The following is a 72,089-nucleotide window of genomic DNA, read 5'->3' as shown; positions in this document are numbered from 1 at the left end:
GCTTGCCGCCGCACCGACGGTTGCACACAATACCTACGTTGGTCACATCGCCGCGGCGGCGTACCTCCGCGACTCATATCCTATGGATATGACACGCACATATCCCGCTACTGTACCGTGGACTGGTGATCATCCCGACACGCGGATATGTATTGATGCAGGTTGACATTTCCATGGCTGGCGTCGCTGCTCTGCCCACCCTCCCGGATGATCGGGTTGTCGGTCACTATGTTTACTATGTGGAGATTTCAAGGCCTTACTTATCTGTGGACTTGCATCCCTGGGTTCCATATTAACCTGTTGTACTTTATATCTGTGTATGTGTACATATATTTCTACGTGTGTACTGATATCTATTTCCAGATCTGTGTATGCACATAAGTACATATGTGGTCGACTTGCGGCGATAGTGGCATACGGCTACGCCAGTGCTGTAGAACCGGCGCGGTGAGGTGTTGGCGCTCCATGCTCTGCTGGCTATTGGGTGTGCAGTGTTTGGGTGGTGCCTTTGTTGAGTCACACATAGGTCCGGCCATACGGTACACATTACGGGCGGACATGTTTGTGTGGCGTCCATTTCACTGTGTGTGCAGGTAAGGAGGTGTCAGTCCATGGGGCCTACGCTGTCAAAGTATGTGCTATGCATTCCCTCTTTGCCAGGGCGTGGGCATATTGGGTACGCCCGCCTACCTACTGGGGCTGGCACAGCGTGTTCATGGCGCTGAACGCCCTGTGCCTGTGCTTGCCTTGGCAGTTGTGGCGGGCTTGGTGGCCCTACACCATTATGTCCCTGCAGCAGCTGTTTCCGCAGAATCATATTGTGTAGCATACAACATACTATGAATATGTGGGCACATGTGCCTGGAGAGTACTGCAAGGCTCCACCGGATGTATCCAAGCACCGGAACCGTGATTTCAACATCCCTATGATTATTCTGGTTTGTGCGTGTGCCTCATTATGGCGTTCTTGCATGTGTGTGTGTGCATTTCTGATGGGTGTCATTAGCCACGGCTCCAGTGCATAGCCAGCATCCCCACAAGGTGACCTTGTGTGATGTCCCCTGGCTAATACCTGATACAGCTGTGAGGCATGCCAGATATGGGAGTCGTGGTAGCTTCCAGGGCTGCCAGCACACACATCCATGATAATGCCCCGCGCATTGCACACGACCTGGCAATTGATGGAGGGGTATCCCTTGCGGTTTATGTAGCGCCTACCCTGCTCCCGGCGGTGACTTGATTTCTATGTGCGCATAGTCGATCGCACCCAGTACCTCCGGTATTGTGCCACACGGTGGAAGCGGCGATATTTCTAGCCAACTCCTCCTGAGATCTGGGGAAGTTTATATACTCATGGGCATGTCGTAACATGGCATCCAGGAACTGGTGTAGTACCCTAGATGCTGATGCCTGTGAGATACCCATTATATCCCCGGTTGGCCTTTGAAAGGTACCTGTAGCCAGTATTCGCAAGCTCACACATACCTTTGTGTCCACTGGGATGGGCTCCCCTCTGTTGTCTCTTGTTCTCAGGCGTGGCCGCGACAGCTCCACTATTTGCTGTAACGTGTCCCTGTCCACCCTGTAGCGCCTACTATCTCCAGGTCTTGCAGCCCTGGTAGGTCACCCTTGGTCTGAACACTCACCTTCTCCTGTGAGGCCTACGGTAGTTGTCGGCACCGCCCTCGGCAACTCCGCCTGTCTCTGCCACATACCTATGCATCACGGCCACGGCGGCACCCACCATATACATATTAAAAGTTCCCCGTGTGTTTACACCCTACGGTGCGGCGTTTGGGAAATCGGCCTGTGTGTTGTGTGCATTCACACTTTATACTGTTGTGCTGTATACCCGGTGATGTCATTGGGTGTGTCTGTGCAGCCGTATCCATGGATTATTTTCGTGTTTTACGGTTGCAACTGCAACGGTATTGCCTTTAGTGTTACATTACAGTTGCCTGCATTGGCTTAGCTTTGCATCTTACATTACTGCATCCTGCAGGCACATGGCATATGATGCATTTTATCTGCAGCCGCAGTTATGCTACCTCTGTACTTGGCTGTGCTATTTCGGTTCTTTGCTCTTTGCATTTCTACTACATCCCCTACTATCTTTGCATTCATATGCCTCCCTTTCCCGTTATGCAGGAGTCTGCATGCAGAGTTGTCAGCTGCCGCTTTGCCCTTCCTGGATTGATTGGTGTTGATTGCTCATTACGGCTCCAATTACACTGCTTCCGCGATTTCCTCATATTCTCCGCATTACCTTCCTATATCCGTGGTTGTTGACGGGAGGCCGCCACATGACTGGGTTGGGGAACATAGTCATCCTCGTGCACATGCATCTGTGCGCGCATTATGTACTCTCAGCGATCTATTTCCTCACACCGGTCCTGCTGCTGTGATGTGCATTGTACAGCCCAGGTTTGCTGGCCTCCAATATGCTTCCTCCTACAGTGGCACACCCTCTGCGATTGACATGTATCTCGTAGGCCACTCGGTGTAGTACCGCTGCGCCGCTTGCTCCATCCTTACACCGGCGCCAGCTTTGCGATTCACTATTATCTGCCTCATTTGCATGGCATTGACTGCTAATACATGGTTACGGGCGTCAACACTGCCACCACTCCTTGACAACCCTTGCGCTGGGGTTGAGGCTTTCCATACATACTATGGTGTGTGGTGGCTGTACAGCTGATGTGTATTATACAGCTCTTTTAGGACATTGTCATATTATTTCATTGCTTTGCACCTTCTGTACACATATCCGGGGTTCTGCTGTGGTTTCTACGCATACGACATTTTTGTCATTATTTACAGTTTGTGCATGTTTTCTTTGGACATTCTCGGTGCCTTTCGCCATTGGCATATTGCACCTGTATGATACCTGACGCTGACAGCCTTCCGCTACTCCTTGGTCATGTTTGGGTAAATGTAAACCGCTTTTTTCGGTTTACATTGCCGCGTCTTTACGCTTACGCATGCCCCACTTCGTGGATCGCTATTTGCCTTCATTTGCATGGTGCAATACCGCACACAGTGTGATTAGCATACCCACGCCGGGCGGCGAGGTCCGCGACGCCGGTAGTGCACGGGATTGCTTCATACCTGAATCGCCGGTGGCCATATTTGGCTTTATAACGCCGACGCTATGCTGGCGCCTGCAAGGTTCATGAATCCCGGTGAGTCTTTATACAATGATTTATTTTTAATAACGACACTGTCATATTGACCTATATTAAGTTTTTCAAAAATTGTTCCTTGTAACCCCCCCATGCCCCCAAAATGTTCAGCTATAGGGCTTTCCTTTTTACCTTTAATAAAGTCCCTTACATGTTCTAAAAACCTAACTTTAAATGTTCTCTTGCTTTTTCCCATATAAAACTTGTTACAAGGACACCTTAAAGCATATACAATGCCCTTAGTTTCACATCCATACCTTCCTTGTACTAAAAGTCTTTTCCCATTAATTTTTGAAAAAATACTAACCACATATCTACACCCCATATAACCCCCACATGGTGTGGTTTACATTTGTTCTATTTCCAATGGGACTTTAACAGATGGAACAACAAATTTACCATGAACCAAAATATATTTAGTACTTCTTCATTTCTCATAGGAAATCCCAGGGGTTCCACTTAACCATTTTGAAAAATATTTCAGGGTCATTAAATAGCAACAATAAAATTTAACTTAATTAACTTCAATTTAGACTAAAAGTATTGTATGTAGTAACAAAATTCACCTTTTTTGTCTCCCTATGTGCAACTTTTACTCCACCTACTGGTGCATTATTATTCCTATGACCAGTCATTATTTCCTGCTTAAACATATCCCAACATTCATACAAAACCTCCTTCTTATAACCTCTTTTAATAAACATCCCAACTGTTTTTTTCTACTTCTCATTCAAAATATTCCTCATTATTAGACCCTTCATAATCTTAAAAATTCCCATAAGGTAACGCCTGTAGAGTATGGGGAGGATGACAACTTTGGCCCTGTAAGTACTGAATTCCATCCTCACATTTCCTATGTAATGTTGTCCTTAATGTATTTTTCTTAGTCCCATCTAACACCACATCCAAGAATGGAACAACTTTATCCACTTTTGACCCATCAAATTGTAGATTAAATCTGTTATACTGTAATTGTTGGGCAAAGTCCCTCACTATATGTTGACACCCCTACACAAACAAATCAAATCATCTATAAATCTGTAATATTTAATCAGAATTATATACATTATACCTCAGACCCATACAAAGATTGGCATACATGGGGCAAAAGCTGCCCCATTGCTGTCTCCTGTCTCTGATGGTATAAATCTCCATTAAATTCAAAATAATTACTTTTAAGCAAAAATAAAGCAACTCTATAACATATTCAGACAATCGAACTTACTACTAAGAAATGACCATAAAGCTTCTAGACCAAACTGTGTTGTATACTTGTATAAAGGCTCTTGTCATCTAAAGTAACCCAATACATATCTTGGGTTCACTGAATGCCTTCTATTTTACCTAAAAAATCAAATACATCTTTAATATACAAAGATAATTGAGGCACTTTAGGTAACGACTATGAATGTAGAAACAGGCCCATATTGTGAAGAAAATAATTTCTAGCTGAAACTATGGGACAACCAGGAGTCAACTGGATCTTTGTGCACTTTGGGAAGACAGTAGAAATTGCCATGGTGCATCCTTCATAACTGAATTTTTCTCTACATCCATCCTAGAGAAATAACCCAACCCTAAACCTTTATCCAGTAACTCACCATAATCTTTTAAGATTGAGTATAAACAGAAAAATCTACTTTTTGATATTCTTCTTTGTCTAATAAATGTTTATAGCACATACCTAAATACTGTGTATAATGCATCAAACTTAACCTGCTCCCTTTAACTGCATGCTTAAACACTAGCTCTCTTTGTTTACCTAAAGACTGCAGTACCTTCCATTCCATTTTTGTTCAATTAGAATGTGTGTCCTTCATGTGTACCTGAAACTTTTTAAATTCACTTTCAATTGCAAAATATAACATTGTGGAAAAATGTTGTACCTATTCATGCTGAAACTGGGGTAACAGTACTTTTGCATTCAATATGACTATTGTTCAATAAACAATATGCATTAGGTTCCTTATCAGAACAACAATAATGAAAAGACTTCACTGAAACAACACCTGTTCTTCCATTGGCTATGCACATGTACTGGCAGTGACTACAAAAAAGAGCAATATTCCTAGCCTTCCTACTTTTCCTCCCCATCTCACTTACTGCTTAGACTCCTGATATATGCATTCAGTGCTTCCAAAATACTAAGTCCAACATGTGCCACCCATAATCTACTATAGCAGTTACATACCATATATGCTATTCAGACTTGATGCCTATATAGCAATAGCTCTAAGATCTTTTTATATGCCTCCCTTTCCCGTTATGCAGGAGTCTGCATGCAGAGTTGTCAGCTGCCGCTTGCCCTTCCTGGATTGATTGGTGTTGATTGCTCATTACGGCTCCAATTACACTGCTTCCGCATTTCCTCATATTCTCCGCATTACCTTCCTATATCCGTGGTTGTTGACGGGAGGCCACATGACTGGGTTGGGGAACATAGTCATCCTCGTGCACATGCATCTGTGCGCATTATGTACTCTCAGCGCATCTATTTCCTCACACGGTCCTGCTGCTGTGATGTGCATTGTCCAGCCCAGGTTTGCTGGCCTCCAATATGCTTCCTCCTACAGTGGCACACCCCTCTGCGATTGACATGTATCTCGTGTAGGCCACTCCTCGGTGTAGTACCGCTGCGCCGTTTGCTCCATCCTTACACCGGCGCCAGCTTTGCGATTCACTATTATCTGCCTCATTTGCATGGCATTGACTGCTAATACATGGTTACGGTGCCGAACACTGCCACCACTCCTTGACAACCCTTGCGCTGGGGTTGAGGCTTTCCATACATACTATGGTGTGTGGTGGCTGTACAGCTGATGTGTATTATACAGCTCTTTTAGGACATTGTCATATTATTTCATTGCTTTGCACCTTCTGTACACATATCCGGGCGTTCTGCTGTGGTTTCTACGCATACGACATTTTTGTCATTATTTACAGTTTGTGCATGTTTTCTTTGGACATTCTCGGTGCCTTTCGCCATTGGCATATTGCACCTGTATGATACCTGACGTTGACAGCCTTCCGTTACTCCTTGGTCATGTTTGGGTAAATGTAAACCGCTTTTTCGGTTTACATTGCCGCGTCTCTACGCTTACGCATGCCCCACTTCGTGGATCACTATTTGCCTTCATTTGCATGGTGCAATACCGCACACAGTGTGATTAACATACCTACGCCGGGGGCGGCGCAGGTCCGGCGCACGCTGGTAGTGCACGTGGGATTGCTTCATACCTGAATCGCTCGGTGGCCATATTTGGCTTTATAACGCCGACGCTATGCTGGCGCCTGGCGCAAGGTTCATGAATCCCGGGGTGAGTCTTTATACAATGATTTATTTTTAATAACGACACTGTCATATTGACCTATATTAAGTTTTTCAAAAATTGTTCCTTGTAACCCCCCCATGCCCCCAAAATGTTCAGCTATAGGGCTTTCCTTTTTACCTTTAATAAAGTCCCTTACATGTTCTAAAAACCTAACTTTAAATGTTCTCTTGCTTTTTCCCATATAAAACTTGTTACAAGGACACCTTAAAGCATATACAATGCCCTTAGTTTCACATCCATACCTTCCTTGTACTAAAAGTCTTTTCCCATTAATTTTTGAAAAAATACTAACCACATATCTACACCCCATATAACCCCCACATGGTGTGGTTTACATTTGTTCTATTTCCAATGGGACTTTAACAGATGGAACAACAAATTTACCATGAACCAAAATATATTTAGTACTTCTTCATTTCTCATAGGAAATCCCAGGGGTTCCACTTAACCATTTTGAAAAATATTTCAGGGTCATTAAATAGCAACAATAAAATTTAACTTAATTAACTTCAATTTAGACTAAAAGTATTGTATGTAGTAACAAAATTCACCTTTTTTGTCTCCCTATGTGCAACTTTTACTCCACCTACTGGTGCATTATTATTCCTATGACCAGTCATTATTTCCTGCTTAAACATATCCCAACATTCATACAAAACCTCCTTCTTATAACCTCTTTTAATAAACATCCCAACTGTTTTTTTCTACTTCTCATTCAAAATATTCCTCATTATTAGACCCTTCATAATCTTAAAAATTCCCCATAAGGTAACGCCTGTAGAGTATGGGGAGGATGACAACTTTGGCCCTGTAAGTACTGAATTCCATCCTCACATTTCCTATGTAATGTTGTCCTTAATGTATTTTTCTTAGTCCCATCTAACACCACATCCAAGAATGGAACAACTTTATCCACTTTTGACCCATCAAATTGTAGATTAAATCTGTTATACTGTAATTGTTGGGCAAAGTCCCTCACTATATGTTGACACCCCTACACAAACAAATCAAATCATCTATAAATCTGTAATATTTAATCAGAATTATATACATTATACCTCAGACCCATACAAAGATTGGCATACATGGGGGCAAAAGCTGCCCCCATTGCTGTCTCCTGTCTCTGATGGTATAAATCTCCATTAAATTCAAAATAATTACTTTTAAGCAAAAATAAAGCAACTCTATAACATATTCAGACACCGAACTTACTACTAAGAAATGACCATAAAGCTTCTAGACCAAACTGTGTTGTATACTTGTATAAAGGCTCTTGACATCTAAAGTAACCCAATACATATCTTGGGTTCACTGAATGCCTTCTATTTTACCTAAAAAATCAAATACATCTTTAATATACAAAGATAATTGAGGCACTTTAGGTAACGACTATGAATGTAGAAACAGGCCCATATTGTGAAGAAAATAATTTCTAGCTGAAACTATGGGACAACCAGGGGAGTCAACTGGATCTTTGTGCACTTTGGGAAGACAGTAGAAATTCGCCATGGTGCATCCTTCATAACTGAATTTTTTCTCTACATCCATCCTAGAGAAATAACCCAACCCTAAACCTTTATCCAGTAACTCACCATAATCTTTTAAGATTGAGTATAAACAGAAAAATCTACTTTTTGATATTCTTCTTTGTCTAATAAATGTTTATAGCACATACCTAAATACTGTGTATAATGCATCAAACTTAACCTGCTCCCTTTAACTGCATGCTTAAACACTAGCTCTCTTTGTTTACCTAAAGACTGCAGTACCTTCCATTCCATTTTTGTTCAATTAGAATGTGTGTCCTTCATGTGTACCTGAAACTTTTTAAATTCACTTTCAATTGCAAAATATAACATTGTGGAAAAATGTTGTACCTATTCATGCTGAAACTGGGGTAACAGTACTTTTGCATTCAATATGACTATTGTTCAATAAACAATATGCATTAGGTTCCTTATCAGAACAACAATAATGAAAAGACTTCACTGAAACAACACCTGTTCTTCCATTGGCTATGCACATGTACTGGCAGTGACTACAAAAAAGAGCAATATTCCTAGCCTTCCTACTTTTCCTCCCCATCTCACTTACTGCTTAGACTCCTGATATATGCATTCAGTGCTTCCAAAATACTAAGTCCAACATGTGCCACCCATAATCTACTATAGCAGTTACATACCATATATGCTATTCAGACTTGATGCCTATATAGCAATAGCTCTAAGGCCATATCGTACTCTCAGAATCTTCAATTTGCTGTTCTCCATCTTTCCCTCTCCAATGCAAAACTGCAATACTGTATTGTTCACACATTCACTGTTATTCCATGCCATCAATTGTATTCTTGTTTGGCTTGCATACTTAAAATCTAACATCTGTATAACTAGTATTATCTATTTTATTGTATCACCTATTCTGTAATGTAGTGCTCTATACCATCACAGCTTGATTTCTCTATTTTGATTCTGTAGCTTTATCATGTTGTTTGTTTTTGGAGCTTTTTTCCCTAGGCCTGAACTGAAAATCGGCTCAGCCTGGCCCAGCAGACCTCCCGGTAAACAAATGCAAATAATAAATAAATAGGTAAATAAAAAACTAACATCCTCACTATTAATCTCATTATTAGAATTTTCACTAACATTTAAACCAACACTTTTATCATCAGAATGTTTAAAAAATCCATTAAATACAACTTCCTCACCAATTTAATAACATAATATCCAATATCATACAAATGTAACACTGTGGGTATGAAATTCAAGCCACAGTTTAAAACAGAATATTGTTCATTTGACAAAAGTCTTCCAGATAAATTGCTAACATAGTTATTACTAACAATTCATGAGGTAAATCAATGTCACTTACCTGTCTTAAACCATCACTATGGCTGGAAGTCTCTATGAGCTGCAGTTCCTTGTATATTTGAACCTCTCTGATGTTTTTTTACCCTGGTATCCTCCTGACTGAACACTCCAAAATGTCCAGCTGTTCTGGATTCTGAGCTTCAGGAAGCAGTGGATACCCCATATATTCCTCATTTCCCATTTTGAAGATGTCTACAGACCATCCAATACAACAAATGAACCACCATATTTGTTGGAAGCCCTTGCTTCCTGCTCAAATCTCACATGACTCTGTGATCTTTTCTGACTGGCTCTCTAAAGAAAAGCTTTGCTGTTCTTATAGTCAGAGAGATCTCTCATCAGTTTAACCTTTCTCTCAGTAAGTTCATTTTCAAAAGTTCTCAAGTTCTCATTCACTTCACCAAGAAAATTATCAATAGAGGAGGCACAAGAGCATGCAGACAAATTATCACAGGTATTAGCAATTTGTTCATTTAATAATCATTGTTTCAACATGTCCATTTCAATTAAAATGTTAACCCACTCAATCGAACATCTGTGGGCATCTGCAATCCAACATGTTTGAAACTTCTTATCCTCTTCATTATTAAGATCAAAAAGTAACAATGGGTGGTGTGGCCAAGATGTGCCTCTAGTTGACAGCAGTTTCCTTTTGCTCTGCCACTTCAAAGATTTCTGACAGGATTTATTCATTTTAAACAATCCTAACTAGGTTATCAATACAGAATCTGTTACTTCTAAGTGCCATATGGGATTGTATAAAAAATGTTATACATTTATTGGACATTTCCTGTTAAACAACTACCTGACAATTTCTACTCATTATCCTAACTAAAATATGAATTTCTCTAAGGCAAATTCTCAAGATTCTTCATTTAGGAAAGAGTTTCAGGAGTTGGCACTGAAATTAGACAGAATGGATACAAAATTAGATAAATTCAAGGAGAAGTGTTCTAAATAGATGGAACTGATACATGAAGATTTACAACTACAGAAATCCTAGATATTGGGCATTGATGAATCACTGAATGACACAGATGGAAGGCCACATGAAGGAAAAATAATATTGAATTTTTGTTGAAACAAAATACTTTATTGCAGAATAAACTTGAGAACTTGGAGAATAAGTCATGTAGAAATAATATATAGATTTTTGGTCTTCTGGACAAAATAGAAGGTAATAGTATGGTGAACATTTTAACTTCCCTGCCAGATTGAAAATATTGCTTGCTGAGGGATTTTAGAGTTTTGAAGATCTAAAATCACCTGTGACATTCGTAAGATCAAACAAAATAATAGACAAAGCAGATGATATGGATGGAGCTGGCATGTCTCTGAAGAGAGTTGCAGAAAACAGCAGCTGGAAGTCAACTGACAAGAAGAAGAAATTGAAAGATAAATGACTTTTAACTTAACCTGTTTTTTTTTTAATTTTCTAGTCTCAAACTGTCACCTTTCTATTTATTAGTAAAATTAACTCATATCTAGTACTCATACTTCAAAAAAGGAGAGAAGGTACTATGGATTTTATTAATTTGAGTTCCTGGGCATAAAGATTATGTGAAATAATAATATGCAAATGGTAATTTCTTTTTATTACTAAAAACTTTTTTTGTTTTATTTTGTTCTTAAAATTAGAAAACAAGTATTTATTTATTTAATTCTCCTGTAAACATTATCCTTTGCTTTATGTTTGTTTACAAGTTTCATTATTTAATATGATGTAACCGTTAATTGCAGATGTAGTTTTTTTTTAACGTTTTAAACTCATTACTAGTAGTCACAAGCTTTGTTTGCATCTTTCAAACAATTTATGTCATACATTTCCCACTAGAATGTTGTTGCTTTTTTCCTCTTTCTATTTATTTTTAGTGCTTACCTCTTGATTCGCGATGAGGTATGTTGTAAGTCATGTAATGCAGGGAAGTGTCTTCTATAGTACTTGTGAATGTATAGAAGAAACAGGAAGTGAAAGCAGAACTTTGAGCAAACTGCAAGCAAGATGGATAGAATGCTGAGACGGAGATGAGAGAATATTTTTTTACAATGCTCAGTGAAACATTCATAGTCATTTTATATGTTCTTCCTCTTATTATTACATTAGTTTAAGAGGTTCTGTATATTTTTAGGTGTGGAGATTTCTGTAGTGCAGCATTTCAGTAATGCCTTGAATAAATCAAAAAGTAGACAAGCTACAAAGATAAGAATGATTTAGATATTGCTAAACCTAAAAGGAAAAGGCATGTGGAACTTATCACATAACAAGAGGATAGTTTACTAAGGGAAGAAAACCTTCCATATTTCACTCATCTCTACCAAGGTTTTATTTTGTATATGTGCATGTAAAACAACATTTTTATCGAATGTAGTGCTGATGGAGCTGGCCAGTGACATTAGTATTAGCTGGTATACATTGCATAGGACTTCAGCAAGCTTCCTATCATAGATGTAAAGGCATAGTAAACTTTTGCATGGTAGTGTATTACAGAGATCAAACTTTTGCATGGTAGTATATTACAGATATCAATATGTTACTTCATTGCCACCATGAAGACTTATAGATACATTTTGAAAAGGGCATTTCTTGAAGTGTTTCTTATTTTAATATGCAGTGCAATTGGCTTGCAGCTGCTGTTAATATTTAGAGTTAATTAATGGATTGCAGAGTTTTGTAGAGTACTATGTTTTTTTAGTAAAAGCATTGTATACAAAATTAGTAATTTATTGTTTGATGTATCACTGCTTTATTTCAAATGTTACTGACTGATTGCTTATAATTTTAAACTATGTTAAGATGTTCTTTAGAGTTTTAGGTAGTCTAATTGATTGTAAAGAAAAAAGTATTTTATTAAAAGTCATTATTATAGCTTGTATTTTGAAGGGTCATCTATTATAATGTTATGGATTTTTTTTGTTTTACAGATATGGAAACAAATCTGAGTAATTTAAGAATGATGTATAAAGACCGTTCTGCTTTACATGTATTGTGACTACAGTAAGGAAATAACTAATATGTAATCAGCTGGCAATATGTATAGCAGAATGGAAGTTGGAGGTGTCATTCATAGCATTTAAGAAGTTTGCTAGATTCTTGTTAAAGTTACTGTTAATGTCACTGTAGTAAAACATCGTAAAAAGTTAATTACAGCCATATGGTGGGAATCTGTTTAAATGACAGCATATACACTAATAGGTGTACTACCCTTGTTAATCTGGCATTATAATTATATCATACTTTATTTTACCTAGTACTTTTGTTTTTTAACATTGAAAGTGAAGATAGTAAACACTTTATTTGTCGTTTGGAAGGAAAAGTTACTCACTTGTTTAAAATTTACATCACAAGTTTTAATTAGTTCTATATATATTATTTCTATCTTTTTTATTTTTTATATGATACATACATATAAGTAGCCAATATTAGTTGTTTTCATTGAGATTCATCTACATTATTCAACAGCATAGTGAAAGATTGCTTTTGGATATGATGTGACTTGTTTGAGCAACCTGAGTCTTTGGGTTTGTGATTGTCTGCATTCTCCGGTATATATTTTGAGGGTTGAATGATTGACGTGTTTTTCTGTAAGCAAGATGATGTTTTTGTAATAAGGTAGTAGTAATTTATTTAAAATGGTGTTGACTATCAGCTATACTTGTATATGTTTTTGACTTTATAACGCATGATGATACTAGTTCTAATATCTTATTGAATTAGTTATTGACCACATACAGTCTATAATAATCAGAATAAGTTACTTTATGATTTCTGAATAGTTATAACATACTATTTACTACCACAGACTTTTTATGTTATTAACAAGAGTATAATATAATCATAGAATGATTATTTAAAAAAAGTCATTGTCAAAATGTAGCTTTCTGTTCACTGTTTCTACTGACCTGTTTAATATAATTGATGATTTTATTATATTTTATGTTATTATTTTACAAATAATCTTCTAACAAGTGGTGGGGAAGAGTAAACTGTTGTTTGTTGGGTGGTTGCCTTGAATGGTGAATGGTAATCAGGTTAGGAGTATTTAACTCTATGAAGAGATTATTGGGTTATAGAATTTTAGTCTTATTGCATATTGTTTTTTTTGTGCATGTTCTTTCCTGGTGTTCTACTTATACAATTTTGATTCACATTACTGTTTTGTATATATTTGACCATTGGTTTATTAATATTCATATCAATACTGATGGAGTGAAAACTTGTATTTGTTCATAAAACAAATTAATGGTCATATTACATACAAATCCTTTTAATATGTTGCATGTCTTATCTAAATTGTATATCTATTAATATCAATGGTTTGAATAATAGTTGTAAGAGTGGAAGTTTATATAAACACTTGAAACTATTTAATTTCCAAGTTATCTTTTTACAAGAAACAAACCTTTTATTTGAAGATATAGATAAACTTAATACTAGAAGTTATTCTCTGCATTCTAGTACTCACCATTTTCAAAAGAAAAGAGGAGTAGCTATACTATGGAATACTTCTTTACCTGTTACTAACGTTATCGATACATATAAAGATGATAAAGGTATGTTTTGTTCGGTTACATTGGAGCTTAATAGGAACATTTATACTGTAATTAATATCTATTGAATTTGAGGGATTGGGATTAACACTGAAACAAAATTTAAATCAGATTGTACAAGTATCTAAAGGAGACATTATTTTAGCAGGAGATTTTAATGGTATTTTAAAGGACAAAGATTCTAATAATTCTGGTAAAAGAAGAATTTTATTTTCAGCTAAAAATTTGAAGTATTTTGCTGATACATTTCATATTAGAGATATTATTGACTTTTCAGATCCAGATTCTCTCTTTTTCACATAATTTTCACATAGACATGCAACATATTCTAGAAGTGATATAGTATATGTTTCAAATCAGTTGATTAACAGTTTGGGTAAGATTATAGCAATTTCATGCCCCCTTTCAGATCATAATGCTATTTCTTTTGAATTACTAATTAGCCCAAACGATTGTGTTCAGATTAAAAGAATTCCAGCCTATATAACTACTCTAATGGATTTTAAAGATTTCATTACATCAGAAATTCAAATTTTTATTAAGTCCGACAGTGCTTGTGATACTTCTTATATATATGTATGGGATGCGTTAAAAGATTATTTGCATGAAAGAATTACTAGTTGGTATACTAATAAGTAAAAGCAATGGGATACAGAAATAAATGATCTTCAAGAGAAACTTGATAAGTTAAATCTTCTCAACCAAATAGGTAAAGGTGATAAAATAGAATAAATTAATACTTTAAATAGAAAGTATTTAGAAATTGTAACCCATAAGACTATTATTAATTTAGAGAAGTTCAAATTTATAAACATTTCTATTAATCTCAAGTCACCAAGTAACTTGGCTGTCAAGACTAAGAGACTTAGTAAACTTAATCATGTTAAAGAGATTTACTCACCTTAAAAATGTTACTGAAATAGGGGCTATATTAATGGAATTTAGAGAACACTTTAATACAATTAATCAGAACCCAATTGTATTAGATTCGAAAGAAGTAGTTAGATCCTTTACTAAAAATATACCAAAAATAAATTATCAGAATTACAGGTTGATGCACTTAATAAACCAATCTCAATGTCTGAAATTCAGCATCAAATTAATGTTTTAAAACAAAATAAGGCTCCAGGTAATGGGTGGTGGAAGTACTCCTGAAATCTATAAAATAATGCCCAAAGAAGCTCTGATTTTATTACACTAAGTCTTCTCCTTATGCCAAGATATAATCAGTGGTCCTCCTTCTTGGAAATATACTCTTATTTCTCCCATACTAAAGACTGATAAAGATCCTACTATATGTTCCTCATATAGGGCAATTTTTCTTTTAAATAATGAGTATAAAATGTTTATGGCTATTTGTTTATTTATTTACATTTGGTAACTGGGTAATGTCTGACTGGGCTAAAAACAAAGCCCATTTTCAGCGGAGACCCAGGGAGAAAAGCTCCAAAAAACTGTTTGTAATATTTATACTCAGAAAAAAATTGATAGTTACAGTATAACAAAAAAATTATATGAAAGTATACATACAATATAGTGATATGTAAAAAAATAAATAAAAATAGGTTGAAAAAAGTCCTTCCATTTTTCGTTGATGAAGACCAATCAAGTTTTATTTTAAATAGGAATACATATGACAATATTAAAAGAGTATTAACCATAACTGATTCTACTTATAATTCAAAGGATTATTTAACTCTAGCCTGGACATAAATTGTGCATTTGATTCTGTTAATTGGGATTATCTCTTTTTTATTTACTGTGGAAGAATTAACTTTTTCTAATAATTTTACACAACTTATCACTCATCTCTATAGAGGATGTCAGGCTTACATCAAGATAGGTACTTACACTTTTCAAAACATTCAAATATTTAATGGAACTAAGCAAGGCTGTCCTTTGTTTCCTTTGCTTTTTACGCTTGCTATGGAGCAATTAGCTAATTTTATAAGGATGAATCCAGATATTGAGGGCTTCAATTTAAGTCTTGATGTGACTTCTAAAATCCAACTGTTCGCAGATAACATCCTTCTTACTATTAAAGGAAATAATGCTTTCCTTTCTGGTATTTTTGAAACTATGGAAATTTTTCAAAGGAAATATGGTCTAATTTTCAATGATAGTAAAACAAAAATACTTTCTATTCATTCTGATATTAATAATTAAAATGAGAAGTTTGCTAAGTATTTAGTACAAACAGGCAAGTTAACATACTTAGGAATAGTAATAACTAATAACATTAGGGATATAATAGACTTTAATTATAACAATAGTCTGTCCTCTATAAAGAATCTTATAAATAAACGGAATAATCTTTCCTTCACAATGGAAGAGAGGCTTTCTATCATTAAAATGATTATATGGCCAAAGATACTTTACATTGTATAGTCCTTATCCTTATTGCCCCCTAAATCATATATAAAATAATTCAATTCAGTGATTTTAAAGTTTTTGCGGTTTCCAAATAAACCCAGAGTAGCACTAGCACATCATATGAGAGATTGGTCTACTGGAGGAATTGGTTTACTCGACCTGGAACTGTACTCAATCTCTTCTGTGAGAAAAACTATTTCTTTATTAGCTAATAAACATTATTCACCTAAATGGAAAAGGTTTCAAGAAGCTCTTTGTTTTAATATTAATAACATATCTAATTCTAATAAACAATTAATACTAAACAATCCATTTATTTGGGTACTAAAAGATTGTTGGACGGCACAGTGGTGTAGTGGTAGCATTGTTGCCTCACAGCAAGAGGTTCTTTGGTTTGATTCTCAGCTGGAGTGCCTTCTGTGCCAAGTCAAAATGTCCTCCCTGTGTCCATGTGCATTTCTTCTGGGTGCTCCAGTCTCTTCCCACATTTTAAAGACATGCATGTGGAGCATTTCTTTCCGAGCTGAAAATTGACTTTGTTCCAAGTCGGACTTTCCCAGTAAACAAATGTTAAATAAATAAATTATTTTACAACAAATCAGTTTCAAATACATATTTCACACTACGTCACTTTTACTAAACAGATTTAGAAATTGTATTTATAGAAACCCAGTCTATAAAGCCTGGATGTTTCTTCTTTTTACTATTGCTTTCACACAAAGTAATATTTATTCTTTAAATTTTGCTACGATGATGTTACTTAAGGAAAAAAGCTCAATTATTGGTTTCAATTGTTGACAAAGGACAAATTGAATTTTCTAGATCACTTAATCTTTAAATACGACTTAAGTAATGATATGTGGTTGGAAATACAATGCAGTAGACAGTTTGTGATTGATAAATTTGACCTAATGTCACCAAGTACAAGAATTTCTGTTCCTGAGTTATTAAATCTTTTGACTATATTTATACAGCAGAATTTACCTAATAATGGTAAGCTTTCAAAAATATATAAAATAGAAATGAAACAAAAAATTATTTGGAGAACTATTGGCATTACTTCTCTTCAGTTAATAATAATCCATCTATTGATAACAATAAGAGAATAATATTGGAATCATCTAAACCAACTACTTCTTGACTTAAATGGAGACTGTTCTCCTGGAAATTTATGCACAGGTCATTTTTTACACCTCACAAAATGGAACTAGTTAGTAAGAAAAAAGCTTTGTGTTGGAGATATAAATTAGAGTCTAAGGGAGATTGGTCTGATATGTTTTTTGATTGTGTAGTTCTTAAATCCTACTGGGATAATATTAATAGTTTCCTTCAGACTTTATTTTCAGATAAGTTTGCTTTACCCAAATCATTGATTCTAATGCTCCAGTCCCTGATTGTGTAAAAAATAAAGAAATATACTTTGTTATGGTCTATTTTGGCAGCTGCCAGAAAGGTTATAACTAGAAATTGGAAGAGTGAGACTTTTCCCTCTTTTACAAAATTCAAGAATATCACAATTAAATTATCTTTATTTATTATGTTTATTTATTTGTTTACTATTTATTATAACTGGACAAAGCTTCTATTCCTTCATCATTGCCAAAGGTTGGGATTCACTATCCTCTTGCATTATTCATATACACTCCTTAAAAACATTCAAAACTGAACTAAAATCCCATTACCTCAATAATCAAACACGTTCCTATAATAACTCACCTAAATATCCCTAAATAGGTCACTGTCTCTGTCACTAGTCTCCATCAACTAATGTCCTTTAACTCATAAAAATTTGTTTTTGGCCCCTAAATTTTTCTTCTACTATACCCCTAGAGCCCATTATTCTACATGCTACTTTACTCTGCTCTTGCAGCAGCTTTATGGACCAAGAGAGAGAGAGAGAGAGAGAGAGATGTGAATGTTGTTTATACATGCCTGTACAAAACTGCTTATAGTTTCCATACTGTAACTACCTTAAATTTTTGTAAATGCTTGTTGATATGTATGATGTTTACTTTAACTGGTAACTGATGACTGTTGTAAAATTGTAACTGCTAGTGATGTCTGTATATAACTGATCATATGATATGATGTTTTGTAACCTTTCTTGGAGCTTTTCTCTCCAGATTTCCACCAAAAATGGGTTTCTGACCCAGTGGACTTTCCCAGTTACCAAATTTCAATAAATAAATAAATAAATAATGTCACTTGGAAGTGAGGACCATTAAATCAAGATCCATCAGAATAATGTCATCTTATAACTGTGGTCTAAGCTAAAACACTTATTAGACAAACAGTTATTAAACTTTCAAAAATAATTCAAATGTTAAAATGATCTTTGTAAATTTTAATTAGTGGACACCTTTAAATATACTTTAGTTGTTTATGTTTCTTTATTCTTTGTATTGTCATTTAATTTCTATAATTCAGTTAATATTAATGATTATTATCATCTTAAAATTTAATAAAACTATTTTTTAAAATAAAAAAAATATATATCACAGTAGCAGCTGCTGTGGAAAACTGTTTTAAAAATGCCACAATTATTTTCATTCTGATAATGTTCTGTCATAAAAAGTTACCTCAATTTGAGTTTTTAAGGCTATTTGAAAATATTACTTCTTCTTCTTCTTTCGGCTGCTCCCATTAGGGGTCGCCACAGCAGATCATCTGTTTCCATTTCTTCCTGTTTTCTGCATCTTGCTGTGTCACACCAACCACCTGCATGTCCTCTCTCACCACATCCATAAACCTTATCTTAGGCCTTCCTCTTTTCCTGTTATCTGGCAGCTTCATCCTTAGCATCTTTTTCCAAATAAACTCTGCATCCCTCCTCAGCACATGTCCAAATCAATGTAATCTTGCCTCTCTGGCTTTGTCTCCAAACCTTCCAACCTGGGCTGACCCTCTAATATACTTATTCCTAATCCTGTCCACCCTTGTCACAACCAGTGCAAATCTTAACATCTTTAACATGTCATATTAATGGATTAAAGTCTGTATGCAACACATTTTTAATTTTAGCAAAAATGTTAATTTAGAAAACAAAATGATGATTATAATAGCACATAAGCCCTCTGTAAGTCACTTTCTTTTGCTAATTCATTTGGGAGGTTTTAAGATGCTAGCCTTAATGCTGAGCTCTGCAGATCTCTTTTTGTTTTGAAATTTTAAATATAAGGCAGCACCTTACCATAGTAGTTTTAGATAACTGTTATTGGAGAGAATTGGTGTTATGTTCTGGAAATTACTGTAGACATAAGGCAATATAAAAGTGTGTATTATTTTATTAATTTATGAAATAATACATCTTGCATCAGAAAGCCATTGAACTGCATTTTTTACAACTTTACTATATATTTAATTCCTTATTAAGGGGCATATGCTAAGCAATTTTTCATCCCTTTTACAATTGCTGATGTATATAAAACAAAGTTAGAATATATGCCTCTACCATTTTTTCATCCCTTTTACAATTGCTGATGTACATAAAACAAAGTTAGGATATATGCCTCTGCCATTAAGGCTAAGATAAATATACAATTCAAAACACATTCGTCAAGCACAAAAGCACTTAATAACATGCTTGGTTTAATAAATGTGCATTCATTTTTGTGCATTCTGTACAGGATGCTTCTGTAAGAATGTAAAATGGTGTGTGATATTGTGATAAGAAAATCTTTGGATTGACATATTTGACAGGCCTTCATTTCAAATGACCGCAGTAATTCCCATTAACATACCATTGTACTTCCCTTCTCATCTTTATTCATACTTTATAACTAATCATTGACAAAATTATGATACCCCTTAACTCAGTCTACATGTAGTTGAAACCATTAACACTTTTTCTGTGTTGACCTTTTGAAACACAAGGTTGTAGCATTGCTCTTTAACTTTGCAGTTTTCAACACTTTCAACTTTTGGTTCTATAATTAAATTAAAGCATAAAAGTAATTAATGCACAAATTCTAATTATATATTAAAGCATTGAAGAATTTGAGTAATTGTAACTAAAAGGAATTTGATTATACAGTTAGATTGCTGCCAGAAACAAAAACATTTCCGAGACATTATTACAGTTAAAACTGAATTACTTTTTTTTTATCTTCATTGCATTTTGCTACAAAGCAAAGTAGCATGCAGTAACCTGTAACATTAAAGTGAATAGATTCTTGGAGCTTCTCATTAAATTTGCTGAATTAAGTGTGGAAATGAAAAAAAGTTAATGAAGGGCTTTTAAATGCCGTTAACCTCTGTAGGGTAAAGTCCAATTCTATATACCTCTTTAGACTTAGAAAATGTGGTAGATGTGGATTCCTGGCTTGTTTTTTTTTAATTTTTTAGTAGTAGTTTGAAAATGGAGAGGTTAGTGGCAGATCTAAGTTGAAGAGAGATATGATTCCATTTTTTAGTGACAGAGTATGAGTAGAGACTGTCCAGAGGATTTGTAGGGTTTATATATACTGATAAGATGTTGTTCACCAGATTTCAATAGTCTATTAAGGGGATAGGAATGGACAATAGGAATTAAAACAAGCCAGTCATTGGTTTTGTGAATAATGTTGTGAGTGTGATGATAAGTTATGTATAATTTAAGTGGTGAGCATACCTCTCAACCTCTTAGAGCCAGAAATCTGGACAAAGATATTAATAAAAGTGGGACAAAGGCCCCAAAGTAGGGACAATTTTCAAATATTGCTCTTACAAACTTAGAACGTTCATAGAATAACAGGTTTTGTATTAGCATGAATTTTCTGAAAGGTATGAAGTCTGAAACTAAAAATAACTGTCATTATTTTCTAAGTGCAGTCTTTAATGATTTACCACTAATTTGCCAGAAAACAACAATTTTATGAAAAATGGATATATAATATAAGGCAAAAATCTGGACATTCTGTGAAAATCCGTACAGCTGAGAGCTATGGTGCTGAGGCGGTTTAAGCCAATTCATTGCCTTGAGGACAATACAGTGGTTGATCTGGTTTTGTTTGCTGGTGACAAATTTTGGAACCTTATTATAGCATACCTTCAGCTTATTTTTAACTGTAGCTTGAGGGCTAGTTTGGATGGGTGCACTGTATAAGAGCGGTAGGAGAAAGTAAGTGGTAGCAAGAGTGGTTTTGATGGTGTTGCTAAGGAAGTTGTTATGCCTGAAGAGCATTCTTAATTTTTGGCAAGTTTTTTATGTCATTTTGAACATGCAAGTCAAATTTAATGTTATCAACTATAATCATTCCAAGATGTTTTATATAGGAGACTAATTCAATTTCAGTTTTGTTTAGTAAAAATATTTTGAAATTCACTTTATCAAGTGTGTGCAATTTGGAGACAAATGGCAGGACTTTGTTTTTTTAAGGTTGTGTAGTAGCTGGGAATTATGGAGCCATTTGTCAACTGAGGAAAAAGTTACTTCTTGAATGACATGGAGGAACTGAGGTAAATTTTTGATCTAAGTGAAGAATCATCAGCATATTGTATAAGAAAGGCTGGACCTATGAAGGAATAGAGGTTCTTGATAAAGATATTAAAGAGGAGGGGACCAAGAATAGATCCTTGGGGTACACCAGTGAAGACTTGCAGGTACGGAAAGAGAGAGAGAGAGTATTCTGCCATTTTACAAACTGGAGCCTTTCAGTTAAATAGCTACTGAACCACAGTCATGAAGAAGGGGATAGTCCAAGTTAGTTGAGACTGTTTATACAGGAGATTCGGGTGAGGAAACTGTATTGAAAGCTTTTGACAGGTCAACCAAGATGCCACCTTTATGAAGTAGGATGATGTAGGATTTCTTCCATAGTGAAGATACATAGGATTTAGATATTGATCTATTCATAAGGACAGAGACTGGGTATGCTGTGGCATCTGCACCTATCTTTCGGTATTTAGGGGGCAGGTTGTCAGTTGTCAGTGGAGCATGGTTTGAGTTTAAGTAGAAGTTTTTTTTTTTTATCATTGATGTGGAGAAAGGTCCTAAGTGAATGTTGCTAGCAATGGATATAGAGGTTAAATTACTTTCATGTGGAGAATGCTGTGGTTGGGGTAAAGGAAGTGGTAGTGTGTATGGTGTATAGAGAATGCTGGTTTGGTCGAACCTACTGTTTGCTGAATTTCTAGGACTGGATGTTATTCTGCAGTTGGCAGAAGCACTGGATGGGGGTCAAGAGTTTTTAGTTAGGGAGGCAATGCTTTCTATAAAGTTGGTGTTGAATAATGTTGCAATTTGTAGTGGAGAACTATTATAAAAGGGTTTGGTTCCTTTTTTGAGTTCGGCTGTAACAGATTACATATTAATGCCCAGATTTTTTTTTAATAATTTTTGTGCTAAAGTTGTACATGGCTATAATACTGAATTTTATCTAGGTTACATGGAGTTTTAAGCTTAAGCCATTCATCACTCTGCTCTTACAATACTCCATATTCTGCTGCTCTGAGTCCCCATGCTCCTTCCTTCCTTTATCTTTAGGAATAAGTATTAACTTCATTGCCTCCAGATAATATTATAGTTTAGTAGTTCTTATCTTTTCTTTCCTTTCAGAGCCTGCAGTCACTTTATCCACCCCTGATACTGATATTGCAGGAGCTCTGCCACAAAACTCAACTCTTGAACATTTTCTTTGGGAATACTGTCACTGTGCAATGTAAGCAAGTTTAACACAAAGAGCCTTGCTGTGTAGTAACTGTAACTAGTCAAATACATGCCTGTCCTGTGCTGGAAACTGTGTGTGACATTCCCCCAAAGCAGTAGTCCTTGTACTCTATGGACATTTTAATAAGTAGGCCGCTGTCTTTACTCTTGACCAAACGATTACAATGTATTTGCCAGTTGCTTAATCTCCTTAGTTTCCTGGTTGCTGCATTCAGTAAAGGAAAGAAAACCTGTTCTACTTTATGCCTCTTTGTTAATTGCCTTGTTTCAGCTATAAGTAGATTGCTCTCTGGAATAATTGACATGAGCGCTGGATTACCCCACCCGGGTAATCTAACTTTTACTGCCATAAACATTAGAAGCATAAGACATAAAACTACTGAACTACATGTCTGGATTACTGAAAATAAGCCTGATGTTCTCAGTGTAACTAAAACCTGGCTTAAATCCAAAATAAACAATTCAGAAATTAGAGGGAAGGCTCTAGTATTTCTCAACAAATATTACATTTTCCTCTACAACAAACCAATACCAAAATTCGATTCAGCGCAGCTTATTACGTTCTTGAAAATAAACAAATATAAGCAAACATGTATTACTGTACTTTACATCTCTCCCATGCTACTAACGTTGCACTTCTAACCTTCATAGATACTGCCAATACAGCTAGAGATAAAGGAAAACTAGACTTCTCCTTATTTCTAGACATGTCTAAAGCCTTCAACTCAGTTTGTCACAGCAAACTCTTACTTCTAATGCCCTCACTAGGTCTATCTCAGCCCACCCTTCTATGGTTCGAAAGCTATTTTCCCAGTAGGTATCAGTCAGTAAAATGGCACATCACCCTCTCTCCATACCTCCCAGTCACCAACGATGTACCAGACGTCTCTCTCCTTGGTACCCTCTTCTTTAACATTCTCACCATAAATCTCCACACATCAATACAACTGGCCTCCGTACTACAAAACGCAGATGACTCCACACTCATATACATATCAGACAACTGACATATCTCTATAAAGTTACTCTGAAGTTTTAACAGCCTCTGAAACATGGCTTTGTAACTCACAATTCATGGTCACCCCCCCTCCCCCACTAAGAAAAAATACTTCTTTTCATCCTCAAATCCCTCTCTTGTGAAAAAAATCAAAATTTAAAATCTTCTCTTTTAATAATACAGGCATTGAACTCGCTTTGCATAGCAAATTGTTAGGGATGATAGTGGATGATAATCTCAAATTGCATAAAAAAATCATCAAAAAAACAGGTATGCTTTACACAGCCCAGAATGTTCTCAACAAAGCAACTAAAAAGTCACTTGCCACTCCTTACCTCCTACTCTCACTACTTTATGGCAGTTCCATATTAATAACCTTCAGGCATCATAAAAATCAACTTGAACAATGCTGTAATAAAGTGGCTAAATTTGCAACAAATACCTCTTTCAGAACCCACCACTGCATAGTACTAAAAAGCATAAATTCGTTAGAATTACCCCATCAACTAATATATACACAGCTTATGACCATCAGCACTAAATACCATTTTAAGCAACTGTATTCCCAATCAGACATTATGTTCCAATGACCAAAAACTCCTCTTTGTCCACAAATCTATAAAATCTGCTATGCATGTTACTAAGGCCTGGAACTCATTAACTGTATCCATCAGGTCAATACCTTCCCTTCAGTCCTTTAAAACCATTCTGAAAGATTTCCTAGCCAAAACGTGGCTCTGATCTTACTCAGTGGCAGGATAAACTGTATCCCTAAATATGAACAAGCACCTATTCATGTCTTACATCTCCTTACACTCCTTTTTTTACTTAATTACTTCAGTCTAGTTCTATCCCCCGACTCTCTTTCAAAATATGCCATCGTCTTCTTTTTCTTTCACTTTATATTGCAATTTCTGTTTACTTTTCATTTTGCTTCATTTAAGTGGTAGTGGAAGTTAAGGGGACTTGTTGAGCCATAGATCAATGCACGCAAATGAAGTTGGAGTTTTAATACTTCATGTTTCCCTTCAGACAGCATAAATCTCTTGTCTTTTACAGTTAATCATGCCGGGGATGAAGAGGGCAGAAGGATATATTACAGTCTTTAGTTTGTGACAAATAGCATGATTTTGATGGGGTTTAGAAGAGGTTTGTTTTGGATCAGCCAATGGTGGAAGTTATAAAGGTCAGGCTGAAGTCAGAATTGGATATTTGAATGAGAGGGGCTGGATCAGTAGAACATTATGTGAACTGCATAGAAAAGCAGTGGGAGATGGGGAGATGGAGTTTTCTAAGTAAATAAAAGATTCATTATGGTATTCCTGGACTAATTTGTCATTTTTTCAATAACACACTTTTCATTATATTCAATCATATTTTTATTCTGATCAATGTGGTGGCTGGGAGCCTATGCTGATTCATGCTCTAACACGTTTGATCTATTATAGGATCCTATTTATTTATTTCAGTATTTAGATGCTCATCCATAGCATGAAAACACTGGCACTAAATACATTGCTGGCAGACTGACTTTGTTTTTTAAGGGATTAAACCCTATTCCTAATCTTTACCATCTCAGACAATGAGGTGGGAAATTTCCTCACAATGACTGATTGGGAGCAGTTCCACCTCAACCAAAGTGAGAAAAAAACATCACTGTATGGGTATTTCTACTAAAGGACCTAGAATCCAATCTGTCTACCTGTTTACGTATCTAGCTGCACAAAATGTACAATATTTATTATTTTTGAATCTAGACATTATTCCTCCTTTTGTTTAGGTGGTACTCTGTAATACTTGCATATAAAGAATCAAATGCAGTGCTGCAGTTCTGAATATTGAGCAATTACATTTACTCAGCTCACATGGACATATATAAATCCTTGTCTTATTGTGTAAGTTTTGCATTTTGCATTATTTTATTTCTTAGACAGGCCTTAGTTCAAACAGTCATCCTCAGTTTCTCTCTCTCTCTCTCTCTCACACACACACACACACACACACACACACACACACACACACACACACACACACACACACACACACACACACACACACACAAACTCTCATTTTATTTATGTGTAATGTGATCCAATATGACTATATGATGGCTCTTCAACAATTTTAAAGCTGAGAAGCATTTAGTCAAGAACAGCATTGATAAAAATCTAATGTCTTTCGGCTTTTCCCGGTTAGGGGTTGCCACAGTGGAATTCCGGTCTGCTAATGATTGGCAATGGAATTTTTATGATGCCAACTTGCCAGCCCGACACCCAACCTTCAAAGAAGGCACACCCATTCATGCAGGCACCTATCTGCATGTCTTTAAAAGTCACTCGACTGCAGGGAGGACATGCAGACTCCACACAGAAGGCGCTCCAGCTGAGAATCGAACGGGAGAACCTCTTGCTGTGAGACGACAATGCTAAGTGCTGCACCACCGGAGCTAAGATCAGCATTAATAATTTTAGCAAATAACATCAGATACATTTTTTTTTTTTTTGCAGGGTGTGAAGTCCCCTTGCTTTCAAAGACTATACCTTCCAAATCCCAACACCTATATATCATATTAACTCGGAGTTACCAGGGAAAATGTAATGAAAAATGTACCCCTCCCCCATTTTTTGTCAATGAACAGCTAGGAGTCACTCCCAAACCAAGAAGCTTCTTCTTCCATGCATACAACCATAAAAGAACACCAGAATACAGGATTATATTACATAGCAGTGATATCAGATGTAATAGTGATACAACTGCCTTGGTTCGACATAAATTAGAACATCCAGGTGCAATATTTAATTTTATGGTAATAAATAGGGCTATTTCATTTTCTCCCACTAAATTTGATAGATTATCTATTTTACATGAGAAGTAAAAAAAAATGGATCATTTTATTGGATGCAACACATGGCAAAGCTTTAGGTAATATTATTGAATTTATTGTATTATATTTATTTATATTTTCTTTAAACATTGCCTCATATTTATATCTTTTATATTTGTATATTTCATCATTAGATAGTAACTATGGTAAATTTTCTTCTTGATTAATATTTTGTCATGTATTTTATCTCTCTCTCTCTCTATAGATATTTATATATATATATATATATATATATATATATATATATATATATATATATATATATATATATGTGGCTCCCATTTCATTCTTTGAATTTACGGTTTACCGAACTGCAAATGAGCAACTCCTTTCTTGCGAAACTCCACTCTTCTTTCAGCAAAATAGTGAAGCTGTTGGTGTTGCTGCAGTAAGTACAAGGGTACAGAGTTCATGTACATTCTCATACATCATACCACTTGCAGGAATCGGCAGATATCATGGGATTTTTGAAAAGAGGTATTTGTCTTATATTGTGTGGTATTTGGAGGAATGCATGTAGTATGTGGAAATTTATTTTAACAGCACTCTTTGCTTTACAATGGAGATCGCAGTACAGTGAACATCAGGAAATATATCTTTTATATGTAATTTTCAGGGGGTGTGGGGAGTGCAGGGGGCTTGCCCCCCCTGCAAAAATGTTAGGACGTGTGTTTTGTGTTTGTTGTGTTTATTTGTTATATAAGTGTGTTTTCACTGTTTTGTGGTTCAGCAAACTAAGACTTCGGAATAGGGTAATTTTGATAAACTGGTGTCAGTTAACTGCAATTCATAGGAACATAATTTTGGTAAAAGAAAGTTGACCCATATATATATATGTATATATATATTTATATATATATATATATATATATTTTATATATATATATATATATATATATATATATATATACACACACACACACACACACACACACACACACACACACACACACATATATATATATATATATATATATATATATATATATATAGTAGATATATAGATATATATATATATATATATATATATATATATATGGATTCCTATTACAAGAACGAAAGTTCACTACTTCGAACTTGTAATAGGAAGCCTCACTTCTGCGAAAGTTCACTTTAACGAAAGTGAACTTTTGCGTAAGTGCACTTCACCAAAAACACTGCAGCACAGTGGAGGACATAAAAAACAAGCTATGCCCTCCACTATGGTGTGATAGTCACAGACCTTAGGGTTAGGGCACGGGTTAGGGTAAGGGGATAGTTAGTAAAGCTATCCCCTTACCCTAACCTATGCCCTAACCCTAAGGTTCGTGACTATCGCACCATAGTGGAGGATATTGCTATGTCCTTCATTGCACTGCAGTCGTCTGACCTTAGATTGGGGCGGGTCATGGTAAGGGGATAGCTATATGGGCTATCCCCTTACCATGACCTGTGCCCTAACCCTACGGTCCGTGAGTACTGCATGGAAGATCAGTACAACACCCGTTTGTTGTACTGAACTTCGCGTAAGTGCACTTTCGATTAAATGCACTTTCGCTGCAGTAAGCATTCCATGCACTATTTTGAATTAGTGAAAATTCGATCTAGTGTACGGAAGCCATATATATATATATATATATATATATATATATATATATATATATATATATATAGCTATACATATATTTATATATATTTTATATATATATATATATATATATATATATATATATATATATACACACACATATGCTTTAATACAATTTTTAACAGTACTCATCACTTTAAATATTTTTTTTCTTCTAGTATTCATCACACCATTTTGGCTTTAATTCCTTATGTTTTATTGTGATTGTATGTACTTAAGAAGCTCCTTTTTAAGGCATGAAACTCTGATTTGTTTTTATTATTTATTTTGGATGCAGTCTACTTAATAAAGCTGTGTGTATATCTGTCAATATATATACACACACACACACACACACACACACACACACACACATATATATATATATATATATATATATATATATATATAAATATATGAGTGTGTGTGTATATGTGTATATATATATATATATATATATATATATAGTTGTAAAGTACACATATACATATATGTAAAGCACATATATGCACAAACACATGTATACTGCAAACAGTATGAGATGTAGGAGACTATGTATATAATACATCTCCAATTTAAATTCTATGTAGTAGCAGCCAGTCAGGTAAATGCTCAGAAATTGCTGTCACCTCCTGTCTTTTTAATTCTGCACAAGATTAGAACCTAGTATTCAGGAAATACATTTAGTAGCATAGTTTATCACAGAGGGAGTGAAAGCCACTTGCCAGTAGTTGAGTATGGACACTCGAGCAGTTTCATTATTTGGCATGAATCTATGGATGACAAGAAACTCATGCCAACAGCCCCATGAAATTTTTGATTTTTACTATGTTTTCTAAAATTTGAACACAGCAACAACCTGCAGTATCAATGAAATGATATGCAAAATCTAGTACAGCAGACATTTCTCATGTCCCAACCAAATACAGATGACTAATAGTTTCGTTGTGGAGTAAAATATGTCTTATAATTGTCATACAAAGTAGAGAAGCACATATATTTATTACACTTCTTTTCTGGTCACAGGCTTATTGTGCCTGCTTATTTGAACTGTTTCTTTCTGAAATTGGTGCGCCTTGATGCTGTAGCATAGTCCAGATTCAGGTCTGCTGAATCTAGCTTTCTTTGTATAACTTGAGCACTGATCCAGGCCATCTTTTTTAGAGAAGGTTCCCCTGCACCCTAGTGGCAGGGTTGTGCAGTTAGAACTTGTCTGACTGAAGACTGCTGGAACAGGGCTCTGTTTTGAGCTTTTTTCTGGTTAATTGGGTAACTTGTTTAAATCAGTTTATTTGTTTTCTATTGTTTTTGATATATATATATATATATATATATATATATATATATATATATATATATATATATATATATATATATATAAATTGTACTTCATTCATCTGCTTTTACTGTATTTGTGTTTCTTTCTACTTTATTACTAGGGACATTGACTACAACTCTGATCTGAGATGTATAACAATAAGTATCCTTTTCTGTGCATTTAAAGTGTTTTTTTGATTGTATCTGTTTTTTTTTTTTCTGAAAGAAAAAAACAAAAAAAATATACTTATTCCCAACCTTTCTAATCTAGTATAGTCCAGTTTTCAGGATAGTGCTGAATTCAGGGCTGTGTTACAAATCTCTGTGTTTGCCCATACCTTACTTGGATAGAAGGAAGTTTCTCTGTTCACCTGTGAGAGAGGGGAGCTGTGAACAGCCTATCTGTCCCTGGAGGAGTGGTTTCAGCTCAGAAACTAGTAGTTTATTGGCCATTTTGTGCTAATTTCTGTCTCTTTCATTTCCCTGCTATAAAAACAGCATTTGCCCGGTTTTGCGCGCCGGGCAGCGCCGGTTAGCTATGGTATAACTATTCCTGGCTCCACAAAGTCTCCTCTTTAAATTTTTCCCTTGGAACTAGACAAACGTTCAACTTAAGCACTCAAGCCATTCATTTCTCAACCCGGCATTGCTCAAAACTCATAGCAAGCACTTATAAACCCTAGCACTAGACCCCCTATACTGTACAGAAGAATGAGGCTCTCTATTTCACCTTACTGCCATTCAGTAAAACAGTTCACTGTATCTTTCCAGGCATGTCCAAATGGCAGTTTCAGGTGGACTCTCCAGTCCAACTGGTGAATCTGGGCATTTTGAGGCAATGTTACAACTGCCTCATGTACACAGACAACCCTCTCCTCCTACCACCAAACACTAATACATGTGAGAGATGCAATTATACAGCCAAACTGGAGGCTAAGCTCTCTCAACCCAAGACTGGATCAGACAGTCAAGAGGAAAAGGCAAATACTTGCATCACACCATCATTCTCACATAGACCCATCAAACCAGCACCAGCAAAAAACACACATAAATACACGAAAACATACTCGGAGGCTCTAAATAAAAATCTGCAAAAGCAATAGAGACCTCCAAAGCAGACATCCAAGCAACCTCCACCCCCAAACACAAACCATGAAACACATACTTCACAAAACCAGTGTGCCATGCAATCACAGCCCTTAAGGCAAAATAACATACCCAACATACTAGTAATAGGTGACTCTGTAGTTAGGCACACTGATGTCCCACTCACTAGGCTGAATAAGGAGAAGGTTACTGTTAGCTGCCTGTCAGGTGCCAGGATCCACCACATAACACAAGCACTCAGGTCACTCCAGAACATGTACAAATACAACCCTGTCATTGTCCATGTTGGTGTGAATGACCTGATCCATACCTCCCTGGACTACATGAAAAGAGACATGGAAGAGCTCTCTGATCATGTAGCCCAGGCTGATATGACCCTGACCCTGAGTAGCATCCTGCCCTCACCAAGAATGATACCACAGTATAAAGAAAAAATTATCAATTTCAACAATTGGCTAAGTTTCTGGTGTTATTCAAAGGGAATCCAGTGTCTGTCTGCCTGGGATGACATGCTCGACAAACCACACTGCTTTGCTAGAGACAGTTTGCACCTGTCACCCTTAGGCTTTCGAATACTGGCCAAGGCTCTTGCCAACCCCATAGTGCCGTTTTTAGGCAAGGCTCAAAAGACAAACCCCCCTGCCGTAAATAGCACAAGTAACAAAAAACTGAGGGTAATGCTACTCAATGCCAGAAGTCTAAACCTCAAAATACACACACTCGAGGCACTCTTCAGTATGGAGAATATGGGAATTTCTGGTTAAAGGTTTATAGTGCCTGAATATTTGAACTGTATCTTACTGAAATTGGTACACCTTGTTTGCTGTAGCATAGACTAGATCCAGGCCTGCTGAATATAGCTTTGTTTATATGCTTGTTGTTTGTTTGCTTGTTATTTCCCTGGAACGCTAATTCCACCTAATACGCGGCTTCTCAGCACTTCTGTGGCTCACTAGTGATATCTGCATTGCTTACTGTACTTATTTCCTTGTTTCACTTGAAAGAAAGTTACTGTTTGTCGTTTTTGCATTTAAGTTACCTGTAACACATTGCACTTAAGTTACCTGGCACTTGCTCACTAAAGCAATTATATAAGTCAGCACTAAAAATTAAAAGCACTACACCCTCACTCCCCACTGGCCCTGGTTTTCAATTATTAAGGAATTCCCAATATTATTCTAGCATGTCCAAAGGTCAGTTGTCAATCTCCTCTCCGGTCCATCTGGTGAATCTGGGAATCTTGAGGCAATGTTACAACTGCCTCATGTACACAGACAACCCTCTCCTCCTCCCAACAAATTCCAACACATGTGAGAGATGCAACCATATAGCCAAACTGGAGGCTAAGCTCTCTCAACTCAGTACTGGCATAACCAGTCAGGAGGAGAAGGAAACCATACTCACTACAATTCCAGTCTCACATAGACCTACCACGACAGCAAACCAAACACATAATCACACAAAAACATACTCGGGGGCTCTAAATAAAGATCTGCCGAAGCAGCAGAGACCTCCAAAGCAGACACCCAAGCAGCTGCTACCCCAAAACAAAACACGTGCAACACATATCTCACAAAGCCAGTGTGCCAAACAGTCACAGCCCTTAAGACTAAACAACACACCTGATACACTTGTAATAGGTGACTCTATCGTCAGGCACACTGACGTCCCGCTCACCAGGCAGAACAAGGAGAGGGTCACAGTGAGCAGCCTGTCGGGTGCTAGGATCCGCCACATAACACAAGCACTCAGGTCACTCCAAGGCAAGTACAAATATGACTCAGTCATTGTCCATGCTGGTGTGAATGACCTGAGACGTACCTCCCTGGACTACATGAAAAGAGACATAAAGGAGCTCTCTGAGCATGTAGCCCAGGCCGGTATGACCCTGACCTTGAGTAGCATCTTACCCTCACCAAGAATGATGCCACAATATGAAGACAAGATGATCAATTTCAACAATTGGCTTAAGTACTGGTGTCATTCAAAGGGGATCCAATGCCTGTCAGCTTGGGATGATATGCTCAACAAGCCACGATGCTTCGCTAGGGACGGCTTGCACCTGTCACCCCTGGGCTTTCGGATATTGGCAAAGGCTCTTACTACCCCCATAGTGCCTTTTTTAGGCAAGGCTCAAAAGACAAACCCACCTCCATAGGTATCACAAGGGATAAGAAACTAAGAGTAATGCTACTCAACGCCAGAAGTCTAAACCTCAAGATGCACACACTCGAAACTCTCCTTAGCATAGAGAACATCGATATCTGTGCAGTGACAGAAACCTGGTTCAGGGCTCCCGAGAGCACCCCAGCACTACCAGGTTATACCTCATACCATGCTTTTTGGCCCCAAAACTTGGACCGAACCACAAAAGGAGGGGGAGTATCGATATTCATCAAAGATACCCACACCTCCAGGTTGGTGGCAAAGCACGAAGCATCAGAGACTATCCATGTGCAACTAACAGTGGGTAAAACTGCCTTCCAGTTTATAGCCTGCTACAGACCACCCTCCCAAACCCAGGAACCCCACTCGGCCTTCCTGAGGACACTGGAAAATATGAAGGTCTCTCCAAACACCATTATATTGGGCGACTTCAACTACGCAAACATAGACTGGGAGCATTAGTCTAGCTCCAACACCCTAGCCCAAAGGTTCCTAGAATTTATAAACTCAAATGCTATGGAACAACTTGTTACCACTCCCACAAGAGGGGAAAACATACTGGACCTGATCATCACCAACATGGGGACTCTATGCTCCAGACCAGAAGTGTATCCCTCACTGGTAAGATCAGACCATAAACTAATCTCACTGGATATTCACATCCCGACCCCACCCCCTGCCCAGAAAACCACAGTGAAAAACTTCTCTAAAGCAAATTTTACACTCCTCAAAACTGAGGTGGAATCCTTCAAAGCCCTCGGGCTTGTGGAAAATACAGCCCAGACCGCAGAATCCTTTATAAACGCATTCTATGAACACCTTCAGGAATGCATGGATCATGTGATCCCAAATAAAACCAAGACCCAATCCTCCAAAGGCAGACGTCCTGTCTGGTGGACCCCAGCCATAAACAAACTATACAATAGAAGTAGGAAGCTACTAAATGATAAAGCAAAATCCCAAAAAGGGAAGGCATCACTGATCAGTATTGGCAAAAAACTACGGGCACACATAAAATTGTCTAAGGCCAGCTTCGAGAGAAAAATTGCACAGGACACTAAGGATAATCACAAGGCTTTCTTTAGTTATGTTAGGAACCTGGGTGGTAATTCCCAGATATGCTCAGAATTAGTCCAAAATGACAAAAAATACACCGAACCCACAGACATTGCCAACATCCTAGCTGACAGGTTCAGCGCAAACGTCTCCCCCCCCCCACCAAAAGGGCAAATATCTATCCCAGCAGAGTGCTGCCCCCCTGACATCTCAGATGCTCAGGTAAGAGCCGCCCTCTCCAAAGCAAAAAACACAGCATCAATGGGACCAGATGATGTCCCGGGTTGCGTCCTACATGAACTCAAAGAAGAGCTAAACCCAAACATAAAACTACTGTTCAATCTCAGCCTTACTACAGGATATGTGCCCAAAGAGTGGCGTACAGCAACAGTGGTCCCTCTCCATAAAGGTGGTGCCTCAACGGATCCTGGAAACTATTGCCCCATAAGCCTGACTAGCTTGGTCTGCAAAGCTATGGAAAGGATCATCATGGACCTCATAAATAAAGATATTGGGGACCTACAAACACTGGATCCTACCCAGTTCGGCTTTGTTAAGGGCAGATCCTGCCTCTTAAACCTGGTTGATTTCTTTGAAACAGTCACCAAGGCCATTGACGAGGGGAAGGTGGTCCACACAGCCTACCTGGACCTCGCAAAAGCCTTCAATACAATACCCCACTCGGGCATTATAGATAAGCTCACCAGCTTAAATATAAACCCCTACATCACTAGATGGCTTGCAAACTGGCTCAAGGACAGAACCCACATGGTTAGAATTGCTGGAGCCATGTCAGACTCCAAACCAGTTACAAGTGGTGTCCCACAAGGCTCAGTCCTGGGACCTCTCTTGTTCGGTATATATTTCTCGGAGGTACAGGCCAACACGGAAGGACTGTGGCTGACCAAGTTCGCAGATGACTGCAAACTGGGTGCCATAATCGACTCTCCAGCCGACACAAGCATCCTCCAAAAGGGCCTCATAGAAACAGACAACTGGTGCCAGAGCCATGGCCTCAAGCTAAATGCCAAAAAGTGTATAGTCATCCCCTTTGGCAAAAACAAAGTGCCCACAAATTACCACATAGGTGGAAATCCATTAAGTACAGATGAAGTAATTAGGGACCTGGGGACCCAAGTTGATAGCAATCTCTCATTTGACAACCATGTGGCCAAAGTGGTTAGAAAAACATTTTATATAGCCCACCTAATCATGAAGGGATTCACATCTAGATCAGGGGAGGTCATCGTGCCTCTTTACTCATCCCTCATCAGGCCCATAATTGAGTACATTCCCCTTTTGGGATGTACCTTACCAGACACCTGCAGCAACTGGAAAGACCCCAAAAGTACCTCACCAAGAGGATCAAAGGGCTCAAACAGATGCCATATGCTGCCCGGTTAAAGAAACTCCAGCTCTACTCAGTGGCATACCGCCTGTTCAGAGGAGATCTGTGCCTGACGTATAAAGCCATGTCCAACCCAGAATTAATGGACATGCTGCACCTCAGAAAATCCAAATCCCATCGAGCTACGCGTTAGAGAGACTTGAACCTCAGCACTGAAATAAATAGGACATGCTGGAGGGACAGATTCATAACCCAGAGGCTCCCTTCACTCTGGAATAAAATCCCAGTCCAGGTTAGGCAGAGTCCCTCATTGACTCTCTTCAAGAGGAATCTTGATGAGTGGATGGGAGATCGTAGGTTTATCCCGGGTATCACTTCTGTGTCACTGTTAGATAGAGGCACAGTATACTAACCTCGAAAAAGGGCATAGCAAAATAAATTTAAAATGGGTGGCGAAAGCCAAACACATTCTGGCTAGGCTTATAAATGCCCTAGGGCAGATAGCCTAGTATGAACCTATGAACCTATGAACCTATGAGAAAATAGATATATGCACAGTAACAGAATCCTGGTTTAAGGCTCCAGAGAGCACCTCAGCACTACCAGGCTACCAGGCTACAACTCATACCAAACATTTCGGCCAGAGAACCTGGACCGAAATACAAAAGGCGGGGGCGTATCCATATTCATCAAGAATACTCACACATCCAGGTTAATGGCACAGCACGATGCTTCAGAGATCATCCACGTGCAACTAACAATGGGCAATGGTTAGATCTGAAACATAAACAAATCACTGTGGATATCCACATTTCGCCCCCACCCCCGGACAAGGAAACCACTGTGGAAAACTTTTCAAAAGCAAACTTCACGTTACTTAAAACAGTGGTGGAAAGTTTCAAAGCCCCCATGCTAAAGGATAATGCTGTCCAAGCTGCAAAATCCTTTACTAATGCATTCTATGGGCACCTACAAAAATGCATGGATTGTGCTATCCCAAGCAAAACCAAGACTCACTCATCCAAGAAAAGGAAACCAGTCTGGTGGACCCCTGCCATAAACAAACTATACAACAGAAGGAGGAAACAAGTATAGAAAAGAGTAAAATCCCAAGAAGGGAAGACATCCCTAATCAGTATCAGCAAAAAACTACGATCCCTCATAAAATCATCCAAGGTGAGCTTTGAAAGAAAAATTGCCAAGGACTCTAAAGATAACCACAAGGCATTCTTTAACTATGTCAAGAATCTTAGTGGCAATGCCCAGATCTGCTCAGAGTTAGTGCAGAATGGGACAAAATACACTGAACCGACTGATATTGCCAACATCCTGGCAGACAGGTTCAGTGCAAACTTCACTCCCCTCTCACCCCCAAAAGGGCCCATAATCATATCAGAAGAATATAGAGCCCCTGAAATCACAGTCACTCAGGTTAAAGCAGCCCTCACCAAAGCCAAGAACACAGCATCAATGGGACCGGACGGTGTCCCAGGCTGTGTCCTACACAAGCTCAAAGATGAACTAACCCCTCACCTAAACACACTGTTCAAACTCAGCCTCTCCACAGGCTACATACCCATAGAGTGGCGCACAGCAACAGTTATTCTGCTCCAAAAAGGTGGAGCCACAACAGACCCCGGGAACTATTGCCCTATAAGCCTGACTAGCTTCATCTGCAAGGCTATGGAGCGCATCATTATGGAACTCATTAACAGAGACATTGGGAACCTCCAAACATTGGACCCTAGCCAGTTTGGCTTTGTTAAGGGCAGATCATGCCTCCTAAATCTGATGGACTTCTTTGAGACAGTTACCAAGGCTATATATGAGGGAAAGGTGGTATACACAGCCTACCTAGACCTCACAAAGGCCTTCGACACCAGTCCCCATTCTGGTATTATAGACAAGTTAACCAGCCTGAACATAAACCTCTACATCACAAGATGAGTTGCCAACTGGCTTACAGACAGAACCCACATGGTGAGAGGTGCAGGAGCTAGGTCCGATTCTAAACCGGGTACAAGTGATGTTCCCCAGGGCTCAGTCCTAAGACCCCTCCTGTTCAGCATATATTTCTCAGAGGTACAGGCAAGCACAGGAGGACTATGGCTGATCAAGTTCGCAGACGACTGCAAACTAGGGACTATAATTGACTCTCCTGCTGACACAGACATCCTCCAAAAGGGTCTCATTGAGATGGATACCTGGTTTCAAAATCATGGCCTCAAGCTAAATAAGTCCATAATCATCCCCTTTGGAAAAAATCAAAGTACCCACAAACTGCCACATAGGTGGTAGTCCCCTAAATATGGAAGATGTAATAAGGGATCTGGGGACCCAAGTAGATAGTAATCTCTCCTTTGATAATAACATTGCCAAAGTGGTTAGAAAATCCTTCTATGTGGCCCACCTAATCATAAAAGGGTTCACATCCAGATCAAAAGAGGTCATTGTGCCTCTCTACTCATCCCTCATCAGACCCATCATAGAGTACAATGCCCCATTTAGGATGTACCTTAAAAGACACCTGCAGCAGCTGGAAAGACCACAGAAGTACCTCACCAAGAGGATCACTGGCCTCAAACAGATGCCCTGTGCAGCTCGACTGAAGAAACTCCAGCTGTACTCGGTTGTATACCGGCTACTCAGAGGTGATCTCTGCCTGACATACATGTTCAACCCAGAATTGATGGACATTCTACACCTAAAGAAAACCATATCCCTTAGAGCCACATGCTCTAGGGATCTAAACCTCACCACAACAATAAATAGGATGTGCTGGATGGATAGATTCCTGTCTCAGAGACTTTCCATGCTTTGGAACAAGATTCCAGTCTACATTAGGCAGAACTCCTCGCTAACACTCTTCAAGAGAAACCTTGACAAGTGGATGAGAAACAGAAAGTTTACCCTGGGGATTACTTCAGTGGCTCTGCTGGACAGAGGCACAGGGGACTAATGTAAGGGGGCATAAGCCAACACATTCTGGCTAGGCTTATAAATGCCTTCATGCAGATAGCCTAGTACCTACCTATGAACCTATGAACTTCTACAATGTCATAATTTATCCTTTATTCAGATATTTTAAAGGGTCAATGAGCCGTCCTGTTTCATTCTGCTGTCTGTAGACATTTATAAATCCTTTTTTATTTAAAATGAAGGCATAATTCATATAAGAAATGTATTCCTTTATATATATATATATTTATATTATTTTAATTGCTTCTGGAAAAACAAATTCCTGTCTCGGTAGGATAGAATATGGATATTTGTGTAAAAATGCAGTTTCACCAATTGTTTCTAAAACTGCATGCAGTGATCCATTTGGATGTTACAACTCCTGTAATATCAAATGATGTCAGCAATGCTGCCTTCTTGACGTTCTATGGGTTCAGCTGCTTCTGAGAGCAAAACATGAGAGTGTGACTGTCTCTCTCTCTCCCTCTTTCTCTCTGTGCACAGCTCATAATTTACTTGTTCCAACAGTTATTCTAAGGAAAAATCAATCTTTGTAATACTAGACACCACCTGGGACAAGTGAAAAGTCTATTACTTTATAAGATATGGGGGTCGGTGGGAGTGATGTTAGTCATGTGTAGCATGACTGAATGGAGAGATGCTAGCCACTAAACAACATCATCACAACTAAAGATAATCAGCTCTACACCTCTCCTTAAAACACACCTTCCCTTCAGTTATGCAATTATACTCTTTATCAATACATCTCTAATCCTCTGCAGCACTACTAAAAGCAATACCTACTAAAAGAAAAAAGAAAAAAAACTACACCCATCATAGATAAATTGTCTGCTTATCAGGAAGTATTATCAACATACTAATCTCTCTCGCTCATGTATATCCATTATTTAGCTGCCTATTTCTATTAACAAATAGCAGATTTATCCTATAACAATCGTACTTATAATAGGCCTCATCACTCAGGCCACTACAGCGATATAACTGCTACCCTGTTCAACTGCAAAGTAATTGATTTAAAAAAATACACTACACAGCTCTCCCTCAGAAATACCCACATTAGTAAACACACATGCACTATCTTATTCCCCTTTCTGCACCCCAATGTCACTACATTAGTATACTCCTCAACAATACAATACTGTATTCTGTACTCTCCAAAACTCATACCTCTTCCCCCCATCTTGTAACGTGCATTTTCTATCTCATCCCTGGGCCTGCTGCATCCAATACAAAACAAATGAACTATAAACCCAACCAAGCTACCTGGTCTTAAAATCATTAACAGAAATATTCACAGCCTCATAAACAGGGCTTTGGAATGTCATGCTTGGATCAATACCCATAAACCTGATATTGTTTCCATTACTGGAACCTGGCTAGAACCAAGTATTAAAGATGAAGAAATCCTGCCTCATGGGTACAACATCATAAGATCAGGCAGAATATCCAAAAAAGTAGGTGGAGTGACAGTACTGTATGCTAACTCATTAGAAATATACAATTGCCCACTCACAGTACCAGCATTTAATAAAGCTGAACTTCTAGTAACATTTCTAAAATTAAATACCAAAACCTCCATCTGTATAGTAACTACATATATCCCTCCTAAATATATTTAAGATTCTCCGTTCTGGGACATCAAAACACGTCACACAAGAAAATCATCATAGACAATGTCAACTATAATTGGACTGCACTTAACTGAAGCTCTAAATCAATTAATTTTTCCAACTTTACCCAAATGGTACAATCCCCATTAGGATTTATTAAGATTGCTAACAACAGCTATCTTTGATGGATTCTGTCAAATTCCCTAACAAAATCTCTGCTACAGGTATCTTTCCAGCTGTGCTTAGTGATCTGATCATAATCATGTCTACCTCATCCAAGAGGGGAACAAAATCAAAGCCAGTCACAGTTAGCTTAGTTAGAAATCTTACTAAACCAAACCTTGTTCTCTGCAACCCTCAGACAAATGAATTGGTCACCACTAAAACTCTCCATCTAGATCAAGCAGTACATTATTTATTTCCTTTGTCCTCTCCATTCACAAGATCCATGCTCCAGTAAGAAGAAAATATGTCAAGTCAATCTCGACCACTGCCTAACAAAAGATATCAAATCCCTCATAAAACATAGAGACAAGACCTGGAAGACCTGGAAAACAAACCAGACCCTAAGTAACAACTAATGCATCTGAGAAATCTGTCCAAAAATAAATACATCATTGCAAAAAGAACTACTTACCTAGCTCCAGCAAAACAATCTTAATAAACCAAAATGTACTGAACTACCTTAAACAAGCTACTAAGCTCAGGCAAGTCAACCCAACCCAACCAACTCCCAGCTGACTCAGATAACATTATTGCAAATACATTTAACTTGCATTAAATCAATTCAGCATCTTCGGAGCTATAAAATATGCTCAAGACCCAGACAAACACTCCTCTCCATCCACCCAACCCCACCCCCCCATATATTCTCTCTTAATTCTGTCCCAGCTCATCTTATCAAGAAACTCCTATCCAAGCTAAAACCCAGAACCCTGGCAACAGATCAACTTTCTGCAGACTTTTTGAAAATGTGTGCAGATGCCATAGCCTTCCCATCCATCTTAATAAATAGATCCGTCTCAGAAGCTTATGTTCTCAAACTATGGAAAAAGATATCATTGTACCAATACATAAAGGTGAGAAATTTGTAGGATAATCAGACATCCACCCCATAGTCATTCTCTCAGCCATATTCAATGTAATGGGAAGGTGCATCTATTTACAACTCATAAGATAGCACCATGATAACAACATAATAGCTTCTACTCAACACAGCTTTACACCTTGTTATAGTACAATCACAGCCCTTCTGTACTTCCAAAATACAATTAGCCACCATAGAAATGAAAAGGTGTATCATCAACTTTCTCAGATCTTTCTAAAGCATGTGACACCATCTCCCATACAAAACTTTTAAATAGACTGAGATCAGCTTCACATCTGAGGTTCTGAATTGATTCCAATAATACTTACATGATAGATCTCAGTGTGGCAAATGGCAAATATCCCTCTCATCTTTTCTATTACTATAGGAGTCCCACAGGGGTCACTCATTAGGTCCTTTTCTTTAATGTATTCATAAATAACCTCTACATAGCAATAACTCATGACACACTCATCCAATACACAGATGACCATACCCTAATTTGCACTACTCCCAATATAGTTACCCTTCAGCATATCACTCAACAAACCTACTCTTCCATGGAATCACTCCTTACTTAGTATCCCCTGATCCTTGATCGAAACAAAATGAAATACTACTATTTATGCCGAGTCCTATTCAGACCAAAAAAAAAACTTTCAAAATTACATAATCACATAATGCAATAACTGATCTTGTCCCAAATACCAAGCAACTATGTGTTACTAATGATGATTTACTGAAATTTAATTTACGTATTTAAAATGTAATCAAAAGACAAAGGTAAAAATAGTTGCTATACAGATCATCTCCTATCTCTCTCCTTTCCAGAACAATTGCATCCTAAGCATTTCTGCTATCAATCCTCACATACGCCTCATGCATCCTAGCAAATGTTCTTTCATCCCTCCTAGGAAAACTAGAAGAATGCGATAATAAAACTGCTAGAATTGCAATTAAACTCATATGTAAAACTCACCATTACTCTGCTCTCAGCCAACTTAGCTGGACTTGCTAATTTTTAATCAACTCAAATAAGTATATTATATACTTCATCAGACGGAAAGATACCAAGCCAATATCTGACTATTGACCTGGCATTTCCCACTCAGAACCCTTAGATCCAAACATCAATAACTTGTCCAGGTGGCAAAATAATCCACTAGACATGGCAGTGTTCTCTATACTATCCTAATCTTTGAAACTCTCTGTCCCTTTAGATAAGACAAATCACATACTCAAAGCTTTTCAAGGCAAAAATCAGAACTCACCTCCTAATCTCAAAATATGCTCCTGTCTTTTCAATCTGACCCACCTAGCTTCTACTTGAAAAAGAACTACTTCCTTCTTTTTCAATCTTGTACATTCCCATCTTTTCCTACTCTCTTCATTCTAAATACCAAATACATGAAACAGCTTTTCAGAGGAAAATAATAAAAACAACCAGAAGGTCACAGACACAAAGAAGAAATTTATTACCAAGACTTAGCACTTCAGCTCAACAACAGCCTTCTAAGAGTAACAAACACTAAAATTCACTGGTTTATATAATACACCCAATAAAATAATTAATATTCAATTATATAATTACAAACTTTCAATTACATTCTTTATTTGGGACATTTGGTTCCAAAGTATTATACTTTAGGATAAATGATGTTTCTTTATACAACAATTTATTTTTAACATCACATTCTCCCAAGGACAAGTTAACCTGTTCTAAAACAGTTGCTCTCAAACAGTCTGGATTAGATGCATGAAAATACATAAAGTGTGCACCCAAAGGGCTATCCATTCTCTCATTAACTATGTCCCTGATGTGCTCTATACTTAAAATGTGCACCCAAAGGGCAATCCATTCACTCATTAACTATGACCCTGATGTGCTCTATACTTAAAGTGTGCACCCCAAGGGCTATCCATTCTCTCATTAACTATGTCCCTGATGTGCTCTATATTTAAAGTGTGCAGCCCAAGGGCTATCCAGTTTCTCATTAACTATGTCCTTGATGTGCTCTATACTTAAAGTGTGCACCCAAAGGGCTATCCATTCTCTCATTAACTCATTAATTAAAACAGTGGTGGAAAGTTTCAAAGCCCCCATGCTAAAGGATAATGCTGTCCAAGCTGCAAAATCCTTTACTAATGCATTCTATGGGCACCTACAAAAATGCATGGATTGTGCTATCCCAAGCAAAACCAGGACTCACTCATCCAAGAAAAGGAAACCAGTCTGGTGGACCCCTGCCATAAACAAACTATACAACAGAAGGAGGAAACAAGTATAGAAAAGAGTAAAATCCCAAGAAGGGAAGACATCCCTAATCAGTATCAGCAAAAAACTACGATCCCTCATAAAATCATCCAAGGTGAGCTTTGAAAGAAAAATTGCCAAGGACTCTAAAGATAACCACAAGGCATTCTTTAGCTATGTCAAGAATCTTAGTGGCAATGCCCAGATCTGCTCAGAGTTAGTGCAGAATGGGACAAAATACACTGAACCGACTGATATTGCCAACATCCTGGCAGACAGGTTCAGTGCAAACTTCACTCCCCTCTCACCCCCAAAAGGGCCCATAATCATATCAGAAGAATATAGAGCCCCTGAAATCACAGTCACTCAGGTTAAAGCAGCCCTCACCAAAGCCAAGAACACAGCATCAATGGGACCGGACGGTGTCCCAGGCTGTGTCCTACACAAGCTCAAAGATGAACTAACCCCTCACCTAAACACACTGTTCAAACTCAGCCTCTCCACAGGCTACATACCCATAGAGTGGCGCACAGCAACAGTTATTCTGCTCCAAAAAGGTGGAGCCACAACAGACCCGGGAACTATTGCCCTATAAGCCTGACTAGCTTCATCTGCAAGGCTATGGAGCGCATCATTATGGAACTCATTAACAGAGACATTGGGAACCTCCAAACATTGGACCCTAGCCAGTTTGGCTTTGTTAAGGGCAGATCATGCCTCCTAAATCTGATGGACTTCTTTGAGACAGTTACCAAGGCTATATATGAGGGAAAGGTGGTATACACAGCCTACCTAGACCTCACAAAGGCCTTCGACACCAGTCCCCATTCTGGTATTATAGACAAGTTAACCAGCCTGAACATAAACCTCTACATCACAAGATGAGTTGCCAACTGGCTTACAGACAGAACCCACATGGTGAGAGGTGCAGGAGCTAGGTCCGATTCTAAACCGGGTACAAGTGATGTTCCCCAGGGCTCAGTCCTAAGACCCCTCCTGTTCAGCATATATTTCTCAGAGGTACAGGCAAGCACAGGAGGACTATGGCTGATCAAGTTCGCAGACGACTGCAAACTAGGGACTATAATTGACTCTCCTGCTGACACAGACATCCTCCAAAAGGGTCTCATTGAGATGGATACCTGGTTTCAAAATCATGGCCTCAAGCTAAATAAGTCCATAATCATCCCCTTTGGAAAAAATCAAAGTACCCACAAACTGCCACATAGGTGGTAGTCCCCTAAATATGGAAGATGTAATAAGGGATCTGGGGACCCAAGTAGATAGTAATCTCTCCTTTGATAATAACATTGCCAAAGTGGTTAGAAAATCCTTCTATGTGGCCCACCTAATCATAAAAGGGTTCACATCCAGATCAAAAGAGGTCATTGTGCCTCTCTACTCATCCCTCATCAGACCCATCATAGAGTACAATGCTCCATTTAGGATGTACCTTAAAAGACACCTGCAGCAGCTGGAAAGACCACAGAAGTACCTCACCAAGAGGATCACTGGCCTCAAACAGATGCCCTGTGCAGCTCGACTGAAGAAACTCCAGCTGTACTCGGTTGTATACCGGCTACTCAGAGGTGATCTCTGCCTGACATACATGTTCAACCCAGAATTGATGGACATTCTACACCTAAAGAAAACCATATCCCTTAGAGCCACATGCTCTAGGGATCTAAACCTCACCACAACAATAAATAGGATGTGCTGGATGGATAGATTCCTGTCTCAGAGACTTTCCATGCTTTGGAACAAGATTCCAGTCTACATTAGGCAGAACTCCTCGCTAACACTCTTCAAGAGAAACCTTGACAAGTGGATGAGAAACAGAAAGTTTACCCTGGGGATTACTTCAGTGGCTCTGCTGGACAGAGGCACAGGGGACTAATGTAAGGGGGCGGCATAAGCCAACACATTCTGGCTAGGCTTATAAATGCCTTCATGCAGATAGCCTAGTACCTACCTATGAACCTATGAACTTCTACAATGTCATAATTTATCCTTTATTCAGATATTTTAAAGGGTCAATGAGCCGTCCTGTTTCATTCTGCTGTCTGTAGACATTTATAAATCCTTTTTTATTTAAAATGAAGGCATAATTCATATAAGAAATGTATTCCTTTATATATATATATTTATATTATTTTAATTGCTTCTGGAAAAACAAATTCCTGTCTCGGTAGGATAGAATATGGATATTTGTGTAAAAATGCAGTTTCACCAATTGTTTCTAAAACTGCATGCAGTGATCCATTTGGATGTTACAACTCCTGTAATATCAAATGATGTCAGCAATGCTGCCTTCTTGACGTTCTATGGGTTCAGCTGCTTCTGAGAGCAAAACATGAGAGTGTGACTGTCTCTCTCTCTCCCTCTTTCTCTCTGTGCACAGCTCATAATTTACTTGTTCCAACAGTTATTCTAAGGAAAAATCAATCTTTGTAATACTAGACACCACCTGGGACAAGTGAAAAGTCTATTACTTTATAAGATATGGGGGTCGGTGGGAGTGATGTTAGTCATGTGTAGCATGACTGAATGGAGAGATGCTAGCCACTAAACAACATCATCACAACTAAAGATAATCAGCTCTACACCTCTCCTTAAAACACACCTTCCCTTCAGTTATGCAATTATACTCTTTATCAATACATCTCTAATCCTCTGCAGCACTACTAAAAGCAATACCTACTAAAAGAAAAAAGAAAAAAAACTACACCCATCATAGATAAATTGTCTGCTTATCAGGAAGTATTATCAACATACTAATCTCTCTCTCGCTCATGTATATCCATTATTTAGCTGCCTATTTCTATTAACAAATAGCAGATTTATCCTATAACAATCGTACTTATAATAGGCCTCATCACTCAGGCCACTACAGCGATATAACTGCTACCCTGTTCAACTGCAAAGTAATTGATTTAAAAAAATACACTACACAGCTCTCCCCTCAGAAATACCCACATTAGTAAACACACATGCACTATCTTATTCCCCTTTCTGCACCCCAATGTCACTACATTAGTATACTCCTCAACAATACAATACTGTATTCTGTACTCTCCAAAACTCATACCTCTTCCCCCCATCTTGTAACGTGCATTTTCTATCTCATCCCTGGGCCTGCTGCATCCAATACAAAACAAATGAACTATAAACCCAACCAAGCTGCCTGGTCTTAAAATCATTAACAGAAATATTCACAGCCTCATAAACAGGGCTTTGGAATGTCATGCTTGGATCAATACCCATAAACCTGATATTGTTTCCATTACTGGAACCTGGCTAGAACCAAGTATTAAAGATGAAGAAATCCTGCCTCATGGGTACAACATCATAAGATCAGGCAGAATATCCAAAAAAGTAGGTGGAGTGACAGTACTGTATGCTAACTCATTAGAAATATACAATTGCCCACTCACAGTACCAGCATTTAATAAAGCTGAACTTCTAGTAACATTTCTAAAATTAAATACCAAAACCTCCATCTGTATAGTAACTACATATATCCCTCCTAAATATATTTAAGATTCTCCGTTCTGGGACATCAAAACACGTCACACAAGAAAATCATCATAGACAATGTCAACTATAATTGGACTGCACTTAACTGAAGCTCTAAATCAATTAATTTTTCCAACTTTACCCAAATGGTACAATCCCCATTAGGATTTATTAAGATTGCTAACAACAGCTATCTTTGATGGATTCTGTCAAATTCCCCTAACAAAATCTCTGCTACAGGTATCTTTCCAGCTGTGCTTAGTGATCTGATCATAATCATGTCTACCTCATCCAAGAGGGGAACAAAATCAAAGCCAGTCACAGTTAGCTTAGTTAGAAATCTTACTAAACCAAACCTTGTTCTCTGCAACCCTCAGACAAATGAATTGGTCACCACTAAAAACTCTCCATCTAGATCAAGCAGTACATTATTTATTTCCTTTGTCCTCTCCATTCACAAGATCCATGCTCCAGTAAGAAGAAAATATGTCAAGTCAATCTCGACCACTGCCTAACAAAAGATATCAAATCCCTCATAAAACATAGAGACAAGACCTGGAAGACCTGGAAAACAAACCAGACCCTAAGTAACAACTAATGCATCTGAGAAATCTGTCCAAAAATAAATACATCATTGCAAAAAGAACTACTTACCTAGCTCCAGCAAAACAATCTTAATAAACCAAAATGTACTGAACTACCTTAAACAAGCTACTAAGCTCAGGCAAGTCAACCCAACCCAACCAACTCCCAGCTGACTCAGATAACATTATTGCAAATACATTTAACTTGCATTAAATCAATTCAGCATCTTGAGCTATAAAATATGCTCAAGACCCAGACAAACACTCCTCTCCATCCACCCAACCCCACCCCCCCATATATTCTCTCTTAATTCTGTCCCAGCTCATCTTATCAAGAAACTCCTATCCAAGCTAAAACCCAGAACCCTGGCAACAGATCAACTTTCTGCAGACTTTTTGAAAATGTGTGCAGATGCCATAGCCTTCCCATCCATCTTAATAAATAGATCCGTCTCAGAAGCTTATGTTCTCAAACTATGGAAAAAGATATCATTGTACCAATACATAAAGGTGAGAAATTTGTAGGATAATCAGACATCCACCCCATAGTCATTCTCTCAGCCATATTCAATGTAATGGGAAGGTGCATCTATTTACAACTCATAAGATAGCACCATGATAACAACATAATAGCTTCTACTCAACACAGCTTTACACCTTGTTATAGTACAATCACAGCCCTTCTGTACTTCCAAAATACAATTAGCCACCATAGAAATGAAAAGGTGTATCATCAACTTTCTCAGATCTTTCTAAAGCATGTGACACCATCTCCCATACAAAACTTTTAAATAGACTGAGATCAGCTTCACATCTGAGGTTCTGAATTGATTCCAATAATACTTACATGATAGATCTCAGTGTGGCAAATGGCAAATATCCCTCTCATCTTTTCTATTACTATAGGAGTCCCACAGGGGTCACTCATTAGGTCCTTTTCTTTAATGTATTCATAAATAACCTCTACATAGCAATAACTCATGACACACTCATCCAATACACAGATGACCATACCCTAATTTGCACTACTCCCAATATAGTTACCCTTCAGCATATCACTCAACAAACCTACTCTTCCATGGAATCACTCCTTACTTAGTATCCCCTGATCCTTGATCGAAACAAAATGAAATACTACTATTTATGCCGAGTCCTATTCAGACCAAAAAAAAAACTTTCAAAATTACATAATCACATAATGCAATAACTGATCTTGTCCCAAATACCAAGCAACTATGTGTTACTAATGATGATTTACTGAAATTTAATTTACGTATTTAAAATGTAATCAAAAAGACAAAGGTAAAAATAGTTGCGCTATACAGATCATCTCCCTATCTCTCTCCTTTCCAGAACAATTGCATCCTAAGCATTTCTGCTATCAATCCTCACATACGCCTCATGCATCCTAGCAAATGTTCTTTCATCCCTCCTAGGAAAACTAGAAGAATGCGATAATAAAACTGCTAGAATTGCAATTAAACTCATATGTAAAACTCACCATTACTCTGCTCTCAGCCAACTTAGCTGGACTTGCTAATTTTTAATCAACTCAAATAAGTATATTATATACTTCATCAGACGGAAAGATACCAAGCCAATATCTGACTATTGACCTGGCATTTCCCACTCAGAACCCTTAGATCCAAACATCAATAACTTGTCCAGGTGGCAAAATAATCCACTAGACATGGCAGTGTTCTCTATACTATCCTAATCTTTGAAACTCTCTGTCCCTTTAGATAAGACAAATCACATACTCAAAGCTTTTCAAGGCAAAAATCAGAACTCACCTCCTAATCTCAAAATATGCTCCTGTCTTTTCAATCTGACCCACCTAGCTTCTACTTGAAAAGAACTACTTCCTTCTTTTTCAATCTTGTACATTCCATCTTTTCCTACTCTCTTCATTCTAAATACCAAATACATGAAACAGCTTTTCAGAGGAAAATAATAAAAACAACCAGAAGGTCACAGACACAAAGAAGAAATTTATTACCAAGACTTAGCACTTCAGCTCAACAACAACCTTCTAAGAGTAACAAACACTAAAATTCACTGGTTTATATAATACACCCAATAAAATAATTAATATTCAATTATATAATTACAAACTTTCAATTACATTCTTTATTTGGGACATTTGGTTCCAAAGTATTATACTTTAGGATAAATGATGTTTCTTTATACAACAATTTATTTTTAACATCACATTCTCCCAAGGACAAGTTAACCTGTTCTAAAACAGTTGCTCTCAAACAGTCTGGATTAGATGCATGAAAATACATAAAGTGTGCACCCAAAGGGCTATCCATTCTCTCATTAACTATGTCCCTGATGTGCTCTATACTTAAAATGTGCACCCAAAGGGCAATCCATTCACTCATTAACTATGACCCTGATGTGCTCTATACTTAAAGTGTGCACCCCAAGGGCTATCCATTCTCTCATTAACTATGTCCCTGATGTGCTCTATATTTAAAGTGTGCAGCCCAAGGGCTATCCAGTTTCTCATTAACTATGTCCTTGATGTGCTCTATACTTAAAGTGTGCACCCAAAGGGCTATCCATTCTCTCATTAACTCATTAATTAAAACAGTGGTGGAAAGTTTCAAAGCCCCCATGCTAAAGGATAATGCTGTCCAAGCTGCAAAATCCTTTACTAATGCATTCTATGGGCACCTACAAAAATGCATGGATTGTGCTATCCCAAGCAAAACCAAGACTCACTCATCCAAGAAAAGGAAACCAGTCTGGTGGACCCCTGCCATAAACAAACTATACAACAGAAGGAGGAAACAAGTATAGAAAAGAGTAAAATCCCAAGAAGGGAAGACATCCCTAATCAGTATCAGCAAAAAACTACGATCCCTCATAAAATCATCCAAGGTGAGCTTTGAAAGAAAAATTGCCAAGGACTCTAAAGATAACCACAAGGCATTCTTTAGCTATGTCAAGAATCTTAGTGGCAATGCCCAGATCTGCTCAGAGTTAGTGCAGAATGGGACAAAATACACTGAACCGACTGTTATTGCCAACATCCTGGCAGACAGGTTCAGTGCAAACTTCACTCCCCTCTCACCCCCAAAAGGGCCCATAATCATATCAGAAGAATATAGAGCCCCTGAAATCACAGTCACTCAGGTTAAAGCAGCCCTCACCAAAGCCAAGAACACAGCATCAATGGGACCGGACGGTGTCCCAGGCTGTGTCCTACACAAGCTCAAAGATGAACTAACCCCTCACCTAAACACACTGTTCAAACTCAGCCTCTCCACAGGCTACATACCCATAGAGTGGCGCACAGCAACAGTTATTCTGCTCCAAAAGGTGGAGCCACAACAGACCCCGGGAACTATTGCCCTATAAGCCTGACTAGCTTCATCTGCAAGGCTATGGAGCGCATCATTATGGAACTCATTAACAGAGACATTGGGAACCTCCAAACATTGGACCCTAGCCAGTTTGGCTTTGTTAAGGGCAGATCATGCCTCCTAAATCTGATGGACTTCTTTGAGACAGTTACCAAGGCTATATATGAGGGAAAGGTGGTATACACAGCCTACCTAGACCTCACAAAGGCCTTCGACACCAGTCCCCATTCTGGTATTATAGACAAGTTAACCAGCCTGAACATAAACCTCTACATCACAAGATGAGTTGCCGACTGGCTTACAGACAGAACCCACATGGTGAGAGGTGCAGGAGCTAGGTCCGATTCTAAACCGGGTACAAGTGATGTTCCCCAGGGCTCAGTCCTAAGACCCCTCCTGTTCAGCATATATTTCTCAGAGGTACAGGCAAGCACAGGAGGACTATGGCTGATCAAGTTCGCAGACGACTGCAAACTAGGGACTATAATTGACTCTCCTGCTGACACAGACATCCTCCAAAAGGGTCTCATTGAGATGGATACCTGGTTTCAAAATCATGGCCTCAAGCTAAATAAGTCCATAATCATCCCCTTTGGAAAAAATCAAAGTACCCACAAACTGCCACATAGGTGGTAGTCCCCTAAATATGGAAGATGTAATAAGGGATCTGGGGACCCAAGTAGATAGTAATCTCTCCTTTGATAATAACATTGCCAAAGTGGTTAGAAAATCCTTCTATGTGGCCCACCTAATCATAAAAGGGTTCACATCCAGATCAAAAGAGGTCATTGTGCCTCTCTACTCATCCCTCATCAGACCCATCATAGAGTACAATGCTCCATTTAGGATGTACCTTAAAAGACACCTGCAGCAGCTGGAAAGACCACAGAAGTACCTCACCAAGAGGATCACTGGCCTCAAACAGATGCCCTGTGCAGCTCGACTGAAGAAACTCCAGCTGTACTCGGTTGTATACCGGCTACTCAGAGGTGATCTCTGCCTGACATACATGTTCAACCCAGAATTGATGGACATTCTACACCTAAAGAAAACCATATCCCTTAGAGCCACATGCTCTGGGGATCTAAACCTCACCACAACAATAAATAGGATGTGCTGGATGGATAGATTCCTGTCTCAGAGACTTTCCATGCTTTGGAACAAGATTCCAGTCTACATTAGGCAGAACTCCTCGCTAACACTCTTCAAGAGAAACCTTGACAAGTGGATGAGAAACAGAAAGTTTACCCTGGGGATTACTTCAGTGGCTCTGCTGGACAGAGGCACAGGGGACTAATGTAAGGGGCATAAGCCAACACATTCTGGCTAGGCTTATAAATGCCTTCATGCAGATAGCCTAGTACCTACCTATGAACCTATGAACTTCTACAATGTCATAATTTATCCTTTATTCAGATATTTTAAAGGGTCAATGAGCCGTCCTGTTTCATTCTGCTGTCTGTAGACATTTATAAATCCTTTTTATTTAAAATGAAGGCATAATTCATATAAGAAATGTATTCCTTTATATATATATATTTATATTATTTTAATTGCTTCTGGAAAAACAAATTCCTGTCTCGGTAGGATAGAATATGGATATTTGTGTAAAAATGCAGTTTCACCAATTGTTTCTAAAACTGCATGCAGTGATCCATTTGGATGTTACAACTCCTGTAATATCAAATGATGTCAGCAATGCTGCCTTCTTGACGTTCTATGGGTTCAGCTGCTTCTGAGAGCAAAACATGAGAGTGTGACTGTCTCTCTCTCCCTCTTTCTCTCTGTGCACAGCTCATAATTTACTTGTTCCAACAGTTATTCTAAGGAAAAATCAATCTTTGTAATACTAGACACCACCTGGGACAAGTGAAAAGTCTATTACTTTATAAGATATGGGGGTCGGTGGGAGTGATGTTAGTCATGTGTAGCATGACTGAATGGAGAGATGCTAGCCACTAAACAACATCATCACAACTAAAGATAATCAGCTCTACACCTCTCCTTAAAACACACCTTCCCTTCAGTTATGCAATTATACTCTTTATCAATACATCTCTAATCCTCTGCAGCACTACTAAAAGCAATACCTACTAAAAGAAAAAAGAAAAAAAACTACACCCATCATAGATAAATTGTCTGCTTATCAGGAAGTATTATCAACATACTAATCTCTCTCTCGCTCATGTATATCCATTATTTAGCTGCCTATTTCTATTAACAAATAGCAGATTTATCCTATAACAATCGTACTTATAATAGGCCTCATCACTCAGGCCACTACAGCGATATAACTGCTACCCTGTTCAACTGCAAAGTAATTGATTTAAAAAAATACACTACACAGCTCTCCCCTCAGAAATACCCACATTAGTAAACACACATGCACTATCTTATTCCCTTTCTGCACCCCAATGTCACTACATTAGTATACTCCTCAACAATACAATACTGTATTCTGTACTCTCCAAAACTCATACCTCTTCCCCCCATCTTGTAACGTGCATTTTCTATCTCATCCCTGGGCCTGCTGCATCCAATACAAAACAAATGAACTATAAACCCAACCAAGCTGCCTGGTCTTAAAATCATTAACAGAAATATTCACAGCCTCATAAACAGGGCTTTGGAATGTCATGCTTGGATCAATACCCATAAACCTGATATTGTTTCCATTACTGGAACCTGGCTAGAACCAAGTATTAAAGATGAAGAAATCCTGCCTCATGGGTACAACATCATAAGATCAGGCAGAATATCCAAAAAAGTAGGTGGAGTGACAGTACTGTATGCTAACTCATTAGAAATATACAATTGCCCACTCACAGTACCAGCATTTAATAAAGCTGAACTTCTAGTAACATTTCTAAAATTAAATACCAAAACCTCCATCTGTATAGTAACTACATATATCCCTCCTAAATATATTTAAGATTCTCCGTTCTGGGACATCAAAACACGTCACACAAGAAAATCATCATAGACAATGTCAACTATAATTGGACTGCACTTAACTGAAGCTCTAAATCAATTAATTTTTCCAACTTTACCCAAATGGTACAATCCCCATTAGGATTTATTAAGATTGCTAACAACAGCTATCTTTGATGGATTCTGTCAAATTCCCCTAACAAAATCTCTGCTACAGGTATCTTTCCAGCTGTGCTTAGTGATCTGATCATAATCATGTCTACCTCATCCAAGAGGGGAACAAAATCAAAGCCAGTCACAGTTAGCTTAGTTAGAAATCTTACTAAACCAAACCTTGTTCTCTGCAACCCTCAGACAAATGAATTGGTCACCACTAAAAACTCTCCATCTAGATCAAGCAGTACATTATTTATTTCCTTTGTCCTCTCCATTCACAAGATCCATGCTCCAGTAAGAAGAAAATATGTCAAGTCAATCTCGACCACTGCCTAACAAAAGATATCAAATCCCTCATAAAACATAGAGACAAGACCTGGAAGACCTGGAAAACAAACCAGACCCTAAGTAACAACTAATGCATCTGAGAAATCTGTCCAAAAATAAATACATCATTGCAAAAAGAACTACTTACCTAGCTCCAGCAAAACAATCTTAATAAACCAAAAATGTACTGAACTACCTTAAACAAGCTACTAAGCTCAGGCAAGTCAACCCAACCCAACCAACTCCCAGCTGACTCAGATAACATTATTGCAAATACATTTAACTTGCATTAAATCAATTCAGCATCTTCGGAGCTATAAAATATGCTCAAGACCCAGACAAACACTCCTCTCCATCCACCCAACCCCACCCCCCCATATATTCTCTCTTAATTCTGTCCCAGCTCATCTTATCAAGAAACTCCTATCCAAGCTAAAACCCAGAACCCTGGCAACAGATCAACTTTCTGCAGACTTTTTGAAAATGTGTGCAGATGCCATAGCCTTCCCATCCATCTTAATAAATAGATCCGTCTCAGAAGCTTATGTTCTCAAACTATGGAAAAAAGATATCATTGTACCAATACATAAAGGTGAGAAATTTGTAGGATAATCAGACATCCACCCCATAGTCATTCTCTCAGCCATATTCAATGTAATGGGAAGGTGCATCTATTTACAACTCATAAGATAGCACCATGATAACAACATAATAGCTTCTACTCAACACAGCTTTACACCTTGTTATAGTACAATCACAGCCCTTCTGTACTTCCAAAATACAATTAGCCACCATAGAAATGAAAAGGTGTATCATCAACTTTCTCAGATCTTTCTAAAGCATGTGACACCATCTCCCATACAAAACTTTTAAATAGACTGAGATCAGCTTCACATCTGAGGTTCTGAATTGATTCCAATAATACTTACATGATAGATCTCAGTGTGGCAAATGGCAAATATCCCTCTCATCTTTTCTATTACTATAGGAGTCCCACAGGGGTCACTCATTAGGTCCTTTTCTTTAATGTATTCATAAATAACCTCTACATAGCAATAACTCATGACACACTCATCCAATACACAGATGACCATACCCTAATTTGCACTACTCCCAATATAGTTACCCTTCAGCATATCACTCAACAAACCTACTCTTCCATGGAATCACTCCTTACTTAGTATCCCTGATCCTTGATCGAAACAAAATGAAATACTACTATTTATGCCGAGTCCTATTCAGACCAAAAAAAAAACTTTCAAAATTACATAATCACATAATGCAATAACTGATCTTGTCCCAAATACCAAGCAACTATGTGTTACTAATGATGATTTACTGAAATTTAATTTACGTATTTAAAATGTAATCAAAAAGACAAAGGTAAAAATAGTTGCGCTATACAGATCATCTCCCTATCTCTCTCCTTTCCAGAAAAATTGCATCCTAAGCATTTCTGCTATCAATCCTCACATACGCCTCATGCATCCTAGCAAATGTTCTTTCATCCCTCCTAGGAAAACTAGAAGAATGCGATAATAAAACTGCTAGAATTGCAATTAAACTCATATGTAAAACTCACCATTACTCTGCTCTCAGCCAACTTAGCTGGACTTGCTAATTTTTAATCAACTCAAATAAGTATATTATATACTTCATCAGACGGAAAGATACCAAGCCAATATCTGACTATTGACCTGGCATTTCCCACTCAGAACCCTTAGATCCAAACATCAATAACTTGTCCAGGTGGCAAAATAATCCACTAGACATGGCAGTGTTCTCTATACTATCCTAATCTTTGAAACTCTCTGTCCCTTTAGATAAGACAAATCACATACTCAAAGCTTTTCAAGGCAAAAATCAGAACTCACCTCCTAATCTCAAAATATGCTCCTGTCTTTCCAATCTGACCCACCTAGCTTCTACTTGAAAAAGAACTACTTCCTTCTTTTTCAATCTTGTACATTCCCATCTTTTCCTACTCTCTTCATTCTAAATACCAAATACATGAAACAGCTTTTCAGAGGAAAATAATAAAAACAACCAGAAGGTCACAGACACAAAGAAGAAATTTATTACCAAGACTTAGCGCTTCAGCTCAACAACAGCCTTCTAAGAGTAACAAACACTAAAATTCACTGGTTTATATAATACACCCAATAAAATAATTAATATTCAATTATATAATTACAAACTTTCAATTACATTCTTTATTTGGGACATTTGGTTCCAAAGTATTATACTTTAGGATAAATGATGTTTCTTTATACAACAATTTATTTTAACATCACATTCTCCCAAGGACAAGTTAACCTGTTCTAAAACAGTTGCTCTCAAACAGTCTGGATTAGATGCATGAAAATACATAAAGTGTGCACCCAAAGGGCTATCCATTCTCTCATTAACTATGTCCCTGATGTGCTCTATACTTAAAATGTGCACCCAAAGGGCAATCCATTCACTCATTAACTATGACCCTGATGTGCTCTATACTTAAAGTGTGCACCCCAAGGGCTATCCATTCTCTCATTAACTATGTCCCTGATGTGCTCTATATTTAAAGTGTGCAGCCCAAGGGCTATCCAGTTTCTCATTAACTATGTCCTTGATGTGCTCTATACTTAAAGTGTGCACCCAAAGGGCTATCCATTCTCTCATTAACTATGTCCCTGATGTGCTCTATACTTAAAGTGTGCACCCAAAGGGCTATCCATTCTCTCATTAACTATGTCCCTGATGTGCTCTATACTTAAAATGTGCACCCAAAGGGCAATCCATTCACTCATTAACTATGTCCCTGATGTGCTCTATACTTAAAGTGTGCACCCCAAGGGCTATCCATTCTCTCATTAACTATGTCCCTGATGTGCTCTATACTTAAAGTGTGCACCCAAAGGGCTATCCATTCTCTCATTAACTATGTCCCTGATGTGCTCTATACTTAAAGTGTGCACCCAAAGGGCTATCCATTCTCTCATTAACTATGTCCCTGATGTTCTCTATACTTAAAGTGTGCACCCAAAGGGCTATCCATTCTCTCATTAACTATGTCCCTGATGTGCTCTATACTTAAAGTGTGCACCCAAAGGGCTATCCATTCTCTCATTAACTATGTCCCTGATGTGCTCTATACATAAAGTGTGCACTCAAAGGGCTATCCATTCTCTCATTAACTATGTCCCTGATGTGCTCTATACATAAAGTGTGCACCCAAAGGGCTATCCATTCTCTCATTAACTATGTCCCTGATGTGCTCTATACTTAAAGTGTGCACCCAAAGGGCTATCCATTCTCTCATTAACTATGTCCCTGATGTGCTCTATACTTAAAGTGTGCACCCCAAGGGCTATCCATTCTCTCATTAACTATGTCCCTGATGTGCTCTATACTTAAAGTGTGCACCCCAAGGGCTATCCATTCTCTCATCAACTATGTCCCTGATGTGCTCTATACTTAATGTGCGCACCCAAAGGGCTATCCATTCTGTCATTAACTATGTCCCTGATGTGCTCTATATTTAAAGTGTGCAGCCCAAGGGCTATCCAGTTTCTCATTAACTATGTCCTTGATGTGCTCTATACTTAAAGTGTGCACCCAAAGGGCTATCCATTCTCTCATTAACTATGTCCCTGATGTGCTCTATACTTAAAGTGTGCACCCAAAGGGCTATCCATTCTCTCATTAACTATGTCCCTGATGTGCTCTGTACATAAAGTGTGCACCCAAAGGGCTATCCATTCTCTCATTAACTATGTCCCTGATGTGCTCTATACTTAAAGTGTGCACCCAAAGGGCTATCAATTCTCTCATTAACTATGTCCCTGATGTGCTGTATACTTAATGTGTGCACCCCAAGGGCTATCCATTCTCTCATTAACTATGTCCCTGATGTGCTCTATACTTAAAGTGTGCACCCAAAGGGCTATCCATTCTCTCATTAACTATGTCCCTGATGTGCTCTATACTTAAAGTGTGCACCCAAAGGGCTATCCAGTCTCTCATTAACTATGTCCCTGGTGTGCTTTATACTTAAAGTGTGCACCCAAAGGGCTATCCAGTCTCTCATTAACTATGTCCCTGATGTGCTTTATACTTAAAGTGTGCACCCAAGGGGCTATCCATTTTCTCATTAACTATGTCCCTGATGTGCTTTATACTTAAAGTGTGCACCCAAAGGGCTATCCATTCTCTCATTAACTATGTCCCTGATGTGCTCTGTACATAAAGTGTGCACCCAAAGGGCTATCCATTCTCTCATTAACTATGTCCCTGATGTGCTCTATACTTAAAGTGTGCACCCAAAGGGCTATCCATTCTCTCATTAACTATGTCTCTGATGTGCTTTATACTTAAAGTGTGCACCCAAAGGCTATCCATTCTTTCATTAACTATGTCCCTGATGTGCTTTATACTTAAAGTGTGCACCCAAAGGGCTATCCATTATCGCATTAGCTATGTCCCTGATGTGCTCTATACTTAAAGTGTGCACCCAAAGGGCTATCCATTCTCTCATTAACTATGTCCCTGATGTGCTCTATACTTAAAGTGTGCACCCAAAGGGCTATCCATTCTCTCATTAACTATGTCCCTGATGTGATCTATACTTAAAGTGTGCACCCAAAGGGCTATCCATTCTTTCATTAACTATGTCCCTGATGTGCTGTATACTTAAAGTGTGCATCCAAAAGGCTATCCATTCTCTCATTAACTATATCCCTGACATGTTATTGTATACATTTTTTAAAAGATCTAACAATTTCACCCACATAATATAACCCACAGTCACATTTCAATAAATATATAACACTCTTAGTATTGCAATTATAAATTCCATATGAAAAAAATACATTCCATTAATAATATTCAACTTTCTAACTGAATTTACAAATACAACATTTCTTACAAGCATATGTGCGTCTATTCAAAGCTACCTCATTATACATGACAGCATCCAGTGGAATGAAGTCTTTATGCACCAGCATGTCTGACAAATTCTTCCCTCTCGTATATGATATTTGAATATTTTTAAATAACATTTTCACCAAATTTTTATCTCTTAATAGTAACAGCCAATAATGTTTAACTTCAAAAATAATTCATTCGGTTAAAATGTTATAAGTGGTCACAAAATAAACCTCTCTACCATGACTATCTTGTTTATTATAAATATTCAATTCCTCTCTTCTTTCATTGCTTACAACATTAACTTTTTCAGGGGTATTACCATAACGTTTATGAAATATTCTGCATCCAGCTTCAATAACCTTGTTTACATCATATCCCCTACTAATGAACATTTCAGCTGTTCTACACATTTCCTCATATAAATCTTTTTCTCCACTACAACATTTTTCTATATATAAAAATTCCTAGTATGGTATCATAGAAATTAAATGTGTTGGGTGGCAGTGACTACCATACAAAAAAGAATTAACATTTTCAAATTTCCTGTGTATAGTTGTTATAATAAGCTCATCAATCTTCCCCTTAAGGTTAATATCCAAATATGCAATACAATCACCCACTTGGATACCATCAAATTTGAAACCAAAATTATCAACTTGGATGTCTTGAATAAAAGCTTCAACATTCTCACAACCCCCTTTACATAGAAATATTAAATTGTCAATGTAACGAAATTATTTGACCACATGAGACACAAAAAAAACTTATGTCTATATATATTATCTAACTCAATCTTGGCCATAACCAAATTTGTGTACATGGGGTCAAAAGAAGCCCCCATGGCTGTCCCTTGCAACTGGTGGAAGATATCCCCATTGAATTTTTAAAAAAAATTGTTTTTCAAAGCAAAGAAACAATAATTCCACCACATAATGGGTGTATCTCCTAAAAATGTAACAGTGACTCAATGCCTATATCATGCCTATTACTAGTATATAGACTTGTAACATCTAGACTAAGCCAGTACATATCATCTTCCCAAATGATGCCCTTAATTTTACTTAAAAATCTGGGCTATCTTTAACATAAGATGGTATCCATATGACCCAAGGTTTTAGATATTCAAGCAAAAAGATAGCCATCAATACCTTGACCAAGTGGCAACATAATCCACTAGACATGGCAATGTTCTCTATACTGTCCTATCTTTAAAACTCTATGTCCTATCAGATAAGACAAATCACATACTCCAAGCTTTTCAAGGCAAAACTCAGAACTCGCCTCCTATTCTCAAAATATGCTCCTGTCTTTCCAATCTGACCCACATAGCTCCTACTTGTAAAAGAACTACTTCCTTCAATTTCAGTCTTGTACATTCCCATCTCTTCCTACATTCTTCAAGCTAAATACCAAATACACTTTATCCAATTGCTTAATCTACTAATCTACACCATAGGTCAAAGCTGTAACATTGTAACAAATATCAAATATACTCATTCTATGCCGAAACAATAGTTACAGGGAAGTATAAACCTAATCAGTTATAACCATTCATCACAACTGCTAAACTTCAGAACAACTAAAATCTTTCTCCTCCATGCAATATTTCTCATGATATTCTTAAATAACACATACATTATTCAGGTTTGCTATATATATATATATATATATATATATATATATATATATATATATATATATATACATATATATATATATATACATATATATATACATATATATATATACAATGTCTCCAGTTCCATTAAAATCAACTAATGATCATTTATGCTGTCCAAATAATGACTGCCCTATGTCTGCTTTATGTGATGTTGTTTTGTTTACAGATCTTAAAAGTTTTTTTCCACTGTTAACACATCTTTAAACTACAGTGGCTGAGTATGTTAAAACACCATCTTTCAATATAATATAACTATTCTCCTTTACTTTTGTACCAAATGTAAACATTGTGTAATCTGTATAGTCTATGTAATTGTTTTATCTATAAATGTTGTTTTTCTCCACAGGCCCTAACCTAAAAAGGAGTCATTATTGATATAGTCTTACTTTCATGCTAATCTATATAAATAAAAATGTAAATGTTCGTTTGTTCAAAATCTTAAATCTCCGAAAGTTCTTCACAGATTGCTTTGAAATTTTCATACAATGTTGCATTCGAATACCCGCGTGTTTTTATATACCTACTATTATATAGATGTCACATGTTGCATTCGAATATGCGCGTGTTTTTATATACCTATTATGGATTCTATATATTTGTATACAAATATGCAATTTTATATGTTTTTGTTATAACTTTCTTACTTCTTTTTCAGTGCAATCGATCTGCTTTAGTTCATCCAAATAATGCCTCGCAGAAGATCAAACTTAGGTCGTACTCGCGGAGCGGAAGCAGTGCGACGAGTAATTGCAAATCAAACTGTGGAAGAACGGGCATCAGCGAACGAGTGAAACAGACAATGAATGGCTCAAATACGTGCTGAGGAAGCAGAAGAGCGACGTGCAGCCAGACTTGAGGATGCACGGTTGCGAGCATGGTGATCGCATTCTGCAGCTTCAGATCTGCTTCGTTCTCCTTGATCGACATAATGCTTGCCTGAAATACTCTACTTTGTGGCAACATGTAAAGACGTTAAAATTAACTACAAATATGCATGTCGAGCTGCAAAACGATCGATCAGCTGAGATATTCTCACATCAATTGCTGGAAATTGGGAACAGAAAGGTGCCGGTTGATCTGACCTCAGGACGAATTTCATTGCCTCATAACTTCTGCAATTTAGTGACGTCAAAAGAAGAATTGGTTGAAAAAGTATTTCCCAATATTCAAACCAATTATAAGAATCACGATTGGCTGACTGAACAAGCTATTCTTCTGGCCAAGAACAAAGACATCTACGAACTTACCAATATTATTCAGTCTAACATTCAAAGTGAGGCAGTCACATACAAGTCCGTCGACACTGTTGTGGAAGCAGATGAAGCGGTTAACTATCCAACAGAATTTTTGAATTCACTCGATCTGCCAGGGATGCCACCGCATGTACTGCAATTGAAAATCGGCGTGCCAATTATCATGTTGCGAAATATCAAACAGCCAAAGCTTTGCAACGGCACACGACTTGCAGTAAAAAAATTAATGAGCAACGTCATAGAAGCAACAATCTTGACAGGACTTTTCAAAGGTGAAGATGTCCTCATTCCTCGCATTCCTATGATTCCAAAGGATATGCCATTTCAATTTAAGAGATTGCAATTCCCAATTTGATTGGCATTTGCAATCACCATCAACAAAGCCCAGGGCCAATCTTTAGAACTGTGCAGTTTAGATCTACACACGCATTGCTTCTCACATGGACAATTATATGTTGCGTGTTCTAGAGTCGGCAAACCAGACAATCTCTATATCTGCACAGACAATGGAACAACAAAAAATATTGTATACCCACAAGCATTGTGAAATTAAACATATTAGAAACGTGCGCTTTCTCTTTTCTTTCTTTTCCATTTAACCAGACTGAGCCACAGCAATGCGTGGCCGGGTACAGCTAGTAAATAAATAAATGAATGAGTGAATGAATGAATGACCATATATGAGGCTGTAACACAGACACTGTACGCATGCAAAGGATGTACAATAATTAAACTTACAGAGACTTGAATATATATATATATATATATATATATATATATATATATATATTTATATATATATGGGTCTACTTGATATGGTCGACAGTTTATATGGTCAAAACTCATTTGGTCGATGGCTCATTTGGTCGACAACCAGTATTCAAGGCACTTAACAGGGATTTTCCCCCCTCCCCAAAGTTGTGTGACCCTGGAGTTGATATATATATATATATATATAGTTAGGGGTGTGTGTGGGGGGGGGCACAGCCCCCCCAATGGGGGGTGGGGGGGTGAAGCCCCCCCCACTAATATTCATTTAATAGTCTTTAAAACATGAAAATACAACAAAAATTAAACATTTTAAACACCCCCCCAACTATATATATATATATATATATATATATATATATATATATATATATATATATTTCAACTCCAGGGTCGCACAACATTGGGGAGGGGGGCAAATCCCTGTTAAGTGCCTTGAATACTGGTTGTCGACCAAATGAGCCATCGACCAAATGAGTTTCGACTATATGAACTGTCGACCATATCAAGTAGAACCATATATATATATATATATATATATATATATATATATATATATATATATATATATATCTACATCTGTAATCTAATGCACAGTGAACACCAACACAACTAATATGAACTTAAACAAAATTCACACACTTTGAGGGAAAAAAAAGAAAAAAAGTGCTTTCTGTAACAATAGTGATGCACTTGCTATTATGGACCTAGTCATAGGGAATATGGGGGATGATTATCCATCCTAGAAAATATCAGAATGTTTAGTACATTACTGAAAAATGTGTAGCCTTTCCACAGGCTTCCACAAATCCTGATCGGCTTTTTTAATATTTATTATCTTAGCTTTGCACTATCGCATGTGGTGTATAAGGTGCCAAACAGTATTTTTGTCCCACAAGTATATCTCTTTTTTACTTTCTCCTTAGTTAGAAAATACTTGTAAGACTTACATTTTTCTTCTGCTCATGCTACTGAAAATAATCAGTAAACTTTAACCCTTGTAACATTTTTAAGGAAAAGCATGAGAAGTGTCCATAGACTTTAATGTATGCACCACTGAGCATTCCCAGATAGTTGTCCATTAAAGTCACCAAGGGGGACATTAAACTTATCTGGGTCATATTTTAATAAAAAGCAAAATGCTCCACATAAAAAGGGCTCATAGTTACTGAAATATATCTTGGTACTTAACTCAGCGGGTGTAGTGATGTACCTATTAATATCAGCAGTACACTTTAAAGAACACGTAGGCTATATTGGCTTGAAGAGACTTGACAATGCTCCATTAGCTGGAAGAAGTAAAAGCATCAATCAACTCCCTAGTTCTTGAAACAGACCCAGGTATGGATGACTTATCCATTTTTGCATAAACATGTCATACATAAAAATATTCCCTCTCACAACCACACTTAGGAAATTATTTCAATTTATGTGTAAGGTGTATGCAGTTCAAGTCTACTTATCTGATGTCATTATTATTTGGCATCTGAATCCTGGCAATTGGTAGAGATCAAATGCAGGCATCCTTGTAACAGTTTTTTTAATTCATTGTGAGCCAAAAATTCTGACTAGAGTGCTAGACTCAAAGCTAGACAATTTGTGTCTACTTCTGCTATGTAATGTTCAAGTTGGTTTTTCAAATGAATGCCATCTTCATCATATTTTAGAATGGTGTTCCATAAGCTATATTCAGTGGAGGACACAGCACATCAGTGGGGGCCTGCTGATGATGCTGAGAAAACTTTCAGGGAAATCAAGTGAGAGTTTTTTTCTTGCAGTTTTGAATATTATGGGTTTTTTCTCATGATTCATTTATTACGCAAAGGTCCTATGTAAGAATTCCTTCTCCACAGTAAGATGCAATGGAGTATTTCAGGTTTGCCATAGTCTTTTCTGATGTGAACTTCTCTAAAACATGAACTAACATGCAGTATATGAATTAGTAGCAAGTCTCATATATAATCACACATGTAATCCTCTCTCCATGAACCTTCTGTGTTAGTGCTAGTCAAACATGCATGAGACACTCACAGAGCAAAACCACCAGACATTTAATGGGTCCTCTTTTTTTAAGAAGCTGGTGGGGTATTCATATTGGCTTGCCAAAGGTGGTTTCAGCAAAATGCCATTTACTCAAAGTAAGATCAGTGAAACAAGTTCTAGTGAACATAAGGATATTATTTTGCAAGGAGCACATGCTGTTCTGCAGTCCCATGTAAGGTAACACCCTCCCAATCCCCAAAAGTATATTTAACAACTCTATGGCCACACAGCAGTGGGGGAAAGTACAAAATCAGTTAGCACTGAGACTAATGCCACCTGGTTAAAATGGTACTTGATTCATGAACCTTGACAGAGCTGACTTGTTTTATTTGATGAGAAGTTTGTAATATACTTTCCTTTGTATATAGATTAATATTAGGTTAACTGGCCTTAAGCTTAGTCAATTACCCCATGCAAGAATCAAACCTTGTATCTTGTGTCTGTAAGGTAAACAGCTTAACCATTATGCCAACCTCCCACCCCTGGTTGAAAGCCACCATCTGCAGCAGGCAGATGACATTAGGACTCACAGCAGTGCTTATCTACTATTTGTTTAAATAGCTTCACTATGTTTCAGTAGTTAATGTATGTACCACCTTTTTTTGTAAATGAAAAGAGTTCAAAACAGATATATGCAACAGACAGAAGTTATTTTCTAAACCTCTTCTTCTGTTTTTGGATACATACATGGTTTCTCAGCATCTGATCTCTTGGGTACATTAGCTCCATTTTGCAATTTTATGTACAAAAGTACATTATTGTGCTTATTCTTGGGAGTGCCAATGCTCATTTTGTTACTGGCTTCCACACTTCCATTTTACTCCTGTGCCTGGTGGTTACTATACATACAATCTGTTTTTGTTTAGGCCTACCATGCCATATTATAGCCCTCATCCATCATCTGCAGCAAAGAAGATATTGTCAACAGCAGCCAAATTCACCTTTTGAAATTCTGGTGACAATCCTGTCCTAGTGGGGGTTACAGTTTCACAGAGATCTGCATTTAGTTCTTGAGGATGGTAGACACATTTGAGCTGAAGTAGAAACTGTAAAGAAATACTACATATCTCTTCAAGGAAATTGAAACGAAAAGACAAAAAGAACTTCAGTTTTCTCTGTGGTTAACCCCGCTATGGGGTGCATAAATGTTTTCCATTGTTAATAAGAATGGTTTCAGTAGGGGAAACTAAGGTGCTTTGCTTTGCTATATCCACTCCATTAGAATATTCCTGTGCAGACACTAAAATTATAAACATGCACATCCTCCAGTGTGATTATCTGCTGCAGTTTCCCACATACTTCAGAAATCGTAATGAAATCAAGTCCGTCCCAATGAAATGTACTCCTTGAGCCTGACTCTGCATTTATCATTGAAAATCTGTTAACCCTGGACCATCATCAATTTGGTTTTGTCAAGCCAAAGTCTTTGACAGTAATCCCAGTGCAAGAATTTCTGACAAACTTGTAAATCTGAGTATGAATCCTTAAGTTGTGAGATGACTGGCTCACTGGTTGTCTGACAGAAATCATGCGGCTAGAGGTGCAGATGCCACTTCTGAAAGCAAAATATTTACCAGTGGTATGTGACATGACTCAGTCTTGGGCTCTTTCCTACTTGGTATTTATTTCTCAGACCTTCAGGCCAGCACATCTGGCTTATGGCTATCTAAGTTAGCTGAAGATAATAAATTGGAAGGTGTTATTCCATCTTCCCCTAACTGACAGTTGTTCCAACCTGAGTTATACTGTTTGTATCATTTATTCATGAATGTGAAGTGCTGCCATATCCTTTTCTGTAATCTATCCATGCCATAGTTAATATTTTCCCTTTTTACAACTTTCTACTATAATTTTATGAAGCAAGAAATTATTTTTTTGTTCCAGATGACTTTCTTTTGTTACCCTATTGCGCTGGAGGACAGTGGTCACAAACTAAATCTAATAAGATGGAATACAGTTGTAGTGGATATAAAAAAGTTTACATGCCCCTGTTAAAAATGCCAGGTATTTGCAATATAAAAAATGAGACCACAATAAATCATTTTGAAACTTTTCCCACCTTTAATGTTACCTATAACCTGTACAATTCAATTGAAAAACAAACAAATCTGTTAGGGGAAAAAAATAAAAAACAAATAAGCTGGCTGCATAAGTGTGTACACCCTTAAACTAATACTTTGTTGAAGCACCTTTTGATTTAATTATCACATTCAGTCTTCTTGTGTACACACCTGCCATCAATTAAAGAGACTCAGATTAACCCTAAAGAAAGCATAGCTGTCCTAGTAGGATTTTCTTGACATTTACTCAGTTACCTGGTATAGCAAAAGCCATGGTTCACAGAGAGCTTACAAAGCATCAAAGGGATCTCACTGTTGAAAGGTATCAGTCAGGAGAAGGGTACAAAAAAATTCCACAGCATTGGATATACCATGGAACACAGTGAAGGCAGTCATCAAAAAGTGGAGAAAATATGGGACAACAGTGATATTGCAAAGTACTGGACACCCCTACAAACTTGATGAAAAGACAAGTAAAAAATGGTCAGGGAGGCTGCCAAGAGACCTACAGCAACACTGAAGGAGGTGCAGGAATTTCTAGCAAATACTGGTTGTGTACTACATGTGACAACAATCTCCCGTATTCACCATATGTCTGGGCTATGGGGTAGGGTTGCAAGATGGAAGCCTTTTCAGGTCTATATTATGTGATCGAATGTTTAGTTAATTGAATAACTAAACATTGATCACTAAACGTCGAAGACCCAAAACCGCAAATGGCAGTTTCTAAACAGGGAAACAATGCCGTTGTCCTATATAAAAAAAAAAAAAAAAACAATAAACACAAATGGCGTCCCCCCACCCCCCCAACTAAATATACCAACTCCAAGATTGCTCCACATTCCAAACAGGGCAAAATCTGCGTAATGGCCAAACAACTTGTTTCCCTGAGTGGAAACTGCCATTTGCGGTTTTGGGTCTTCGATGTTTAGTGATCAACATTTAGTTATTCGATTAACTAAATATTCGATCACGTAATATAGACCCACCTTTTCTTACACAGAAAAACATCCAGGCCTGGCTAAAATTTGTAAAACAATACATCAAATCTCCGAAAAGCATGTGGGAAAATGTGTTATGGTCTGATGAGACCAAGGTTGGAACTTTTTGGCCACAATTCCAAAAGGTACGTTTGGCGCAAAAACAACACTTCGCATCACCAAAAGAAGACCATTCCCATAGTGAAGCATGGTGGTGGCAGTATCATGCTTTGGGGTTGCTTTTCTTCAGCTGGAACTGGGGCTTTAGTGAAGGTGGAGGGAATTATGAACAGTTCCGAATATCAATCACTTTTGGCCCAAAATCTTCAGGAGTTTGCTAGAGTTTGCTAGAAAGCTGCAGATGAAGAGGAATTTCACCTTTCAGCATGACAATGACCTCAAGCATGCATCCAAATCAACAAAGAATGGCTTCACCAGAAGAAAGTTAAAGTTTTGGAATGGCCCAGCCAGAGCCTGGACCTAAATCCAATAGAAAATCAGTGGTGTGACCTGAAGAGGGCTGTGCAGAAGAGATGCCCTTGCAATCTGACAGATTTGGAGCACTTTTGCAAGGAAGAGTGGACAATAAGTCAAGATGTGCCATGCTGATAGACTCCTACCAAGAAGACTGAATGCTGTAATTAAATCAAAAGGTGCTTCAACAAAGCATTAGTTTAAGGATGTGCACACTTGCGCAACTAGTTTATTGTACATTTTTTATTTTTTATATTTTCCCCTAACAGATTTGTTTGTTTTTCAGTTGAATTGTACAGGCTATAGGTCACATTAAAGGTGGGAAAAGTTTTGAAATTATATATTGTGGTCTCATTTTTTTATATCACAAAAACATAGCATTTTAACAGGAGTATGCAAACATTTTATATCCACTGTAATTCTGGAAAAGAAAATCATTTTTCTGTAGTATATAGGTGACATAGCCATCCAATCAGACACTGTCATAAGAGATGTAGGCACTCCTTTTGATAATTCCTTATCTTTTAGCAATTCTGACACCACAGTAGTTAGAAAAGCCTTCCTCAGTTTAATTTCTCCAAGTCTTTTGGGTTTCTAATAGCATGACAGGAATGAACCCTGTTTCTTTGCCAGGGTACGATTAGAGTTGAGAAATTTGGTATGGTTTCAGTTTTTCATGTAAGCCAAGAATGCCCTTTTCATCACCCACAATGTGCCCAGAACTGACTCCTTCTTTAATTCATATGGAATTACATGTACTGGTAGCATATCTCAATATGACATCAAATTCTTTTTTATTAGACCTATTGTTCCTGCTACTATTAGAACTGTCTGGATATATTTCTTCTATATTGCTCTCATTTCTGCCTGCAAACACTGGAATTTTATGACTTTGTATATCTCTATACCTAAGATACTGTAATCATAGCAATTTCAATGATAAGTGCTACTTTTCTCCTTTTTTTCATGGACTACTATATCTGTTTGTCACGCATCTATTTTTGAACTGTTGGCAATGGGTGATCATATGTGATATATTGTGGTGTTTGCACAACCCCCAGTGCAGCAGTCTTCTGCCATGAGTATATCACACTCAGCAACAAGATGTGCAATGGTTTCCAGTTCTGTTTTACAGAACTTGCACTTGTCTGTTTCTCCAGCCTTTTCAATGGACTTTGTAAACCAACATGTAAATAGTCTACTATCCTGGGCTGCCATTAGCCTTTCAACTCTTGGTTTCAATTCACCCCTACATAACCATTCTTGCCTCAAATATTGTTCAACATGAGGTTTTCCAGCAGATCACTCTGCCTGCCTCTATATTAATGGATTTTTAATTTTCATTCCTTCTCATCAGATTATTTTCTTTATATTCTTTCTTTTTTTTGCACATTTAGTTGTGTCTGATTTTTGCCTACTTCTGGTTTGATTTCCATTCCTCTTTGATACCAAAATGATACTGCCAAAATAAGCAAATATGTCATCTTAGACTTCTTCTCCTCATGTTTATAACTTTCACTTTGTTTGGATCTGATGAGGTTAGCAGCTATGTATGCAGTCCAATGACTGCAGATCTATATGTGTAATCAATTTTGAGGAGGTCCATACCTCCTTCAGAGTAAGGACTATATAATCTTGGTATACACTGATTTTTATATATCATTTGATAAGCATGAAGCATTTTTGTTGTTTTCATTCCCAGTTTAGCCATTTCTTTTTGGGGCCAGTCCACCACCCCAAAACTGTAAGTTAGAAAAGGAAGAGCAAATTCATTTATAGCTTGGACTTTATTCCTAGATGTCATGTCAGCTTTCAATATTACTTTTAGTCTTCTAATGTATTCCTACTAAGTCTTATTCTCATCTGTTCATAATTTACTGTTGATCCTTCATCTATTCTCAAATGGTTATATACTCTCCCTCCTGCTCAAGTTCCTTTATTTCACATTGTTGTCCCATATTGATGTTTTCTTGGTGCTGCAGCTTTCCTTCTTTAAATGTTGCTTTTTCACATTTATCAAGACCAAATGTCATCCTTATATTTTCTGAGAAAGTTTTTACCTTTTATAATTATGCTTTTAATTCCTCATCTGATTAACTATACAGTTTTACGTCATCCAGAAAAAGCATATGAGAAATCTTTAAGCAAGGTTGGTTTCATATGTTCATAGATTAGGTTAATAGATTAGTATTAGGCTAACTGCCCTTGTGAGCCATTTTTTAAGCCTAGCCAATTATCCCTTGGGAGACTCAAACCTTGCACCTTGTGTTTGTAAAGCAAAAGCCTTAACCATTAAGCCACCCTGCCAACCCGTATCAGGGAATATGGGTGCTAACTTGTAACCATAGTCTAATCTATTAAGTAAACAACTTAATGGGTTAAGAACAAAATAAAAAAAAGACAACAACAGTGGCAAAGAATCACTCTAAAATATCCCTACTTGATTTTTACTCTGGGATAATAATTTGCTCTGTCATGTTTCAACTGCAAAGTAGTTTGCCACTGTTTCATGTAATATAATTGATTAATGTAGGATGCATCTTATAGGTGGCACAGTGGGGCAGCAGTTAGTGTTGTTGCCTCACAGCAACAGATTCTCTGGTTCAATTCTCAGCATAGGTGCCTTCTGTGCAGAGTCTGCATGTCTTCCCTGTGTCCACATGGCTTTCCTATGGGAGCTCTGGATTCCTCCTACATTCCCAAGACATGCTGTAAATGGATTGGACATTCTAAACTGGCCGTAGGTGTATGTGTGTGTGTATGCTTCCTGAGGAAGGTTGAGTGCTAGGCTGGCAACTCAACACCATAAAACACTATTGCCACTTGTTCTACAGGCCAGTGATCTGCTATGGTGACCCCTTACAGGAGCAGCCAGAAAAAGAAGGGTGTATCTTACACAGCTATCAGCATTCCTTTATCCATGAATATGGGATGCTGTCATAAGCTTTTTTGTAATCTATCAATGCCATACTTAAATTCTATTGCTTTTTAAAACTCTCTCCTATGGTTGTATGCAGCAACAAATGATCTTTTGTTCCATATTACTTTATTTTGTTACACTTTTGTGTTATTGCCATAAATTATTTTTTTTCCTAAATGATTACAGACTCTGCACCAGTTCCAGCATATAGATTATATAAACTTCAGAAGGCAAGTTATTGTTCTGTAATTCTTAGGGTGGCTTGCAGGTTCACCCATAGGTTCATAGGTTAGTACTAAGCTAACTGCCCTTTTGAGCCATTTTAAGCCTAGCCAATCATTCCTTGTGAGACTCAAACCCTGCACCTTGTGTTTTTAAGGCAAACACCTTAACCATTAGGCCACCCTCCCTACCTGATTAGGCCACCGTCCCTACTCCCATAAGGAGGAGTATCATTTTTCCTGTTGTTAATCAGATTGGTGCCTGTTCAGGATGTGCATATAAGTAATTCACTAACCATTTGAAATGTCTGGACCCACAAGACTAAGTCCTGAAACACAGGGACCGAATAGTTGAAAAATAATAGACTTACATATATTAAGTACAAGATGCCATTTCCCAAATATTCCTTTTTTTCCAAGGCATGATGTTCTTGTAGTTGATATATATAAGTCTGGGGTGTGTGGGTAATGCAGGCAGCTTGCCCTAATGCAAAAGAGAAGTTTAAAAAAGAAGAGAGATTTTCGAAATTTACT

Source organism: Protopterus annectens, chromosome 4.part0 (assembly GCF_019279795.1).
Source record: "Protopterus annectens isolate FY-2018-M chromosome 4.part0, PAN1.0, whole genome shotgun sequence".
Taxonomy (NCBI): domain Eukaryota; kingdom Metazoa; phylum Chordata; order Ceratodontiformes; family Protopteridae; genus Protopterus; species Protopterus annectens.
The sequence above is the reverse complement of the archived record's forward strand: the minus strand, read 5'-3'. Positions refer to the sequence as shown.